At 43.0% G+C, this 72,089-nt stretch overlaps 1 protein-coding gene across 1 annotated transcript; it reads right to left on the reverse strand.

The window, feature by feature from the left end:
• Positions 1–20,847: 20,847 nt before the first annotated feature.
• Positions 20,848–59,565, reverse strand: ATERDJ2A (DnaJ / Sec63 Brl domains-containing protein). Its single transcript, XM_086804269.1, has 11 exons — positions 59,424–59,565; positions 58,980–59,174; positions 58,592–58,687; positions 31,202–31,322; positions 31,012–31,118; positions 30,408–30,628; positions 29,456–29,633; positions 22,577–22,696; positions 22,386–22,472; positions 22,185–22,304; positions 20,848–21,990 (listed from the first exon to the last, which is right to left on the reverse strand). The coding sequence occupies exons 2-11, from the start codon at positions 59,163–59,165 to the stop codon at positions 21,160–21,162; spliced, it is 2,067 nt and encodes a 688-aa protein (XP_086660395.1). The 5' UTR covers positions 59,166–59,174; positions 59,424–59,565; the 3' UTR covers positions 20,848–21,159.
• Positions 59,566–72,089: the final 12,524 nt, after the last annotated feature.

The following is a 72,089-nucleotide window of genomic DNA, read 5'->3' on the forward strand; positions in this document are numbered from 1 at the left end:
ACAGCATGTTTATGCATGGAACGCTCTCCTGTGTGTGCGTGGGACCCTCTTCGTCTCTCAATTCTGAATTTTCGTTCTATTTTCCTCTCACGCGTGTGATCATCTCTTAATAGGCATAATTTGATTAAATATTAATTAAACTTTAATTATGATTAATAAAAGTTTAATTAAATTCTTAATCACCTCCTCTCTATTAACAGAGAAGGAGGAGGTGGAGAAGGAGGGATGGAATGGAGAAGAAGGAGAGGAGAGAGGGGAGAGGAGAGAGGACTCCTCCTCTCTCACAGTTTTTTGAAAATGCGCACGGGGGCTGCGTTGCCCGTCGCTAGGCAAAAATCGCCCCCCCTTATAATTTTTTTTGAGCTTTAATACAAAGCCAAAGAAAAGATTTATTTTTAGCTTTTAAAATATATATTAAAAAGAGTTTTTTTTTCAAAATTTTATTTTTAAAAAAAGCTTTTCAAAGCTTAAAAAAAAGCTTAAAAAAGGGGGAGAAAATATGAAATTTCAGAATAACAAAATCTCTGAAAATTTCTGAATTTATTTTCTTGGAATCTCTTGGCTTTTCACATTCTCGGGAAACCTTTTGGCTTTCCGTATTCCGGAAAATCTTTTGACCTTTCGGATTCTGGAAACTTTTGACCTTTCACATTCTGATTTTTTCTCTTTTCATTTTCCCGAAATTGTTGGCTTTCCGTATTCCAGGAAGACCATTGGGATTCCGAAATTTTTTGACCGTTCGTATTCTAAATGCATTCGGGGTTAATTAAAAATTTTAAAAAAATCCCTGAAAATTAGTGAAAAATTAGACAAAGGTTATTTTAAATTTCTAAAAAATGTGGGGTTGGTGATTGGCATGTGGTGTGTCCATTCGGACGCGTGTGTGACCATTCAAATTCCTTTAAATATATATTTTTTGACCCAAAAATTTGAAAAATCCATTAAAATTGTAAATTTTCATTGGATTTAAGAATTTTCGAGCGAAATTGGAAATTTTGTGTGCTTGAGTCTAAAGCTTAATTAGCTTAGTTCATTCATCATGATTATCATTAGGTATCACCCACCTTACCTTAGCTTAATCACATGTTAATTAATGTAGGATTAGGCCTTTCTTCTCATCACCATCTCCATGGGAGCTTGGATCCACAAGCTTCAACACTCTGTGCCCAATCCCTTCATGAAGATGCCAGCCACCTGATCCTCTGTGCTAACATTTACCAGATCTATAGCACACTGCTAGAACCTTCTCCCTCAACAAAGTGGTAGTGCACCTCAATGTGGTTCATTATAGCATGGTGTTAGAAATGGAGTTATGAAAAATAATCATGGATTATAGACATGCTTAAGCAAAATGGGGGGAGATAATGATTGGATGTGGGTTAAAGCTAATCACATGAGCATAATGACAATATAATGATGGGAATAATAGATGCACCGTTCCATTAGATGATGCCTCTTATATATGCTGAAGTACAATGGGCATCTTCAATGTGCTTCATTATAGCATGGTGTTAGAAATGGAGTTATGGAAAATAATCATGGATTATAGACATGCTTAAGCAGAATGGGGGGAGATAATGATTGGATGTGGGTTAAAGCTAATCACATGAGCATAATGACAATATAATGATGGGAATAATAGATGCACCGTTCCATTAGATGATGCCTCTTATATAGGCTGAAGTATAATGGATTAGCTCTAGGATAATCATGATTAGGTGCTAAAAAATGAGCCCCTACTTTCCCTCACTTGATTTGTGGATCTTGGTTGACCTTTCCCATTTGGTCTTTGGTGGAGATTCTCGGTAACTTGGCTCTTGGAGATTCACATGGACTACTTTACATGGTTGAGTAACCTTTGAATATCACTCGAATATCACCTTTGGATTTATGCCCCATATAATTCCTAAAGCTAATGGCACATGGATGAAGTTGCTATTACTAGCATCCTCCCTCAACTAAAATTCATGTCAATGCTACCTTCATGATGGCTATGCTAGATCCATTAGGTTCCAGTTACTATTTATGATGACCATGCTAGTGCTTGTAGGTCTTACTCCAGTTAGGTTTATAATTCTAGTTATGATGGTTAATGCTGGTTTACCATGTGGAATAACTAGTTAAGCTTACAATGAGGCGGTTATGCTTAGAACACTAATCAAGGCGAATAAGCATGGATTATAGGCATGCTTAAGCATAGTGGGGGGAGATAATGATTGGATGTGGATTAAGGCTAATCACTGCATAATGACAATATAATGATGGGAATAATAGATGTACCATTCCATTAGATGATGCCTCTTATATAGGCTAGAGTATAATGGATTAGCTCTAGGATAATCATGATTAGGTACATGATTAGGTGCAAAAAAAGTAGCCTCTACTACATTCCCTCCCTTGATTTGTGGATCTTGGTTGACCTTTCCCATTTGGTCTTTGGTGGAGATTCTCGGCGGTAACTTGGCTCTTGGAGATTCACATGTACTCTTTTACATGGCTGAGTAACCTTTGAATAGCTCTTTAGATTCCATTTTTTAAGCGCTTTCCAATGATAGGTCATATGATAGGGTTTTGAGAAACTTATAAACATGTTATCCATGTCCCCTTTTTTAAGTATTCAAAAATGGGAATTGGGAAATTCCCAAATTCACTAATATGGTGTTTTCAAGGCTCTATAATTTTATCCTGAGAAATACACAATTGGAAGAACCGCAACCTAGGGTGAGAGGCATGGACCAATCCCAAGAAAGTGAGCCCACTCCATCTCTAGATCCTAGAGTAGAAGTAGGGCAAAGCAAAAGTCAACAGACCCAGACAGAACCACTAGTCTTGAGGGTTGTGCCTATTTCAGGTATAGCTGATTAGTATAGGACCCAAGGACCAATACAAAATCTAGTGCCAGGTTCATCATCTCATCAAGGACCAAAAACGTCGCACCAAAGGGAAAGGGTCTACCCAGGCCCTTCACATCAGCCCGGTCCGCTAGTATATCAGTAGTACCCCCCACAAGGAGTCTACCCTGGGTACGACATGGGAACATTTAAACCCACCTATCTGCAGGGGCCTCCTATGGTATATTATCCTCCCAGCCCCGCTCCTCCACCAACCTTTCCTCAAGCTACTCTCTTGGCTGACACTAGAAATGTTGAGATTAGCCATGGAAATAGGGAGGGGGGTGGCTACAGGTATTACACCCCCAGCACTAGTACAACCTACACCTGCACCAAGATTAGAGAAGAACAAACCCGCTAATATCTCAAACCTTATCAAGGAAATTTGATGGGAGATGTTTAATCAAATTTGCGATGCCTTTGGCTATGTAGAAGATCAAGTCAAGGTGAGTGCCACCCTTGATGGCAAAGCTGGCCAATGGTTTAGGTCCTTGAAAATGGAGGATAAAGCCACCTTTGAAGCTCTAAAAGAGGCCTTCAAGGTAGGGTATTCTTGCCAAGGTACTAGATGGAGCCCTATTGAGTAGCTGCATAATGTAAGATAGAAGGAAGGAGAAACCATAAGAGACTACATCAATAGAGTCAGATATCTCCATTCACGCTATAGTGCCAGAGACAAGTTCTCTAACGAGAGCTTAATAGGGAGATTTCTAGAGGGTCTTGATGACGTGCATTTACACAACTCATTATATGCCTTGGGCCATACCTCCTTTGAGAAATGCTCCAGGAGTGCTATGGATTTTGAGGACAATTTCAAGGGAACACGTTCCTGAGAACTCCATGAGGGCACACCAGAAGCTTCTTTCAAGACTACTAGCATGGGAAAAGCAAGGAGTCCACATCTGGACAAAAATGTAGAGCAATTGGCCTCCATTAATGAAGCAAATGACCCAACAATGGTGGAGAATCGGCCAGGGTCGAGATCGGTGAGGCCAACCCCATCTTTATCCAAAAAGAGAGATCTTGTATGATACCCAGTATGTCAAGCTAATCATATCAGAATGGAGTGTCCACATCTGAGACCCCGCTCAAGTCTCTACTATACATATTGCGTGAAATGGGGCAATCATGAGGTCTCCAACTGTTATCATCAAAAAGCTACCCTTAGCTCAAGCTCTACCTCAGGCGTGGCCTGCCAACCCCCTAGGCAACCGCTAGCCTTACCAGCACCTCTGCTTCATAATCCACCTCAACCTTGCTAAGAAGTGGCCCACAGAGGAATCCTAAGGGTACCTGAAATGCCCTTACAATCGTCAATTTTTCCACCTCAACTCTTGATGCCAAGAGTTACACTAGTTCGTCAATTGACCCTGACAGAAATCTTTGAGAAGATGGGAATGAGGGGAAAATTTGGGAAGTCCCTATCTGTGAAACCCAAGAGCCTACAAGTCCGCCCTCTCAACTCTTAAGTCACTACGTTATAGAGGGAGATCAAATGTACCCCGTGTACTTAGCAGCCCCAATACCGCAAGCTAGAGACATGAATCGGATGACAAGCAACCACCCATACAATGTTATGATTGTGCAAGACCTCACCGAGTGGCTGAGTGTCCCAACATGAAGGGAATGGAGAGTACCTCTGCGGGTGCTCCTACCGTGACCCACTGTGTGTAGGGTGTGGTATTGATCATATGTATAAGAATTATCCGCTAAGACCAGGAATGATGGGAAAGGTTCACAAAGGTAATCCCAGCACCAGCCTTAACCTACTGAGTGTTAGAGATGGTTTCATCCAAGCAATCCCTCTCAACATTGTAACAAGATTGCAAAACCGGCAAAGGGCTGCAACACATGCTGTTGGCAGAGGCATCAACCTCGCAAGCCCAGGGATAAGCTAGATCCCCTGAACAAGTACGAGCAACTCGGCACAGGTCAAGAAAGAAAACCACAAAGATCGAAAAGGGTGAGAGCCAAGTGGTTATTGTTGGAAATAAGGGCAATGTACCTAACCACTGGGCTTGCCCGCCCGGCATTGTACTCTATGTAATATATACCTATCCAGAAAACCAAAAAGAGGTACACTATTGTACCCACACTAGTCATTGTCTCTCTCTCTCTCTCTCTCTCCTGCATAGTATCCACCATTGAAGCTCCGTTCTCTCTTCGATCCGTGCACTTCAAATTGGTATCAGAGCTCGGGATTCGGGAGCAAGAGCTTGCACAGCAAGGGAGCAGCACAGTCGGCTTGAAAGCTCGCAGCATTGGCAGCCATGGTAGCTCTTTATTGAGGTTTGTCTTAATCTCATTTGCTTTGGCATCTATTAGGGCACCTCTAAACCTCATCACGGCAGAGCTGGGGCATTATTGATTGTGTCTTGAGCTCTTTTGGAAGAGCACTTCAAGCTGGAAATAGGACAGCCATGTCTCTTTGCTTCTTGTGAAGCATAAGCATTACCATTACCTCTGAGCTTTAAGAGGGAGCTTGGGAGGGTCATTTAGGACCCCCCCACATTAGCATTGAGTTATTGTAGCCTTCCAGCCCTCCCAACCAGCCAAGCGCCATCACGTTTAGCAGCCATGAGTCTGTCTCAATTCTGGACAGATTAACCACAGGTCACTATTTTGCTCATAACTTAAGCTAGAAAACTCAGATTCAAAAACTTTTTTTTATGAAAATGAAGCTCGCTTTGAGCTCTACGACTTTGTAGAAGAGCTTGTGAGCTGATTTGGAGTGCAGGTATGTCTAAAATTGAAAACACAGAGGTTGTTTTCTGAGGACAGTGCAGATCAACCCACTATCTTGATCATCTCCTTCATCATTGGCAACTCCAGGACCATCATTGGATACTTGAGAGCTCATTCTTGAGCTTGGCATTTGATTCGAGCTTGGAATTGGCATTGGGAGTGTTTTACTCAGTTTCTTGGACTGTTCATAACAATTTACAGGGCACCATTAACAGTATGCATATGCTTGAATAGCATTGGTTGTTTGATACTTATACATGCCCAAATGGATGCCTACTTGTCATGGGATGTTATGCCTACCATTTGGTACTGATTTGGAGCTGACTTTGGCACTGTCATTGCTCATTTTGATAGTGAATTCACTGCTGTAATAGCAGGGGGTTGAATGCAATTTTGTCAGTGAATGACATGCCTATTGGTTGCACTATCTTGGGTACTCAAAGTGATGTCTAGATGCTTATCTTGGATGTCATATACCTGGGAATAATTTTGGGGATGCTTTGAGCTTGGGACATTTTGTCTTGACTGGAAAATTATAGTTTGCAAGTACCATAATAGAGAGGGTATTTTGGACAGTTGGATTGTTCCCATTGAGGTCCTTATGTACTGATTTGGTACTGATATTGTCGACATATGCTTGGACATTGGGTGCACATGCTTTATGCCTCATTTTTAGGCTGAAACAAATCAGACTATATAGGCATTTTGGTACTGTTTAGAGAACAGTGGGACAGACCAAATGGGCTTCTCTATCTATCCCAGCAGGAATATGTATCCAAGGTTTTTCAGTGTCTCAATATGGAGGGGGGGAAAGCGATTGGGATTCCATTGCCTCCATATGTGAAACTCAGTGCTGCAAAGGACAGCCCTACATCTGATGAGAAGGCTGAAATGGCCAAGATTCTGTATGCTTCAGCTATTGGTAGTTTGATGTATGCTATGGTTCCTACACGTCCTGACATTGCCTTTGCAGTGGGAGTGGTACATGGCAAAACCTGGCAAGAAGCACTAGGAAGCACTAAAAGGTATTATGAGATACCTCAAAGGCACAAAGGATTTGTGCATCTGCTTTGGTAAGCAGAAGGCATCTGTCATTGGCTTTACGGATGCAGACTATGCTGGACATGCGGATTGTAGGAAGTCCACCTCAGGGTATGTATTTACCTTCACAGCCTTAGTGGGCAGCCACATACTCTGCCTCTGTAGTAGGCAGTGCAACACACTTCTGCAACCAAGATATCCAAGTGCAATAATCTTAGTAACATACAATTGTCTAGGAACCTAGTGTTTAGGTTCCTTTGGGGGAATCATATGAGGTAGCTTGGTTATGTAGGCTAGTTGGAGATTCAGGACTGCATGTGGGACAGGAAGGGTGGAGATTAGGCTAGTAGCATCTTGGACAGAAGATCTACTAGCAAGTTTATGTTTTCCTTTGGGGGAACCATATGAGGTAGCTTGGTTATGTGGGCTACTTGGAGATTCAGGACTGCATGTGGACAGGAAGGTTGTCATCTATTGTGCAATAATCTTAGTAACATACAATTGTCTAGGAACCTAGTGTTTCATGCACAGAACAAACACATAGAGGTCCATTATCATTTTGTCAAATAGAAGGTCTTGGCAAGAGATGTTGATCTCGTGTACGTCAACACAGAGAATCAGGTAGCTAATATTTGCACCAAGGCCTTGGGAGTAGAGAAGCTACATAGATTCCACACTATGATTGGAATCTTGGAGATGGATTTGAGCTTGAGGAGGAGTGTTGATATGTCAAAGCTGACACTCATGATGTTCTTGGGTGTGATGACTGTTCCACATTTACACCACTGGCATGTTTACTGACACGACGAATCTTCATCTTGATTCTACATAGATTATGCCTACTTAGTCCAACCAAGCTATGGTATACTTATCTTGCAAGCTCACCTATTTAGCGTGTTCACATTATGGATGGCTTATACATAGTACTCTAGTACTATGTTAGTTTTTTACTTATCTTTTGTATCCTTCTTTTGAGAGTGAGAAGATTTCAGCCTTAGATTCTTGTGTGTGCCTTATCCATTGTTGTGTGAGTGTGTGTGCACTTGTAAGAGCTCAAGCTCTCTCTCCTCCCCCAATCTTTTCAAGTAATGCTCCTAGTACTAGTAACATGCTTCTAGTGATACTTGTAGTTCTTAACATTCTAGTTGCATGCTTCTAAGTGGTAGTAGAAATATTCTAGTGCTGTTCTCTTGGGTAACATGCTGGTCTATTGTTTTTGGCATGAAAACATGGGACCATATTCTTCAATCCAAAGCCGAGATTTAGTTGAATAGAAATTTCACCTATGGATGTTAAGGACCCGGAAGACTTTTGCAATGTTAAGGTTTTGGGAAGTAGATGCATTAAAATTCTCTTGGGTAAATATGCTAGTCCATTGAATTTGGCATGCCAACAATGAAAACATGGGACCATATTCTTTAATCTAAAGCCGAGATTAGCTTAATATAAATTTTTCTCATGGTAGGACCTTGAAGGCTTTTATAGTGCTAAGGTTTTGGGAATTAGATGCATTAAATTTAGTAGCATCATCATGGCATATCTTCATTCATCTAAGGATTTTGCAATGTTCAAGGTATAGCATTGAGAGAGGAGAGAGAGAGTAGATTGATTCTTGAGTCTATAGTTTTGAGAGAGAGAGAGAGAGAGAGAGAGAGAGAGAGAGAGAGAGAGAGAGAGAGAGAGAGAGAGAGAGAGTAGCTTGATATTATTGAGTCTTACAGATATAGGATTTATATTGTATAGGGCCGAGAGAGAGTAGCTTGATATTCTTTAGTCTTACACATAGAAGACCTATGTTGTATAGGGCTGAGAGAGAGAGAGAGAGAGAGAGAGAGAGAGAGAGAGAGAGAGAGAGAGAGAGAGAGAGAGAGAGAGAGAGAGAGAGAGAGACAGCAGCTTTATTCTTGAGTCTTACATAGGACCTATATTATATAGGGCTGAGAAAGAGAGGGGGAGAGAGAGAGAAAAGCTTTATTCTTTAGTCTTACACGAGACTTGTATTAGAGAGAGAGAGAGAGATAGACTACAGGCACCTGTGATTGTGACCATGGTCACCTGGACCCTCCTATTCTTGTTTAAGAATAGGAGGGGATAGATGCTCAAAACACACAACTAAGTGACCATGGTCATCATATGCAGGTGCCCAAGATCAATTTTGTGTTAACATTCGAATGCTTCATGTCAACGCTAGAAGTGAGCTAAATGATTTAAGGTTTTAAGAATATCATGGCCTATGCAAGCCCTCCTATACATCATGGAATTCTTGCAAATCGCTTCATTGTACCATACTACATTCATAAAATAATATGGAAATATGGTTATAAAAAAAGTGTCATGCATGTAAAAGAAATAAATAGAAAGAGGTTAAATTTCATAACCTAATGACTTTAAACATCATTCCTATTTTGTAGAACCCACCTACTAACGTTGCTAGATGTTTAAGCATTTACCTCTACGGTTTTCCTTGGGGCATCCATCAAGATGTCCATTATCTATCAATGAGTGGTGAAGGTGTACATTGTAGATTCTTATGAAGCTTTTAAAACGAGCACTATTCATTCTAGAGTAGTATAATATTTATCTAGATACCCTTCAAATTCTTGTCATTTACAAGTATGTAAATGTCCCTTTTAGATTATTCAAAATTTTGTATGTCTTTTTTTTTATATTTTTTGCCCCTAGTTTAACTCCACATTCAAGGCTCCCATCCAAACTAGGAGCTTTGATCATTTTCTCCTCAAGAATGTCAATTCATTCAGGACAATGATGCAAGTTGTTTTCATTGAATAAGGATCCTTCATGTTGTGATTAGTTTTCTTCAAATGTTCAAAAAAATGGTGATCTCGTCTCATGAGCACACATGTTTATAAGGTATATTTTCTTATCCTTAAATGCACATCTAAAATCAACATCCATTAAGTATACATAATACAAGGCTTGGAAATTTTCTTACAAGACAAGCTTAACTATTTATTACCTTTGTCTCAAGGTTACATTTATTAAAAAATTAGCCTTTTTATGATAAAGAAGATATTGAAAATATTCCATGTTCTATTCTATAATCTTCAAAATGAGCAAGGTTCAAGGTCACTTGTCCTTACGTCAATGCTTGAAAAATATAAATTTTGTGATTAATTTACAAAATATTCCAATCTAGTATTGATCCCTATTAACAGTGTTTAGATGTAAAACCTGATAGTAGTATTGTGAAAACCACATGAGAAGTACACAAACACTTAGTCTACTATCAGGTTTTACATATAAAATTTAATAATAAAAACTAAAATTTTTAATAAGGAGATCAATGTTAGAACCAACTCTTTGGCCTATCACCATAATCTCACCAACCATATAAATGGCATAAGTGTGAAGTTTTCATCCTGGCATGTCACCAATATCCGCACACTAGTTGAGCTCAATATCTCAACACTCCCCCTCAAGCTCAACTCCATACCAGTAAGCTCTTGGACCTATGAAGCTTCTATGTACCTAATGCCTTTGTGAAGGTGTCAGCTATCTGATCCTCTGTGTTGGTCTCGTGCTAGTATATACTAAATCCATGTCATTTTCTAGAACCTTTTCCCTCATAAAGTGATAATGCACCTCAATGTGCTTCATCCTAGCATGTGTTCATCCTAGCATGATACACTGCATCCTAGCATGATACACTGGGTTACATTTTATACTACTCATGTCGTCACAATATAAGACAACAGCCCGATCCATGGGCTTGAAAGATATGTGATCTAGCATCCATTCTTAGTGTGATATCCTTAGGGATACCTTAGAGTGTCTTGTTCTAAGGTTAGAAGGCTCATTTACTAGAGTAGCCGAGTTTAGGTCTAGTAGATACTTTCCTATGATTGAGGCATCACCTTTTAGGTGAGTTTGGTGAGAAATCTAAGGGAGGTGGAGATATTCATGGGCCCTGGGTGCCTCCTTCTCCTTGAGCTTATATAAACAAGGTATACTACTCACACACTAGAGTAAAATAGAGAGCTAAGTGGAGAGTGTAACTCTCGTGCTTTGTGTACTTCCGTAGTGATCAATACACTAAGTGGTCCTTTGCGGGGAGATACTCTCCTCTTTGCATTTGGTGGCATGTGTTTCTCTAGTGGCGTGCATTTTTCTATGTGATGATCATTTCCATTGCTTGATTCATTCCTTCATTAAGCTCACACCATGTCTTTTAGCATGGTATCAGAGCTCCTTTTTTTCCATGGGAGTGCAATCCTTCATATGTTGGTAGGATATGTCTTTGTAATTGTGGGTGTATGTGTGATTTACTCACAAGCATTCTCTAGTATCATAAAGTGGTATTCTTTGTGAGAAACTTATTGTTGAATTCATTGCATTTGGAGGTTGATTCATCACTTCATTGGGTGGCACATTGGAGTGAAGAAGAAGGTGTCAAATCTTTCCACACATGTGTGTGCAAGTCTCTATGTGAGCACAACATTCTATGTGAATCTTGCTTTATGATCATTATCTTAACTATCACTCTCATTCTCTTAGTGAGTGGCACATTGAGAGATTAAGGGAGGGATCATATCTTAGTGGGACACACCATTGTGGGTGTGAATAAGCATTAGAAAAATGGAACCTCTATGTGAGAGAAACCTTGTGTGTGAAGAGCATAGTATTGGTGGTGATTACATTGTGATGAAGAGAGTTGATTACATCAATATTGAAACATTGAAGCTAAGCTTAGAGGCCTCCTTCAAAGTCATCATCAAAAATCCAAAGCTCTTAATCAAACCCAAACTCAATGGGGTACAACATTGATGCTAGAACAACATTATAATGAAGGTACTCCTTGCTATTTTTTTTTAGTGTGAAAAAAGGTACTAATTGGAGGCTTCAATCGCACTTTAGTGATTGTACGTTTCCATCATTGCGTTGGGGCTTCTATAGCCCACCTTAGGGTGTCAAGCTTAGAGCCTTGGGCCTACACCAAAATGCACAACAATAGTCACCTATAGCCAATCTAACAAGCGGGGGTCTCAGAGTCTTAGTGAAGCTGAGAAGAGTAGTCATTGGAGGTCTCGACATTTGCCAAACTAAGCCAAGCATCAATAGCATCTTTGTGGGGAAATTGAAGCCCTTCTGAAGGGAGTGAAGCCCAGCCCAAAACCTGTCTATTTGCTACAGAAGTAAATCGTGCATACCAGTAGTATCAGCATAATCATGAAAGAGTAGCCAAGAACCAGTGCTAATCATGGGATTATATGGGTCCTAATCATGGGATTATATGGGTCCTAATCAATTGTTAAAATCACACACATTGTTTGCATCAGTCCCTAGAGTAGCTTGAGGCACCTTGCCTCCAATAAACAACTTCTGATTTGGTGCACAAATCAAAGGGGAATCAAGCCTCCACCACCTGCACATTTTTCTCCTTCATTATAGGAGGGAAAAGTCCATTTTAAAAATTATCTTTGTGATATTTTCTAAGGTTCACTCACTCTAAGCTTTTAAGGTCTTTAATAAATACCTTGTGATAAAGGGCCTCATCACACCCTTGGTATTTTCTTTCATCGCCTTAGTGTGTGGGAGAGTGAATTATACATGCATTCTTTGTGACAAGCATCATGTACATGCTCTAGAGATATAAAGAGCACATCTCATTTTGCATTTCTTAGTGAAAAAGGATTAAAGGGTGTGGTGTGCTAACCAAATGCCAAGGTATTTACACACTAAAACTAAAGCCCAAATTGCATTAGCCAAAGGTTCCAAGAGCAGTTTCAAGATCAAGGCAAAGTCACATTATCAAGAGTGGTCAAAGTTCATGTGTACACATCTTCACTTACTAGGCGAAGGGATACTTGAGTAGAGCATTTCTAGGTGAAAAGCCAAGCTCCATTGTAAAGTCCTAAAGCTAAAAAGGACTTCCCTATTTGTGTAACACTATGTGTGTGTGTCAGGTTAAGTACCATGGCAACTATGGTGGGAAAGATGTTTGATAAAACAGATAAATTTGATGGCTACAAGTACCATACTTGGTGCATCAAGTGTGTCTCATAGACTCCAAAGCATTATCTCTCATCATTTGTGGGCTAGGTGATAGCCAAAACCATCAAGTGAGCTCAGACTTCCAATGAAGCATGGCCTAGGCTCAAGTCTTTGGGCAAACCAATGCAGTTGTTGGGTTCTTCTTTAAGGAAAAAAATTTATAGGATGGAAAAGGATGACAAAGCCAATGTTGCTTCTCATGTCAATGACATTCGTTGTATGATTAATCAACTCAATAGTGCAGGTGTTACCATTGATGAAGAGGAGGCCATCTATGTGTTGCTCTCTAGCATGCCTCCTTATTATGAGGAGTGTGTCTCAGTGAGATAGCCAATCAAACCATTCATACTCTCACCTCAGTGACTTATACCCTCATTCTAGAGGAAATCTTGGAGGGTTCCAAAGCTTCATCTTCTTCAGCACCAATTTCAGTGGAGAATGCCTATTCCACTCAGCCAAGGACAAGAAGACCAAGGCTCCTCTAGGACTTGCTCTACTATTGCAAAAATAAGGGCCACATCATCAAAGATTGATTCAAAGGGAATAAGGATGAAGAGGAGAAAGAGAAGGGAAAGGCAAAGCAGCCAGAGAAGTAGGAGGCAAACTTCTCCAACACATTATTCTAGTGGTTGTTATGTATGATATTTTATAGCCCCCCGTGGGGCACTTTTTAAATCTTATTGATGTCTTAGTGATTTTTATCTTAGTGGTAGAGCTGCTTCAAGCACACCCTGCATGGTTAGAATGTCTTGTTCTAAGGTTAGAAGGCTCATTTACTAGAGTAACTGAGTGTAGGTCTAGTAGATACTTTCCTATGATTGAGGCATCACCTTTTAGGTGAGTCTTGTGAGAAATCTAAGGGAGGTGGAGAGATTCATGGGCCCTAGGGACCTCCTTCTCCTGAGCCTATATAAACAAGGTATACTATTCTCACTCTAAAGTAAACTAGAGAGCTAAGTGGAGAGTGTAATGCCCATGCTTTGTGTACTTACTTAGTGATCAATATACTAAGTGTTCCTTTGTGGAAATACTCTCCTCTTTTCATTCTCCATTAGCTTGTGTCTATGTGACGCTTGTGGTGACCTTGAGTATACTCTATTGCTCATTGGTTACATTTCATTATTATCTAAGTGGTGGCATGTGTTGCTCTAGTGGTGTGAGTTTGTCTATGTGATGATCATTTCCATTGCTTAATTCATTTATTACCAACACAAACGTATATGTATATCCATGCACCTATGTACCTATACTTTGGCCTCATAAAAAGTTACATATTGTACTTTTGGACTTTATATATCTAAGTATCCTCCTAGCCGCATTCAAGTGTGGCTTCCTTAGGGCCTACATAAACTATCTCACTGACCCAACAAAATATCTCAAGTCTTGATTGGTGATATTCTTGTAAATCAAACTTCTTACAATGCACAACAAGTACATAGTAGGGTCCTCCAAAAGATCACATGTATCTGTAGTCAATATTGTGTTCTACTCCAAGGACACTGAGATTGGCTTACAAGTTGTCATCACATACATGGATAGCATATCCAAAGCATACTGCCTCTATAAAAGCTAACTCCCTTGAGGTGATCTAATCACCTCTATATCTAGGGAAGTAGTGCAACTCACCCAAATCCTTCATTTTGTACTTCCTCTTTTAAGGAGCATGTTCACCTCATGAATGTCATTATCATTGCCCCCTTGACAAATCAAGTCATCAACATAGATGACTTGATTTGTTTTAGGAGTCATCAACATAGATGACTACTAAAACAATGCCCCTATCCATTTTTTTCTCTTTTGTAGATATATGAAATCCAATAGTGATAAGGTATCTCCTATCTTGTCTAGCCATGCTCTAGGTGCATGTTTCAAGCTATTTAAGGCTTTACACAACTTGCAAACAAACTTTGGGTAGCATGGCCATCATATCCTAGTGGCTACACCTCCTCATGTAGAAATGCATTCCTTACATCCATTTGATTTAAAGACCATTAGTTGCAACCACCATAGCAATGACTGCTCTCATTTTTTCCATCCTAGAAATTGTGGGGCTGAAGGTCTCCTCATAATCAATGCCATAGGTCTGTGCATATTCCTTGGCTACCAATATTGCCTTGTAGCTTCTCACAAACCCATTGCTTCAACTGCATCTTTTTTCACTTGGTACTTGTGCAATACAACTTAACCATGGTATCCCATGCATCCTTAGGTGTTGCTACATACTATATATGACCAATCGTAGCATCCGACACACTAATAAATAGCTGATACATCACTTTGATGGCTCCCTCATGCCATGACTTAAAAGACTATGTCTGTTTAAGAAGTGACATTTTCTTATGAAAGCTCTGGCTCCTTCTTGTCACCTAAAATAAACAATACATGAGGAAGTTTCTCATCATCTTGAAATTCCATACTTGGAATTTATTCTTATCCAGTTTCTTGTTCACAATCTATGATAAGGTTTCAGACATCTTTACCTGTAGAGAAACTTACCAAATAATGCTTGCTAAAAACTTCTACACTTGCACCAAGTCTGCAATCTTCAACATAGTGGTACTATAAACCAGTTATACTATAATTGTATGTAAACTAATCACATATACATACATATAAACCAGTTATACTAATCACTATAAACCAGTTATACTATAATTGTATGTAAACTAATCACATATACATACATCAACAACTTGAAAATCTTAGATTCTTCGCATAGACTATTCAACGACCAAATTTCTACTATAACTTTTCACCAAACCAAAAATTGGGCAAACACAGTCAAAATCGACACTTTCATATAGTATTTGCAGAAAACTTGTAGAGCCAAGATGAACGTAGAAAAACTTTGTTAATATCTCAGCAAACCTTGCATCAAGACCTTGCTCAACCACTTGACCCTATGGGAAAAGATTTCCAGTGATACCTACATACAATACATTCCAAATCTTTTAACGTACTTATTTTATGAAACAACTTGAAATTAAATTTAATGGTGATTATCATCACTAGTGATGACAATCACTCGTGATAACAATACATGGACTCCTTAGCATCTTTCATACTTGAGAACCATTCTTTATGAATGGTCATATGATATCACACTCCAAATTCTATGTACAATATATCATGTAATGTGTTGCTCATCACATAAGTCTAATGCACAACGTGTCATGTAATGTGTCCAACATGTTTCTTGTCACATAAGTCATTTTTGCAAATGAGTGCCCATTCTTCATTCCATTATTCTAATGCACAACATGTCATGTAATGTGTTCAACATGTTTCTTTTTTTGCATAAGTCATTGCAAATGAGTGTCCATCCTTCTTTATATTATTCTAAGCTATTGATATATATAATTAGATCAAGGCAACTTCCTTGATCTGTGTCTACTTACCTTTTGTATTATTTTTAACAATGTTTAGGTATATCACAAACATTACAGCTCATGTACCTTACTACCTTTGAAATTTCCTTTGCCTAATTCATACTCTCCTCTGCCACTCTAGATTTTTTGCCATGTTTTGCCCATGATAATAAATCCTTTCTTTATTAGACCAACCTTGTTTACCTTTAGCTTTCTTCTATCTTACCTCTATGTATTGGTTATATCAACCCAGTCACTCATGAATGCTTTAACCGTGTCAATAGGAGTTCATGCAAGTCAAAGGTTAACTAAGGAAGCAGTCGTCCACTGTTGATGATGCCAAGGATGGTTATGTAATGTGTTCAACATGTTGTTCATCACATAAGTCTAATGCACAACGTGTCATGTAATGTGTTCAACATGTTTCTTGTCACATAAGTCATTGCAAATGAGTGTTCATCCTTCTTTACATTATTCTAATGCACAATGTGTCATGCAATGTGTTCAACATGTTTCTTTTTTCACATAAGTCATTGCAAATGAGTGTCCATCCTTCTTTTTATTATTCTAAGCTATTAATATACATAATTAGATTATATAGTTAGATTAAGGCAACTTCCTTGATCTGATGTCTACTTACCTTTTGTATATTATTTTTTACAATTATATCACAAATATTACAGTTCATATGCCTTGCTACCTCTGAAATTCTCCTTTGCCTAATTCATAGTCTCCTCTACCACTCTGGCTTTGTTGACCATGTTTTTTTCCTTGATAATAAATCCTTTCTTTATTGGACCAGCCTTGTTTACATTTAGTTTTCTTCTGTCCAAGTTTTTTTTACCTCTACAATATGAGGAGTAGCCATTGTAGTGAGCACCCAGCCACCTAGCAATTCCCAATTTAGACACTAGTGAGTGCTGGTGGAGGACATATTGTTCTCAAGTTACAAGGCCTGTTTGAAGGTCCAGACGGTCTTAGATGGTCGTGGGATTTGCACTAAGTTTCTATAAAACTTTGTTGTCATCTAATATGGTCCCAACAATCGGATGATATGGTCAAGGATTCCAACCTATGTCAATGTCGACCCTAATATTCCATAAGCTCCTAATTTATCAAATAAGGCTTAAGTCCTAATATTAATAAAACTCTACACTTAATAATTTATAACTGGACAAAGAAGTGTGAATTTCCATAACTTAAGTTGTATATAAGTCAAAAGTTGTACACTAAATGCACTTTTACCATTTTAACTTTGATAGCTCTTGTTCCCGCTTTCTTTCTTATTTTAACTTTGATAGCTCTTGTTCCCTCTTTCTTCCTTATGGGCACTTTGATAACTCTTGTGCCCTGTTTCTTTCTTATGGACACTTCTCATTACTCTCCTTTTGATACTTTTCTCTTGTTCTTTATGATTCTATGGTACTTATGAGTGCTTAAGCTATCATGGGAGCTCTTGTTATATGTTAATTCCATTTTGGATTAACTAGATGCTCTCTGCTATATATGAGAGTAGTAATAAGTGTCATGAAAAGGCACTATAAAAGACACTAGAAACTCTTCGCAAACGTATAAGAGTAGAAATAAGTGTCATGAAAAGAACATTGGATACGTGCAAGTTTGATGGCATGTTGGATAGTACAAGGCAAGGCTCATGGCAAAGGATTTTTCATAGATCGAAGGGTTCAACTTTCACGGGACATTCACCCCCCCACATCTAGATTGACCACTATTCATAGAGTTCTAGCCTTGGCCGCTCTTGGTAAAAGTAGCCGATAATACAAATGGATGTGATGTTAGAATTTCTAAATGGCCTTCTCAAAGAGGAGTTTTATGTGGTGTAGTCCCGAGGATTTTAGATACCCGATTTAGAAAACTAAGTGTGTAGACTCCAAAAGGCATTGTACAAGTTAAAACACGCCCCTCGGGCATGATACGGATGAATAGATGATTTTTTGTAAGTATTGGTCTCTCTAAAAGCCCATCAAATGCAAATTTGTATATTTTCTCAACAGGGCAGGTACATGATCATAATCCTACATGTGGACGACATTATTTTGAAACATGAAGAGAGGATTCAACAAACATGTGAGATATTGAGTTCAGAGTTGAAATGATAGAATTTAGACTTGTGAATTCTTGTTTTGGGATTCAGGTTTGGCAAGAATTTTCATTTCTCAATAAAAGTACGTAGGAGAAATTTTGAAGGCATTTGGCATGTCGAGTGCGAGTCACTACACCCATGGAGGTTGATGTGAAGCTACCTATTAAAGTTGCTTCTCCACTTGTGGGGGGGTTTGATCCTTCTGTGCAATACATGGCTTGACATCAGCTTTGTTTTTAGTGTCCTTTAGCAAGTTCTCAAATCAGCCTAGAGAGAATCACTAGAAGGCAGGGATGTAGGTGTTAAAGTACATTGGGTATGGCATCACTGACACATCCAGTGATACCTTGATTGGATTTTGTAATTTGGATTGGATCGGAGATTGTGATAGCAAAAAATCTATTTTTGGATACTTTTTTTTATATTACATCTTGAATCAGCAAGAAATATCCTCCAAAAAAGAGAAGTAGAGTGCATTGAAGAAGTGGGTGGAAATTCTAAGAAACCAAATGTTCAAAATGTAAAGCCAAAGTGCGTCATATGTGGCAAAGTAGGGCATGCCACAAGAGACTACCAAGATAAGTAGGGCATGTTGTTGCCCTTGTTGTGTGCAACACAACAAGGTAGGGCACTTTATCCAGGATTGCTAGTATAAGCCAAAGGCCCCAGCAATAAATGGTGTTGACTCTAGAAGAGAAACCACCTACCATAAGCAAGGAAGCAAGGCAAGAACTTTTGTAGAAACCAGAGTTAGAATGAAGCAAGGAAGAAGTATGGAGTCTAGAGAACAAAAGAAGACCAGCAAAGGGGCTAGGAAAGTCCCAAGAAAGAAGACCAACAAAGGGACTATGAAACCAAGAGTGGGAACCAAGTCACAAAAATGGAAGAGGACTAGTGAAAGAGCTAGGAGCACAAAAGAGAGAGCCACAGAAGCCCCATCAAGGAAGGCTAGCAAAGAAGCCACGAGAAAGAAGGGTAGAAGAAGAGCCCCAAAGAAGGAAACTGGTAGGAAAGCAAGGAAGAAAAGAGCAAGAGCCAAACGGTCCTTGAAGAAAGGAACAAGTGGAAACATCAAGAAAAAGAGAATAGAATTTAGAACTTCGAGATCAAGAACTGGCCCAGAAGCCAAGAGGGCAACATCCGGGGAAATCATGAAGGCTAATGAGCTAGAAGCAGCAAGATCCTAACTATAGGGTGGGATGAATGAGCCACCCAATAGGGAACTCAAGCCGGAGGAATTCGTAGGAAGATTGGCAAAAGACCCAAGGTGATCAAAGAGCAAACCCCAAGATTACATCAAGATTGGCAACAGTGAAAGCAAGAAGTTCAAGCTAAGACAAAGCAAGACAGGAGAGAGACATCAGGAAGCTAGCCAAGAGCAAGAAACAAGGAGAATAGCAAGTAGGATTGGAGGAGAACAAGTTAAACACAAGCAAACTACTACCACACAGGAAGACGAGAGAGACATCAGGAAGCTAGCCAAGAGCAAGAAACAAGGAGAATAGCAAGTAGGATTGGAAGAGAACAAGTTAAACACAAGCAAACTACTACCACACAATAACTAGACAATAGGGGGAGAGAGCTAGTACCTGCTACCATCCACAATAAGACTTAAGAACATGATTTAGAATTGTGGAAAGGCATTATAGCTTTCACATTTACACAATTATTGTAAGGTTGGCATCGAAGCAAGAGGCTAGGTTAAGATTAAGGTGCTAAGCCAAAGATGAGTGTTGGCTAAATTTGATAGTATGAGAGGCTGAAAGTCTGGTGTAAGAGAGGTGCCTAATAAATAGAGTGTGTGAAAGACCTTTTTGTCAACCCTATTTAAGCTTGAAAGGGTCAAAAGCACCATAGCGCACCACTGTGCTTCCGGGCCACAGAGAGTAGTTCTAGTTAGTTCTATGCAAGGGTGAGGAGTTTTGAAAAGCTCAAGTCTGCCTTAGTGCGTTGCTGCCACCAGCTTTGCTTCCGATGTCCCACAAAGTGTAGAGGTGTAGTTAAGGAGCAGTTTTTTGCGCAAAAGATCTGTAACAATACGGGTTACAAGCAGTTGTGTGTAGTACGTTGGCCTCATCAGTGGTACATTTGCTAATATGGAGACAATGGTGAAGTTTAACATATCACAGTATAAGTTGCGATAGGTGCTCAGGAGCAGAGCTTAGTGAAGATACTTATAATTTTTTCTTTAATTTCAAGCTATTAAAATTAGATTGTGGTGGAGAAAGCTTTGCCATAGTTAAGATTGAAGGTGGGAAAGGTTAGACTTACAAAGGTTAGCATCAGTAAAGAGTGTCTGAATATGTGTTCAGGTAGAGTACTTCAAAAAGGGCGATCGAGCCTATAACAAAGGTAACATCCAACTGCAGAAAAAATCCTTTGTATGAACTGAAAAGAACACGCACCCACCTGAGAGAGAGAGAGAGAGAGAAGCTCTGTGTCCTAAACAATAGAAGAGAAGTCAAGCAAAAAGGTGGTCATGCAAAAGAGTGAAGAGGCAAGACATTATTTCTACACAATCATTCAATCCTTACCAAGGCATGTTAAAGGTGATTTTGTAGCTGTCAAACGTCTCTTGCCCAAGCAGTTAGCTCACAATCCACCCTATTCAAGAGGATGTATTTTGAACCATGGCCCCTCTTCTTTAACAAAGATACTTCTATAGCTTTCCAGAACCATGGCGAAGTCTATAAACTTGACTTTCCTCTCACTAGTGGTGTTCAAATGATAAAAAATTTAAAAAAAAATCTGTAGGCATGTTAAAAACAGTGAGTTAAACACCACCATCATGCCCGTGTAAGATTATGTTTAAGATTTTTTCAGCCACTTGTGTGCGAAGGAATTTCCAAAAAGAAAATATAGGTGACCTCTGCAAAACATAAAGCTTATCACCAAAATTTCGAAGGGGTGTGCACAGTTGAATGTTGTATCCGACTTCTTACATAAGGCTATGCAACAACAGCGGATTAAAAAAAGGCAGCAAAACTCTCCGAATATATTACTCAATGTCCGAGCCTTCATCATCAGAACTCAGTTTCAGCTCAGCAGTCCCCTTCTTTGCATCCTCTTTTTTGGACTTAACATCCCCATCCTCCTCTTCTTCACTGTATTCACTCTCGTAGTCTTCATCATACACCACTTCCTCCTCCTCCTCCTCCTCTTCCCGGCCATCTTCTGCCACTGCACCACCCTCATCAGACACCATACTCCGTGTACCCGCCCGGCTCTTCTTGCTCACTTTTAGCTTCACACTCATCTTCTTGTCACAGCCAATCCACGTGTCCGACAGGCAGAAAGCAGTCAAGTTATAGTTTCCCTCGACAGGCGCCTGGAACTTCACGACTACCAACCTTGAACCCGACCGAACCCTGGCAACTGCATCCTTCACAGCTTTATTGACCTCCTTGTCACTAGCACCTGTCCCCTCCATCGATTCTTGGAGTGACTTTGAGGCTGCCAACACAGCTGCAGCCTCATCCAAAAATGAGACACGCTGGGACACCCATATGAAGTTTTTGCTGGTATCAGCTAGAAGAAGCCAATATGTTTCATCTTTATGATATGGGAAGTATGGTGCGTGAGGATGCCCCACAACAAGTCCATTGCCCCGTTTCAGAGAGACCCATGCTTTCATAGTCACAATGTCACCCTCTTGGATACCTTCCTCCCCTTCCGTTTCACATGTGACATCCAATGATATCACCGGCATCATCTGCAGCACTGCTTCCACATCAGCTGCTTCCTGCTCCGTGAAGTCTCCTTTGGATATAAGGAGCTCCCTGCGCTCCTCGAAGCTTAGTTCCCGAAATTCCTGCAATGTCCTCACTTTCTGCAAAACACAAGACCAAACACTGTCCTAGTTACAAGAAAGAAAAGCGCACATAAAGAAAAGCGCACATTTTCCTTTCCATCAAGTTCAAAACCTTTAGTGTCCATTTCAAATCATCTTCCAGCAGTTGTTTTCCCAACGAGGGCAAAAGCAGCAAAAAGAGGAAACAGAAACAGTGTTGTCGGGATACCCACCTTGCGTCCGATCTTTTTGACCACCTGTTCACTGAAGTGGGGAAGTTGTAAAAATGCAGCTATCCCCTCTGCTCCATTGACAGCCCTATCAGAAACCTTTCTGGCGCTCAGTGGCACAGCCTGCACAACAATACATGGTAGATATCAGCTAACACGAATACATTGTAAGTTCATCACTGAAAAATCCAGTCATACACTAACCTGAATAATATTTTGAGAAAGCTCCAGAACTCCAAGTGCAGGGCAGAGCCATCCATACCCCTCAGCATTTCTTGGCGCAACAGCCATCTGTTTCATATACAACGTTATCTTGGATGCCAAAATTATAATACCGGTTTAAAAATGTTGAAATTGATTTAACGGGCAGCTATTTAATTGATCCTACTTTTCACCTTCATCAACTCCTCGAGCAGACGGGGGGCCAGGCGAAGAATATGCGCAAAATCAGCCTGGAGACCAAGGGGTACACTTGCTGCCTCCCTACTTAATTGGGCCAACAATAGAAGCTCTGTCTGCATGCCATACAAATATAGTATTACATCTTGAAAGTTCTACATGCTTTTCATAAAAGACCAGAAACTAATCTTTTAGCCTAAACTAAACCATCCAGCCCTAATTAACTGATTAGGAACCTTGACGCAAGACACCAACAAAGACAAAGAGAGAAGAGAGAGAGAGAGAGAGAGAGAGAGCTGTATTTTCAGCATATTATGTCACGATTGTGACTAACTCTCTTAATCTCTCCTTAATTACTCCTTAATCCCTTATTAAGGGAAAGGACACCTGTGAAGGGTCACACCCTTACACATGGGTCACTATCAAAGGACATGTCTATTCATTAAAGGGCACACCCCTAAGTCCAAAGGACATAACCGTTGACTCAAGAGCCACACCCCTTCCCAGGGATGTGTCTCTTCACTTGTACCCTTTCGGCCTCTATTTAAGAAAGGCCCTTGTCTCAATGCAAACAACTCAATATTTCTATCAGCATTTGTCTTATGTTTGTTAATTAAGTCTTAATCATGTTAATAAAGCTATAAAAGCTTTACAGTGGCATCAGAGCAAACTTTTTTCTGCCCTGTGAGATGCCCAAACTCTAACCCTAACCCTAAAATCAGTCCTAACCCTAACCCTAAAATCAGCCCGCCCAAACCCTAAAATTGGGTGTAGCAAGTGTTGAATGGAAGAGCAGGAGAGAATGCCCCATTTAATTTTACCCGATTTTGCCAATTTGCTTGATTAAGCATTTTTCCCCAATTTTCTCAAAAAAAAAATGGTGGGAAGCAGAGACTCACATCAAGGTTCCATCTAAGTGCTTGTAGGCTGCCTGTACTCTACTGGAGGTCCTGATTGCACTCCGTTCGGGCTGAATACCTCTCCAAGCAAGGGGCGCCACCCTTCGTTTTCTAAAGCCATGACTCTTCACGTTTTTTTTTAAACGTGACGTTTCACACAAACAAAAAAAAAAGCCTAATAACTTAAGGCTTATACTTAAGCCTTTCATATACGTGGCCTCAACCAGCCACGTGAGCTGGCTGCCCAAGCCTTTCATATACGTGGCCTCAACCAGCCACGTGAGCAGCCGGCAGCCAGCACATAACGGCAACGACCAGCGAAAGGCAACCCGCCAGCGCAAAGAAACCTGGCCAGCGACCAGCGCATTTTATATAAAAAAAGAGAACCCAACGGCCAATCCCCGACCAGCGCATTTTTTTTTAAAAAAGGGAGAACCCAACGGCCAGCCCCCGACCAACACATTTTTTTTTTTAAAGGAGAACCCAACGGCCAGCCGACCAGCGCATTTTTTTTTTAAAAAAAAAACCATATACTTACCTTACGGGTACCTGCGAAATGGCGCCTGCCTTGGTTTTCTGCGCGCCAACTTGCTGCCGCCTCCCTTCCTCGACAGCAACCTTCTTCATTGCTAGGCTCCTGCGGTCTATGTTGGTGTTCTCCGCGGCTTGACGATTACTACCTTGGTGCTTCTTCTCCAGCAATACTATTTATTATGGCAACCTCCTTCAGGTGTGATCTTTCCATTTTCTTGAGTATACACATTTCACATAAAGTGGAGTATTAACATATCAGCAACCCGCCATTTCATTCCTTTGCGGGCTCTCCACTCCTCCGGGGCCAATACCCCTTTTTACGGGATCACGTGCACACACACTACCCTCTTCTCCGACGGCTTATGGCAGAGGAAACCTATGACTTCAGTTATTTACAGGATACACCCTCTCAGTCAATAGTGCCCTCTCCTACCCGTGTTTCTCCACTAGTCTCAGCCCCTGTTCCAGTGAGTGTGCCCCCCTTTTTCCAGCCCACTCGTTACCGCATACAGATAGCCACACCGACTTCTCACCTCCAAGAATTCGACGTGTGGGTGATCCGTGTTTGTACTTTTGCACAAGATCTGGATCATTATTGTTTTGTACTCAAGCATCATCCTTATCTGGGCGCTATCCTCCCCGAGTGTAGCATCATCTTTCATGAATATTGCACTTATTCTGAGGAAATTCATCCATCTTCATTCACGGTGCGCCCCTCTACATCGGAGTATACACCCTTGACACCAGTAGCTGCCCCTACTCGTGTACCTTCTTCTCCAGTAGCAGACTCTCGTGCGAGCCCAGTCCCAGAGGATCGCCCTTACTATACTGGATGGTCTATAGCCGCTTCACCAGTACGTAGCCTCTCCTCTCGGGATTTCCAGTTGCCGCACCCTCCAGCCGATGGTTCTTACTAGAGCCCAGCGGCGTCATCAGCAGCAAAAACCCCCATAGCCTCATCACCCTGAAGCCTCTACATCAACATCTCCTCTCATGGGAGAACCTGTTGACATGCCAGCTAGTCAGCTTTGCAACAACTCCAACAGCAGTTCCAGGAGTCTATGGCATCCTTGGCCTCTCAGATCCAGCAGCTCCACACGGATCGCCACTCCTACACAAGTTCCGTACCAGCAGCAGATGTTTCAGCAACAGTACCAGCAGACGAAGACGTCATTCCTTCCGAGGTAGAAGGCGACCACCTTAAAACTCTTTATCGTCTTTTACAAGCCAGTAAAACAAAGAAATTGGAAATTAAACCCCCTGACTCTTATGGTGGTCAGCGCAATAAGCGCATCTTAGACCAATGGCTCTACAAACTGCAGTTATACTTTGAAACCATGACCCTTTCTGACTCCAAAAAGGTGACTTTTGCGGTATCCCTCCTCAAAGACACTGCTTTATTATGGTGGCAACGACGGCAGCACGCTGGAAAAACGATTACAACGTGGGAAAAATTCGAGCGGATCCTCCGTAAGCAGTTTATACCTGCCAATGTCGATTTCCAAGCCCGTACTCGCTTACGCCATTTGGACCAAATTGGTTCCTTGGCCTCTTATATCTCCCAGTTCACCAACTTCATACTGGAGATTGATTCTTTGTTCCCAGCGAACGAACTTCATGCCTTCGTTGAAGGGCTTAACCCCACACTGCGTGCCGATGTTCAGAAATATAACCCTGTCGATCTTGTCGATGCCATACGATATGCTGAGCGCGTTGCAGACATTAATTCTCGAAATTCGGCCTCTTCCGGTCGAGCTAATGACTTTCAGAAAGCCAATGGATCTCGTATGAGCCGAGATAGTCGCAGAGAGTCATCTGGCTCTTCTACCTCCCGGCCTAATCCCCAATGGAATAATTCTCAACACCCTCGCCGATCAGAAGGATCGTCCTCTTTTTGGTTCCGACGTTCTAACTCCTTCCAACCACGCAGCTCGGATCGTGGACAGGACCAAAGACGTGACCAATTTCGCAATCCCATGAATGAAACGTGTTTCAAACGTTTACGAAACGTTTCGCTTCATTCAAACTAAATGAAACGCGTTGCAACTATGACTGGAAGAGACGAGTGCTAGCCAGTGGAGAATCCCTCGGCACCCGTGAAGTTGTATTTGGAAGCAAACTCCTTTTTGGTAATCTAACCGTAAAAGGGAGGGGTCAGCCCATCTTCTGGCCCCTAGTGTGGTGTACTGAGCAGATTTGTTATCTTGTTTTATTTGACATGCTTATGTGTATTTTCAGATTTCATGATTGATAAGATTTTTCGTGTACAGTTGCCCTTCTGGTTACATTGGTATCAGAGCATGGCTTTCTACACAGTTGTACCTAATATGATGTTGGATATGGCTGTAAGGAGTCATTATCTGTGAGAGAAGGTTGAGATTTTGAGGTTACCCTCGTTTTATTGTCGTGCCTCGAAAGAAGTTACTTTTGGTTTAAGCGGCAGTGAGCATGTGGAAAGACTTCGTAGCCCTCCTGTCTGTGTAGGGGCTCTGTTGCACCCTTGCAGTCTATTCGGTATCATACTTGGGGAACTCGTAGAGATCGATTCCGAGGCACGGATACATTATGGCCAGCCAGTCAAATCATTGTGGAGGACTTATCACCCGTACTCACCGCATGCGGGAAGAAGATAGAGACAGGGATCATGTTGGGGCTTTGGCGGATAACGATCCACCGTTGTCTGCCAGGGCTGAGGATCAGCATGATAATGATGCCTTGATGAATGAGCTTGAAGAGCTTCATGCTTTGCAAAGAGATCCTGATGTACAGAGAGTCATTGAATCAAAGTCTCATGTCAAGGCTGATGTGGCCACTTTTGATGCAATCGCCCAACAGATGGGAATCGACAAACCTCGAGACTGGCTGTTGCTTATTTAAAAAGCCATGGTGATGATGAGGGCAAGTGGGTCTTCACACGACAGCCTCGCAGGCTATCCCGTGAAGGGAACTCCAATGATGTTGTGAGAGGGCATGCAACCCGCACCAGTGATGTAAGAGGGTATGCAACCCGAGCAAGTGATGTAAGTGGGCATGCAACCCGAGCAATTGTTTTCAGGGGGCTTACAACCCATGCAACAGATATGAGGGGGAATGCAGCCCGAGGAGATGATGTACATCGACATGCAGCTCGAGGGGATGATGAGGGGTTTTCAACCCATTTGAGAGATGCAAAAGATCTTCATGCATTGTCGGTGGTGTCTCCACCTTCTAGGTATGTTCCTGCTCCTAAAGTTCCATCCAGAGTGAAAAGTGTTACATGGGAAATCAGCCCTAGATCTGGGCATCGTCGCCATCGTAGGCGTGACGATGAGGATGATGTATTAGAGTGTCGGGATGCCCATCATAGCAAGAAGGCCAAAGAGTTCAAGTCACGAGACAAGGACATCAAATTCGAGAGCTATAATGAAAAGTTGGATACTACCAAGGCACTTGCTTTCATAAGGCAATTTGAAATAGCCTTTTCCACGGAGGAATTTACCAAAAAATCTATGCTCAGGCATGTGGGTATGCATCTTAAAGAGACTGCAAGTGATTTCAAAGTTTTGGCGGATTCTTCTCAAAGTCACACCTTTCATGAGATTAGTGAGGACGAGAAGAAAAGAAAGTTTGAGTCAAGGCTGCAACGAATCATTCAAAAGAGCCTTGCAGTGTCTCTCCACAACACCTTACGGGAGCTCATATACACAGCCACTATTTCTAAGGAGTTGCACTCAAGCTTTCTTTTCTTCTCGTCCTCACTAATCATCATGAAAGGTGTGACTTTGAGTCAGGGCTGCAACTAGTGCATGGGTCATGTGGACACTCAGGTAGCCCCGCTACTAGATGAATCCACCCTCAGTGAGCCTCAGGAAGTAATCTCCATAGAAGTGCAGCTTCGATGGAAACTCCGAAGGTGTGATCCATGTACAGTGGGTGTAGGGGCTGAGAAGATCTAACCGGATAACCGGGTTGGTGTCCTTGGTGTCCTCATGAGAGAGGAAGAAAAGGGGAGTCCAAACTGTACTAAAGGGGTGGGCTATGGTCCATGTGGAGCCTATATCCTAAGAACCAAGTGGAAACTCGAGCATACCATACTCCAAGGTGGCCCTGGAGTGTTAGCTGTCTCAAGGACTCTAGGGCAAGCCTCGAGTACTTGCGGGAATCCATCTCATTGATGCGATGGAGGTAGTGACTGTGTCAAAGAGTGCATCCACTACCATCAAGGCTACAACGAACTATTGTAATGCATCACCTACATGGCAGCTTGTTCTACATAGTCACTGTCTCTCCAGTATTGCCAAAATGACCTATGAGACCAAAAATCATGTCCATGGAATACATCATTATGGTACTAAAAGTAAAACTAAAAGAAAATATCCATTGAAAAAACAAAGAGCCTCAAGCTTTCGCATCAGCCAAGAATATCTCGCATAGGGCGCTGCAACATGGTACCCAATGTAGTGAGGCTAAGCCTGCGGGAGAAAGTCCTACGGTGGTGGGAATCATGGTTGTGATCCTCCTAAGGTGACGTGAGCATGGGTGACGGCCACTATGTCGGGGGCGTCGGGCTCTGCATAGCTCGACGGCTCTATCTAATGTCGCTCCTCTCGGCCGGGCTCCTATATAACCCTAGAGGTCGGAGAGGGTGGGTGGATCTGCTCTTGGGGCTCTAGTCTGGAAGAAGTCTCTTATCAAATTACAGCACCTTCTCTTATCAAATCCAAAGTACATGCACCTTATGCGGAAGCGTCTTAATCATAAGAAAAATGATGCTTAACGCTTGCTGAAAACTGAATTGTACATATTAGGGTTCAGCATGAACATACACGATTGGGTCCAAATTCATGCGCCATCCACAACACCATGGCCCTTCTTTTAGGCATTGTTAGTCACCATTGAACTCAATGGTTTTCACACTTGCAAGGACATACTTGACCCTAATCTGGACAAGGACTTGACAGCTGACTTGAACTTCCTAGACACCTGACCGTAAGTGTAATGAGTGCCCGGTCTGGCTTGTACAAGCATTACAACTTGCAAAGGTTACTAGGACCTGTGCCACAGGCACAACATGACTCCACCCAAATGACCTAGATGAGGCCACGCGACTTGCCCTTGGACTAGGGCTCACAACATGCTCTTGGCCCATCAGAAAAGGTATCCTAAATGTACTGATTACGCAGAATGTAATGTACTGACTACGCAGAATGTCCACGTGGCACCCTGGTGCATTAGGTGCATGTGACAGTTGCCATCAGAGTGATAGAGATCATGCAATCCAAGCATCGCACCAGACAACCTCGGTCAATGCGCATGAAACGAGGGAGACATACTCTTGCCCCCATGCAAACAAAAACATGCCTGAGACTTGGCTATGATATGTGTTTTTGTTCATACTCACATACTTGCACAATGTACCCAATTAGTCGGATTTTTCACCAAAAAGAAGAGTCAGTGTAACACCTTGACAAGAGCTGGATGCTGCTTCCAAAACTTTGCTTGCTCTTGTTTCAAATTTTTTGGATTGAAGTTCAACTCACTCCGCACAACCATAAAGAGCTTTTGTAGGGGTTCATCATCGCTACGTCGAACTGGAATCTCAACATACTCAGCTGCCTTGATAAAAACATCCATCACTTTGCTGCACAAACAAGCCATCCATTTTAGAGAGACTACACAGAAACGTGCTGTAAAAATTTTGCAAAACTGCAACATCTAGAGTGCAGGGTTTCTCTATGTAGTTCTTTGAGGACCTAAGGTGGATCCAATGAGCTTGGTTACATGAAGGTAAAGCTAAAAAATGTTTTTTGCTATCTGCATACACTTCCTTTGTTCGTGAGGAGGACGCTGCGAGCCGCTACATACAAGCATGTAGCCTACTTGACAGTGTGCCAAACCTTCCTAAGCTTCTGGCCTATTTGGCAGTGTGCTTCCTCTCTCCAGTTCTGACAATCCTTTTAAAATAGATTCTATGCATATCTTCATTAGGACATTTATAAGGTTCTAACAATCCATACCCTTGCATATCTTCATGCCATCTATAAACCATATCTTCACTAGGCCACCATCCAGTGTTTGGCACTTGCAGAAAAGCACAGTGGCTATATCTCACGAAACCTCAAAGAGGATGTACACATGGGATCAGTCTCAAATTTCATGATCTCCTATTAAGATGGGAGAGTTGCGGGTTGCACTCATGCCCTCAAAGCACAGTATCAAAATAAGATTGGTCTCTCTCCAGAGTATGGTGGATACCACTTTTTTCTTCAAGTGGTGTGGATTCAAGCATTGTCTATATCAACTCAGCATTCAGCCACACATTAATTGAACTTCCGGCTGAGCATTGTGGGCCTTCAAATCACACATTGTCACAAGAGAGTGACACCATTTCATAAAGGCCAGATTGAAGACATACCTTGAAGCAAGCGATGGCTTTAGAAGATAGTAATAACTGGAGAGCGTTTGATGCATGACATAGTTCCCTGTATATTTCGAAGAGCGGGAAAGGTACACCACGGCAACCAAAAGAGGAAGCAGAATACCCAATCCAACCAAGCCAAGCAGGAGAACACCAGAGGCAGCCCCTCCATTAATGTTAAGCAAGAATGAGGGAAGTGCAATGCCCATTTGCAAGCCCTGCAAGAAAAAAGGATTACGCTTAAAATGTGTTCCTAAAACACCTAAAGAACCCTCATTTTGACAGCTTATGTCAAGAGTGACTGAAATACACACTCAGCATGTATCTGTGTGAGTGTGTGTGTGTGTTGAGGAACTGTAGTATGGGTCCTCTTGGGACTCGCCATTGTACAGCACATATTCCTTCATGGGGTTTCACCTCACACTGAGGTTTCCCACTAGTAATATATCATTACTATTTAAAAAAATGTGTGTGTGTGTGTGTGTGTGTGTGTGTGTGTGTGTACATACACGTTCATGCATGTGCATATGCACTATACACATGCACACACTGTGTGTATGCAAATTGACATCAACTTCCTGTAAGGGTGATCAGAAGAAACCTGTCTACCATCAGGATGGCCATACTTCGCATAATTCTCCCGAGCAACAGGATCGGTGAGGGCTTGATAAGCCTTCGAGATAAACTCCACAAAATATCTGTTTGCCTCTGTTGACATTAGGCAGCACAGGTTCCAATGTAAAAATTAACAACTAATGATTATCCCACACGTGAAGGGAATCCTGACTTACCTGGATCTGGATTCTTGTCTGGATGATACTGAATGGACAACCTTCTGTACGCTTTCTTGATCTCTACTTCCGTCGCACCCGACTCCAGACCCAGGATTGAAAATGGCTCAAAGGGCTGAACCTGCTTCAGGAAAACAGCAACTTAAGATATATACGTGGCATACAAACTGAGATAGATGAGCAGAAATACTACTTAATCCTATCAAAACCATACTGGAAGTTCAAAGAGTTTGATATGTTTAAACTTTAACATGACGTGCAGCGTGCTGGCAGGAGCTGTAACGGGCGCATGGTACCCAGAAACTTTAACTATTCACTTTATTAATAACACATTGCAAGATAGACAAATGCATAAGATAGTGCCAGTGTATGAACGCTATGAGTGCATGTGCTGAGTTCACGATAAGGGCCAAAGATGCCCCTCCCCCTTCCCCTTCTTGATTTATTTCATGCATACCTAGGGAATTCTTTACCAGACCCACAGCGAGAAAAAAAGCAGAGAAAAGTAAGAAAAGACAAAAAAAAAAGCAAGGAAAAGCTAAGACAAAGCTAGACCTATCAGTTGAGGACAGCTATTTCATAAGTTGGGAGGTTGTCACTGAAGCATCAAAATACAGGTTGCTACCATGCAAAAGCACACCCTCCCCCCCCCCCCAAAAAAAAAAAAAGGTTTTTAAAAAAATAAACTGATGTGGCACTGTCACGTGGAAGGATAACAGCGCAGGGCAACCTTACAGGCTTGGAATGATGAAACCAGCTTTTGGAAAGCAAAAGATTAAAAGCTTTCTGAATACTAAAAAGAGGAGATTTTATTATTAAAAAGATGCTTTTTGGACTATTAAGTGAGTTGCTTTTCGCAAGTGCTTTTGGGCAAGAACTATACATTCAGCTATTCACTCATTGTTGAAAGATGTAAAAAGACGAGAGCTCTCTAGCTCTAAGAACTTGTAGTCAAGACTCCAAGGGGTTTTATCTAATATAACTCGAGAGGGGGGAGTCGACCCAAGGCTATTCCAACCCCTAGTGTGGTGTCTTCTCTCTCTCTACTCTCTCTTTTGTTTATTTCATATTTTCTCAAGGTTTTACGCATGAATTTGTTGTTTTCTTGAAGATAAGCTAGGTACCCATGCCACAACACTTACGAAAGCCTGTTTCGAAGATGGTGATGAAGTGATGATGGAGACTAGTTTATAAGAATTAAAGGTTACACAGAGACAGTGATTGGAGTTTGTTGGGTAGCTGTTGATATTGTGATAATGGTAAGACAGCACCCTAGCACACTTACAATGATCCCATGGGCCCAAGACTACGAATTCTAGGAAGTCGTACCCAATGCCCATTATGAAATTTCTTGCACAATATGTCACGTGCACACCCATCAGGTGAACAAGTGGCATGGCATCATCAAGCATTAATCAGGATATCTAAGAATTAATCAGGCATATATCAGCATAAGCATGGGGGTGTTTCAGCACCAACATCAGCACTTTAGTCATCATGAGCATATAAGGCATATGTGCATCAGGTCAGGGCTGTTAGCATCAGCCAACAGCACATTAGCACCAGCCGACCAGCATTTATGGCATTTATGTGCAGTCGTGAGCATCTAGGAGCTGGCCGACTGCAGCAAGGCTGGCCGACCAGCATCTTTTCACACATATAAATAGAGACGCATCCATTCAGTACATATCATGAGCGTTTTCAGCATACAGCCTCTCATCCGAGTTCAACGCATAGATCATCGTCTCAGTTCAGCGCATCAGCATCTCGGTTCAGCAAACGCATCCATCTCCTCAACATTTCCTCCCAGGCAACAAGGAGAACATCTGCGTTTCAGCATCACTTCAGCATCACATCAGTTCCAAGCCATCCCTTCAGCGTTTCCTTCCCAGGAGACAAGGGACGTCAGTGGGACAGCAGTTCATCCAGCATATCAGCATATTCAGCACATAGGCAGCATATTCAGCATATAGTTGATCATTCCTACATCTCCTACATATAGGGAAGCCGGCATCGCAGGGTGGACCTCCGCATTGGAGCAAGGAACAGTCCTCAGCATCAGCATTCAGCCCATCCATCTCATCCCGAGAAGGATCTGTCAGAATCGAGCATGCGGAAGTTTGAATACACATAGAGAGAGAAGTTGGCGCACAGAGAGAGAGAGAGAGAAAAGTTGACGAACAGCTAACTTTAGCAATGAATAGATTGAATAATACAATGGGTGGGCATGGGTATATATACCCTCACAAGTGAAATGGCCGACTACCACCCCACTTTGAGATACTACTTTTAACACCCTCTCTGTAGCTCATAGTGGACATAGAAAAGAAACCAAGTCGATGTAGATGCAACCATGGACACCTCAGTACTGGCCGGATACTGAATACACCTCGGAAAATGCACCAAACAACCTGTCTCCTCAAGGAATGCCATCTTGAGCTTCAGCTGCCACATAGAATAATGAATTGCAGACAACTCCACATTCATGATCCCCCATTCGTTGAACTAAGAACACACACGTCCAAAAGATCTCCTGAACATTGAACTATCGACACATGGCGCCCAAAATTCTCTGACAATGAACTAGGAACTCATCCCATCCATAGTCTGCTACCAATGAACTACGAACACATCACGTCCATAGATTTGTCAAGCTGTTCCATGCCAGATGCATGTGCCTTGAACTCCGACGCACGGGTCCAAATCACCAAAACGGGAGCACAGACTGCCCCTCTCTGCCATTCACATGCCTCTCTCTGGCTGAAGCACGTGGTAGCATCCATCCACCAAGCTAGAATGCTGGAGTATGTGCCAGTGAAGTCCTCGCCACACCGGCAGACGCCGTAGCATCCCTCTTAGAATCACTATCACTGTCATCCTCGTCAGCTTTGCCTTTGCCTTTGTCATTTGTCGAGCCTTGAGCTTTAGCTTTGGATTTGCAATCCCGAGCCAAATGCCCTCGCTTTCCGCACTTATAACAACGGCTCCTAGACTTCTTATTGGATTCCGATGCAGCATGTGCCGATTCTACATCCTTCGGAACCCGAATCTTGCCTTGGGAAATGAGCACTGCTTCCTCCTCAATGAGAAAAGAGCTGAGATCATCAAATTCCAGCTTTTCCTTCGTGACTTGTAAGCGTAATGCCCTCGAGACCATCTCGTACTCCTCAGGCAACTTCGTAAGAACCAAGGCAGCTAACTGGGTACTAGTTAATGCACTATTCATAGCCGATAACTGATCATGGATAACCTTTGCCTTCATTAGAAGTGACTGCATAGAGGTCCCGGTTTCAAACTTGATGGAAAACAACTGGCCAAGAAGGGTTACTGCTCGCATTGTTGAGTCTCGATCAAACAGTCCTGCAAGCTTTGACCACATTTCCTTGGCAGTCTTTAAAGTCTGAATGGCAGGGGAAATTTCCTTGGTGAGAGATTCTGCAATCGCCGACATCGCCTTCGCATTGTGAGCATCCCAATCCACAAGAGATTTGAGAAACTCCTCCTCCTGAAGACGTGTGAACCGATTGCTATCCCTTCGGGGACGTTCCTCCGAGCCATCAACAATGTCCCATAAGCCTTTTCTGCTAAACCATAGCCTCATGATCAAGTTCCAATGCGCATAGTTGTCGCCATTCAGTTTGTCGTCCTTGCTTGAACACGGGAGACCCATCTCATAAACTCCGTCCAAGATCTTCTCAGTCGATCCAAACCTCCTCTCCGTAGCCGACGCCCTCTTGTAACAGTCAACACAGTTGAAATCTCGTCCCGAGTCCTCGAGCACTTTGACCTGCAAGTCTTGGCCGCGTCCTGGATTCCACTCCCGAGGCTCCACCCTTGCGTCACCGGTGCCCTCCTGGCCTGCTATGATGCTGTCCAAAGCAAAACCAGCCTCCAAAGTGCTCTAAAAAACTGGCCGACCAGCAACAGGGCAGGAAAACGCAAGCCCACAGCCAACCAGGAGAAAACGCAGCACTGAAGCTGAAAACGCAGGTGAAAAACAGCTCGATGAAGCAAAACGCAAACCTCCAATCAGCCGGAAACCGGGAGGGCACGCCAGTTATTCTTCGCTTTTCCTTTAGCGGGAAACTTTGCCAGTGCAACGGCCCGAGCAAACAGCACACTCTGATCTCGGGAGATGAGGGGACCTGGCTAAGTCCCCTGGCCTGCCCTGAGCACGTCTTCGCTCACGACTACTGGTCGCTCGAAGTTGGGGGTGCTCTTTCTCTTGCATGTAGCTTTAGCGACGTTTGGCGCTCTGGCGGCACCTAGATGCAGGAGCCTCTTCCGCGGGGTCTCCCCGTTAGCCTCTTCCTAGCATCGAACCGGAGCCTGTACTCTCGGCCGTCACCCGCAGGCTCCACGACGTCGGCAGCGAACCGCACTCTCTTCTTCTTCTCCACCTCTCTATGCGCTTGTCCAAGGACCCTAGAGCCTCAGCTCTGATACCATGTCAGAATCGAGCATGCGGAAGTTTGAATACACGTAGAGAGAGAAGTTGGCGCAGAGAGAGAGAGAGAGAGAGAGAGAGAGAGAAAAGTTGACGAACAGCTAACTTTAGCAATGAATAGATTGAATAATACAATGGGTGGGCATGGGTATATATACCCTCACAAGTGAAATGGCCGACTACCACCCCACTTTGAGATACTACTTTTAACAGGATCTCCATCTAGGACAGCATCATAGATCTATTTAGATCTCATTGTAACCCATTCATCTAATATAGCTGCATTGCATTGCATTGACACTACCTCTCATCCCAAATCAACGCATAGATCATCATCTTTGTTCAACGCATCGGCATCTCAGTTCAGCAAACGCATCCATCTCCTCAGCATTTCCTCCCAGGCAACAAGGAGAGCATCTGCGTTTCAGCATCAATTCAGCATCACATCAGTTCCAAGCCATCCCTTCAGCGTTTCCTTCCCAGGAGACAAGGGAAAGTCAGTGGGACAGCAGTTCCTCCAGCATATCAGCATATTCAGCACATAGGCAACATATTCAGCATATAGTTCATCATTCCTACATCTCCTACATAGAGGGAAGCCGGCATCGCAGGGTGGACCTCAGCATTGGAGCAAGGAACAGTCCTCAGCATCAGCATTCAGCCCATCCATCTCATCCCGAGAAGGATCTCCATCCAGGACAACATCATAGATCTATTTAGATGTCATTGTAACCCATTCATCTAATATAGCTGCATTGCATTGCATTGACACTATCTATCTTTTCTTAAGCATCATTAAGTGCAGTTTAGTTAGCCTAAGGTTGTGTTTACGACGGTCAAATCCCTCACATGTCACATTCGTATCAGAGCGTTACAGGATAACCAGCCTTAGATCATTTTCATTCCATCAGTCATTCAATCAAACATCATGTTAATCGCTTCCGCACAGTTAAACCCAGTTCTCAAAATCTTGCAGGCCACCCTTAGGGATTTTCCCTTAGGTATGCATTAGTAACCCATCCATCTGCATTCTTGCACAACATATAGGGTTGCAAATGGCTTGCATAGCAGACATCTTAGCAGTCGGTCTTGCATCTGCAAGGCATACATGTTTACTCATGAATTCTCTGGGGAAGAATGACATCCATCATCAAAGGAGTACATAAGTTTTGGGATTCAACTAGTAGCAGGGGGGGGGGGGTCTCTTCCACAAAAGAAGACGGAAGTTGGCTCCAACATCGCCTCAAGAGGTTCAGAGTTTCAAGAACGACGGAGATGGTAGGTGAAAGGATTCCACAGACAGGTCAGGGGTGACTCAAGTATTTCCAAGCAGTTTTAGCAGCATTTGCCATTTAGTTCCCGCAGTAGACAAGTCTTTGACTCAAAGGATTCAACTCCTACAGTCGACCTCAATCCCGGCAGAAAGAAAGAAAGAAAGAAAGTTATATTAACGTCCACAGGAGGCCGAATCCGACCTATGGGACAAATCAAGTACATCCATTTACATTCCACTCTCGGTATCGATGCCAAAAAGGCATAAAACTGAAAAAAAATAACTCAAAATGAACTCTTAAGACTCTTAAGAGTTTAAATTACAATGGGTTCTATTGCATCTAGTTCGAAATTGAGGTTCAAAATAAAAATACCTATATTTCATCCATGGATGGATTTGCTCTTGAGGGGGGGTGGGGTACGGAATTCTTTAATGATTGCTTGTCCTCCTCTGTATATTGCCCATTTGCCATTCTTTCTTGCTTCTTAAACTTTATTCAACTCTGCCGATCTGTTATGGAGTTGTAGCGGGGTGAGTTCATCCATACCTTGTCCCTTGGAGAGACCATGTTTGCTTCATCACTGCTATTTTCTCATTGTTGTCCATATAGGAGACTTTTGCCTGTGTACCCTTTACTATAATAGAGATAGGGTCTCCTAAGTCCACAAAGAGGACTACTTTGCTCAGTTGTGCTGTACATCTGTATCTAATATGTAGTCTTCTTGAAGCTCTTGAGCTATGTCTGCCCTATCCCAGCCTTGAGGAAGACCACCGACTCTGATTACCTTCTTGTTACTTTCCATTCGTTCCTTTTCTTTGACTGTTGATATTACTTCTTTAACAAAATCTTGTGAGTTAACTGAATTTACCTTTGAAACATGGTTTGTCGTTTCTGTTTGTAGTGTTGTAGGTATGGGTCCTTCTCGTGCTTCCTCTTGCTTCGTATTCATGGCTTGCACTTGCACTTTCAGTTCGTTGATTTGTTCATCTTTCTTGATAGTCTCGTGTTTCAGTGCTGCTAATTCTCCCTGGAGTTTCTTCAGTTCTTGCATGAGGTAGGCTTCCCATGGTGTCGGCTTGCTCACGGGTGGAGGAATGGGTGGTAATCGTGAAGCGGTGACTGAGGCAAAAGGCTTCTTACTTTCCATGTGTTGCTGCTGATAAAGGAGAGGGCTGTTGGTGGAACGAGTCTCCCCTCAAGGGTACCCTCTCCCCTTTGGGGGAGACTTAGAAAATGCGACCTACAGGATGCTCAGCTACAGGTGCAGGGGAGAGTTATGTTGCTGCCTTGGGGGCCTGAGCAAGGGTGGGTGGGTAAAGGGCGCCGAACACAGACGGACGAAGGGCGGGGTAGAGAGAGAGAGAGAGAGAGAGAGAGAGAGAGAGGCTTGAGAAAGGGCGCAAGAAGAAGTCAGAAAGGGCTTCAACTGGCAGCAGCTGGGGGGTCTCTTCCACAGAAGAAGACGGAAGTTGGCTCCAACATCGCCTCAAGAGGTTCAGAGTTTCAAGAGCGACGGAGATGGTAAGTGAAAGGATTCCACAGACAGGTCAGGGGTGACTCAGGTATTTCCAAGCAGTTTTAGCAGCATTTGCCATTTAGTTCCCGCAGTAGACAAGTCTTTGGCTCAAAGGATTCAACTCTTACAGTCGACCTCAATCCCGGCAGAAGAAGTCAAAAGGGGGCAGTGGTTCAGTGGAGCAGCATCACCAGAGTCGTCGAAAGGTTGCCAGGTATACCACCCAGCAACAGTTTAGCAGAGGGGAATGTCACGTGCACACCCATCAGGTGTACAAGTGGCATGGCATCATCAAGCATTAATCAGGATATCTAAGAATTAATCAGGCATATATCAGCATAAGCATGGGGGTGTTTCAGCACCAACATCAGCACTTTAGTCATCATGAGCATACAAGGCATTCGTGTGCATCAGGTCGGGGCGTTAGCATCAGCCGACAGCACATTGATGGGAGAATGCAGAATTAGGGTTAGGTTAGAGTTCATTCATGGGAGACATACACAGAGAAGCAAGGGAGAGAGAGAGAGAGAGAGTTGTGGGGATAAGTCAACTCATGAGGCATGAGTGTGTGACTCCCCTATCACACATGTATATTGCACTAGTACACATAGTGCACTTAGTACATTAAATGTACTAAGTGTACTATGTACTATAACTTATGGGCTTGTACACACTATAAGGGTGGGCATAACGCCTTTACCCCAACAACCTCCCACTTAAAGGCAAAGTGCCCTTAAATGAAGGAAAAGAAAAATCAGCATGTACATGATAATATACAAGGCCATATCAAGGCTGAAACTGGCCTCATCCAATGCCCATCAAGTGTCTGCAATGAGCAACCCGCTCCGAAGGCAAACTCTTTGTCAACAGATCAGCCGGGTTGTCATCTGTGTGAATCTTAACAAGCTGAATTTGCTTGTTCTCTATCACCTCTCTGATGAAGTGATACTTCACATCCACATGCTTCGTCTTTGCATGAAAGACAGGGTTCTTTGCCAACTGGATGGCACTCTGACTGTCACAATGCAACAATGGAATATCCCCTGTATAGCCCAAATCAACCACTAACCGAGATAGCCATAATGCCTCCTTGCAAGCCTCTGTGGCTGCAATATACTCGGCCTCTGTAGTAGATAAGGCAGTGCACTTCTGCATCCTGGATATCCATGACACAGCACCTCCTGTGAATGTAAATACATAACCGGTAGTAGACTTCCGGTTATCTGGATGACCGGCATAATCCGAATCCGTGTAACCATGCACTAATGCATCCTGTTTGCCAAAGCAAATGCACAAATCCTGTGTGCCCTTCAGGTATCTCATGACACCTTTCACTGCTTCCCAATGCTTCTTGCCAGGGTTGGCCATGTATCTAGAAACCACTCCCACTGCAAATGCAATGTCCGGCCTAGTAGCAACCATGGCATACATGAGACTGCCACAAGCTGAAGCATACGGAATCTTGGCCATATCAGCCCTGTCTCTATCTGACTGTGGGCTGTCCATAGCACTGAGTTTCACATATGGAGGCAAAGGAGTACTAGCCTTCTTCCCCCCGTCCATATTGAACCTCTGCAAGACTTTGCCAATGTATTCCTTCTGAGACAAATACAACACATGCTGATTTCTGTCCCGAAGTATCCGCATACCCAAGATGTGATTTGCATCACCCAAATCCTTCATATCAAAGGTTTGATGCAGCCTCTGCTTCAAGGCATCCATCTCTTTACGAGATTTCCCGGCAATCAACATATCATCAACATACAAAATGAGAATCAAGAGACTGCCATCCAAAGCTTTCTTGGTGTACAAGCAGTGATCTATGTCACTTCTCCTGAATTTCTGAGATTTCATGAATGTATCAAATTTGTGATACCATTCCCTTGGTGCCTGTTTGAGCCCATAAAGACTCTTTTTCAGCTTGCATACAAGCTTCTCCTTTCCACTCACTGCATAACCCTCTGGCTGCTGCATATATATCTCCTCATGGAGATCACCGTGAAGAAAAGCAGTCTTCACATCCATCTGAATCAAGTCCAGATCATCATGCGCAACCAAAGCCAACACAGCTCTAAGTGTGGTCATTTTGACCACTGGAGAGAAGATCTCATCAAAGTCCACACCATATTCCTGCTTAAAGCCCTTAGCCACTAACCTGGCTTTGTATCTTGGCTTAGCATCTGATGCAACTTTGAGCCTGTATACCCACTTGCATGGCAAAACCTTCTTGCCTGCAGGCAAATGCACCAACTTCCATGTTTCATTTTTATGCAGAGAATCCATCTCTGACTTCATGGCACGCTCCCATAGAGCTTTGTCTGCCCTCTGTAAAGCCTCTTTATAACATGAGGGCTCCCCACAGTCAGTGAGCATCAAGTAGTCAACCCCTGGAACAAACCTGTCAGGGGCTCTGGAGGGTCTAGTGGACCTCCGTACCCAATGACCATCATTTGCAGGTTGCTGTCCAGCCTGCATATCACCCATTGGTGGCTCCTGTTCCATGCCATAAGGCTGAAAAATCATGCCCGGTATCTCCTCTAACTGTGGTATATCCATAGGGATATCTTCTGCCATCTCTGGCTGTCCATTTGGACCATTTTCAGCACCATTTAAGGGCTGGTTTTCCTGCTGTAATGGCTGATTTACAGCCCTTTGTTGTTGTCCATGATGTCCATCATCATCAAAGATGACTCTGCCAGGCTCCTGTTGCCTTGCAGGCTCCTTATACATGCATGTTTCATCAAAAATGACATCATTGCTGCGTATGATCTTTCTATTCATGGGATCCCAAAGTCTATACCCCATTTCACCTCTGTCACCATATCCTAGGAATATGCATTTATAAGACTTAGGATCAAGTTTGGTGCGCATTTCCCTGCGTATGTGCACGTACGCAACGCAACCAAACACTCTCAAGTGCTTGTATGACGGAGGCTTCCCTGTCCATACTTCTTCTGGCACTTTCCCACCAAGCCTCGTGTTAGGTGACCTGTTTATAAGGTGAACGGCTGTCATAACAGCTTCAGCCCAAAAACCATGAGGTAATGCAGCATGTGACAACATAGAACGGACCTTCTCCTGTATGGTCCTGTTCATCCTCTCTGCTGTCCCGTTTTGTGGAGGATCATAAGGAGTGGAGAGCTCCCTCTTGATGCCTTTAGCATCACAAAAGTCCTGAAACTGTTTGGACATATACTCTCCACCGTTGTCGGAACGCAAAGCCTTCAGTGTTTTGCCAGTTTGATTCTCAACATCTAACTGAGCATCTTTCTGTCCAAGAGCTTTCTTGTGGGGGCACTGTAGTTGCCTACCATATATACAATGCTCACAAAACTGAAAACTTGAAAACTTTAGAGAAGGCAAGTAACCCAAACGAGACAATTGCTCCATTCCTTTGACACTCATGTGTCCCAACCGGCTATGCCACATAGAGATTTCCGGCAGCTCGGTTGCATTTACATTCGCATGGTGACAAACACCTGCATGCATAAAGTAAAGAGTGTCCACCTTAGAGCCTCTGGCAACAACCAGTGAGCCCTTACTAATTTTCCACTTTCCACTACCAAATGTGGTAACATAATCAGCATCATCAAGCTGTCCAGTAGAAAGCAGATTCTTCTTGATCTCAGGCACATGCCTGACATCATGGAGCATAAGCTGTGAGCCATCTGAAAATACAAGCCTCACATCACCTCTGCCAAGAATTTTGCATGCATGGTTATCACCCAAATAAACCACTCCTTCATTGCCAGCAGTATACCTGACAAACAAGTCTCTGCAACCTGTGACATGAAAGGAGGCACCTGAATCAATGATCCATGAGTGCATACCATGACCACCTGTAAGAAGTGAATGGGCATCAAGTGAAGACGTAAAGAGGACCTCATCCTCACTGCCACCTGCATGTGACACATTGATTTCTTCAATTTTGACTCCACTTTTGCCCTTTGGCTTTACATCTTTGGCTTCATCTTTCTCTTTGTCTTTGCCTTTTCCCTTTTCCTTTTGATCATTTTTCCATTTGTAGCATTGTTTTTTGATGTGTCCCTTCTTGCCACAATAATGGCATTCCAAATCCTTTTTGGAGCGAGACTTGCTCCTTCCCCTTTCTTGGCTTTTCCCCCTTTGCTGGGATCTCCCACGTGCATTCATTGCATTGGACTTTCCAACAGAGTTGTTTTTCCTGTTCATCTCTTCTTGAAGAAGAGCACCCTCAACATCTGCATATGACAGCATAGCATTCGAATTGCTAGTGGCTGTCCTGAATGTGTCCCAACTCTCTGGCAAAGTGCATAACAGAAAAGTGGCTTTGAACTCATCGTCCATTGCCAACTTTTGATTTATAACTTGGCTGACAATACCATTAAACTCATTGAGATGGGCTGTCATAGATGCCCCTTCCTTCATCTGAAGACCTATGAGTTTCTTCAACCAATACACTTTGCTTGAGGCACTTTGCTGGGCATACAAGTCCTGCAATCTCTGCCACATTCCCCAAGCTGTCTTCTCTTCACGAATGCTGAAAAGTAATGAGTCTGACACAGACAACATGATAGTAGATCTTGCCAGCTCATCCATATCTTCCCACTCTTCAGCAGTAAGAGAAGCGGGCATCACACCCCTTTCTTTGATAGGCTTGTGCTGCTTTTTCTGGAGCAACACATTGTAGCACTGGGTTTGCCAAATATCATAATTCTGCGAGCCTTCAAGCTTCTTGATGTGAAGCAATGAAGAGCTCTCACCTGTGGTTGCCATAGCAAAATGCAACCTGTCAATGCCTGACTCCCTGCAAATGTGCAAACACTGCACCCAAGATGTGCAAACACTGCACCAAAAGCACACAAAGTGCTCACGGTTATTCTCCCAAGCTTTATCTCCCACTGCGGAAGCAAGAATGCAACTTTTCTCCCACTTTTTGTGATGAAATCACCAGAATCTGGTTGCTGCAGATTTTGGACAGCACCTTAAATGTGCTCTTTTGCCCTTCCAAAGTACTGTACAGCAGTACCAAGTGCTCACCAATGATGTACCAAACCTGTCCCGGCAAGTACAGCAGCTGAAATTGAACCTTTTGGTCACTCAAAACAGTGTACAGCCATGCCAAAACATGCACAAAGCTGTGCCAAATCTGTACCAGCAGGTACAGTAGCAATAAATGCTTTCTTGGCTGTCCAAATGAGTGAAAATCAGACTTTTACAGTCCCGTACACTGCATACAACAGTCCCGAACAGAAATTGGGCAAAAGCCCCTTGACTGCAAGCTGATTTTTGAGGATTCAAGGCATAAATGTCTTGCCTGCTGCTTTGCCAAGCTCAACAAGCATACAAACTTGAAAAGCCCCTTGATTTAAGATCAATTTCTGATCATACATGGTACATTGACGCACATGAAGGCATCCAGAGTGTTCACGATGCTTCCCCCTGGCCACATATACATCCAATACATGAAAGCCCCTTGATTTACAGGCACATTGAGTGCTTGTAAGGCATCAACACATTATCCACAGCATCAAATGCGATTGCCTGCATGCAAATCAACCAAATCGGCACAAAAGCCCCTTGATTTGCACTGCAATTTGCTGCAATTTGCTGCAATTTTGCCCAAATGTGCGATTTCTCACATCATACAGCATGTATGAGTGCTTAATTGCACAATTACATCAAAAGCCCCAAATTTCGACATCCAATTTCTTGCAAATTGATCCTGATTTGACCAATTTCCTGCAAATTTATCCTGATTGTGACCAATGTCACCCAATTTTGCCAATTTTGCTCAAAAATTGAGCAATTGGGCACCTGTACCTGCTCAATTGCTTGAATTGATAAGAAATTCGCAAAAAATTGAAGGCAAATACCTCGTAATTTTCTGATTTTTTTCTTCAATTTGAAGGCTGAATGATGATTGCAGATGCTGTTGCAGGAGAGGTTGTGCTGATGAAAAACTCCTCGTGGACGTCTCCTCTCCTCGCTACCTCACCTGCTGCGAGCGCTGCTGGTCGTAAGCGTTGTTACGCTTTGGGACAGCAAGGACAAAAGGTCAGCCTGCCCGTCCGTCAGCCTGTCCGCCCGTCAGCCTGTCCGCCTAGCTTCGCCTAGCAGCACTTGTTGACGTCGCCTTCCTGATGCTCATCGCTGCTCGTTCTACTCGCTCACCAGCCTCCGTGTCCGCCTGAGTATGGACGTGTGCTGCCTCAGCCACGCTACAGGTCGCCTAGGGCTGCTGCCTTCGCCAATGGCTCAACGCCCGCCTGACGTATTCGCTTGGCGGCTGTGCGCTTCGTGATTGCCTGCGCCGTGTAGAGCTGGCCCGCTTCGCTCGCCTAGCGCACTTACGCGCTACACTTTTGCCACGTATTCGCCTGGCTGCTGTGCGCTTCGTGATTGCCTGCGCCGTGTAGAGCTGGCACGCTTCGATGGACGCCCTCGACCAAGGTACTACCAGCACCCGCTTATGCTGCCTTGGCTAATGCTAGCCAGCCCACGACTGATTCGCTTACGCTTAGCAGCCAGCTACTCCTGCTGGATTCCCAAATGCAAAGACTGGATGACTGTAAAAGCCATCAATGCAAGAAACCCTATTCGAGCAGTGGAAGAGATGAATAGCACCGCCTTCTAGGCTCTGATACCAGTTGATGGGAGAATGCAGAATTAGGGTTAGGTTAGAGTTCATTCATGGGAGACATACACAGAGAAGCAAGGGAGAGAGAGAGAGAGAGAGAGTTGTGGGGATAAGTCAACTCATGAGGCATGAGTGTGTGACTCCCCTATCACACATGTATATTGCACTAGTACACATAGTGCACTTAGTACATTAAATGTACTAAGTGTACTATGTACTATAACTTATGGGCTTGTACACACTATAAGGGTGGGCATAACGCCTTTACCCCAACACACATTAGCACCAGCCGATAGCATTTATAACCAGCCGACCAGCATTTATGGCATTTATGTGCAGTCGTGAGCATCCAGGAGCTGGCTGACTGCAGCAAGGCTGGCAGACCAGCATCTTTTCACACATATAAATAGAGGCGCATCCATTCAGTCCATATCATGAGCGTTTTCAGCATACAGCCTCTCATCCCAGTTCAACGCATAGATCATCATCTCAGTTCAGCGCATCAGCATCTCAGTTCAGCAAACGCATCCATCTCCTCAACGTTTCCTCCCAGGCAACAAGGAGAGCATCTGCGTTTCAGCATCACTTCAGCATCACATCAGTTCCAAGCCATCCCTTCAGCGTTTCCTTCCCAGGACACAAGGGAAAGTCAGTGGGACAGCAGTTCATCCAGCATATCAGCATATTCAGCACGTAGGCAGCATATTCAGCATATAGTTCATCATTCCTACATCTCCTACATAGAGGGAAGCCGGCATCGCAGGGTGGACCTCAGCATTGGAGCAAGGAACAGTCCTCAGCATCAGCATTCAACCCATCCATCTCATCCCGAGAAGGATCTCCATCTAGGACAGTATCATAGATCTATTTAGATGTCACTGTAACCCATTCATCTAATATAGCTACATTGCATTGCATTGACACTATCTTTTCTTAAGCATCATTAAGTGCAGCTTAGTTAGCCTAAGGTTGTGTTTACAAGACCGTCAAATCCCTCACATGTCACATTGGTATCAAAGCGTTACAGGGTAACCAGCCTTAGATCATTTTCATTCCATCAATCATTCAGTCAGACATCATGTTAATCGCTTCCGCACAGTTAAACCCAGTTCTCAAAATCTTGCAGGCCACCCTTAGGGATTTTCCCTTAGGTATGCATTAGTAACCCATCCATCTGCATTCTTGCACAACATATAGGGTTGCACATGGCTTGCATAGCAGACATCTTAGCAGTCAGTCTTGCATCTGCAAGGCATACATGTTTACCCTCCAGGAACTGGCCGACTGCAGCAAGGCTGGCCGACCAGCATCTGTCACCAATTGGCCGACCATTTGGTCCATTCCTAGTTTTTGCGTCTCGTTCACTTGAGGCCAGGCCGGTGTCTCATGTGAAGAGGCCAGTATTTTGCTGACATGGACGGGAGCCAGACTGGTGCCACCCGTGTGTTAGCAGGATGGTGTCGTATGGACGGGAGCCAGATCAGTGCCACCCGTGTATGACCTGGACTGTGTTCGATCCATGGGACTGTCACGCCATGCAAGAGCCAGTATTCGTGCCGTGTTTTGCCTATGGGACTGTCACACCATAGGGAAACTCGTGCCTAGAACTGTGTCTTACCTATGGGACTGTCACTCCATAGGAAGACCAGGATTTTTATGTTTTTTATGTCGTGCCAGTTTTGTGCCGACAGATATTTTGTACTTGTTCCATGAACGGGAGATATGTCCATGTTACTATTTGCACATGCACACATGATTTGCATGCTTGAAACTGTTTTCGCATGACATATATTCGTGTGTTTGCCTGCTTGACGTGTTACTTACTAAGCGGGGACGCCTGCCAGTGAGTCGTGAAGTCTGCCCTGTATTCTGACGAGTTCTAGTGCATGTGTACAGGTGGTAAGTATGTCGCACTTGTTGTTTTAATGTTTTAAATTCTAACCTTTTAATTTATAAGGTTAGGTGTTCACATTTATTTAAAAGTGGGCACCCCCTTTGGGCACCCACTTAGGGGCCAAGGTGGGGAGCCCCACTTTTAAGTGAGTGTGGGGGTGGGCATGGTCACCAACCCCCACTAGTTCCCCCACATGCATGCGTAGAATTTACTAGAGTAGACTACACCTTAATTTTTATTAAATAAAGGGCTCTTTCCTTCAAGTATCATCTTCATCGCTGCCACTTTTGCACGTGAGACTACCGGCGATGCATCTTTTTTCTGCTGGCGACTAACTTGCTGCAGGCGGCTCCCTATATTACTGCACGTACCTGTCCCCAGGCGGCTGGTTGCAACTGCACTGCAGGTGGCCGCCATCTATCTCCGTACTGCTGCGCATGCTCTCATCCTGGTGGCTGCGCAGGCTGCTGTTTACCCACAGGCTGTACTTTCTGCTCCTACAGGCGGCTGCAAACTTGAAGGCTGCGCTGTTTTCTTCCTCTACACACACAGTCGTGGGCCACCTTCAACAGACTCTGCAGCCAGGTGGTTGAGCACATCAGCTAGGCGGCCCCTATGCTTTAGGCGGCTGTCTACCCACAGGCTGTGCTGCCTAGTTCCTCTGCAGGCAGACGTAGGCCATCTTCAGCAGCATATTACAGCAACCATCTGTGTGACCATCACCAGCCGATCGTGAACATACTTTTCCAACACGCTACCCTCTGCAGCCGGGCTGTTGTCCCATCACCAGCAGGCCACGCTCCAGCTACTCAGGTTGTACTTCTTTTCCATTGGCGGCTACAAGAAGTCTTCACATCTCTTGGGTGGTTTCAAAGTCTACACAAACACCACAAGTTTTGGTCTTCCATCAACCAACTACAAGTAAGTGATTTTCAGATTTGAGTAAAGCATTTTATGTTTAAATCTGAGAAGGGATTCATCCCTCTACGGCCACACCCGTTCGGTGCCGGGTTGTCCAAGCTATATTGGCGAACCTCGGTCCAAAGGTGCTGAGATCGGGAGAGCCAGGCGTTAGTACGAGAGCGCCTGTTTGTGCGTGGTCTCGGAACACCAGTGAGGCGCTCTCCGCGGAGTCCAGTGAAAGCACAGGACCGTAGCGATTGGACCACACTAGTGGTCGTTCTGCTTCGAGCTTCTACATCGAAATTCGAGCATATTTGTTTGGTACTGTTTTCATATGTACATGGACATTATCTGGTTCTTGGAACCCATGGAGCATTGTATTTATTAAATACTCCCAATAAATATATCATATATTGAGGGGGGGGTCGGCCCGTTCCGGCCCCAGTGCTCGTGTCCATCTTTCCATTTCATTTCATTTAAATTTCAAGTTGTTTTAAGTTGTCCATTTCAAATTTGTGGTTTTAAAGTTGTGCTATTAAGCGTGTGGATGTCCAACGGAGTCTTTCCCACTTGACGGGATCGGTTTCATTGGTATCAGAGCACGGTTGTTTCCCTCTTCCTAGTGGGGAAACGAACCTGTGTGCTGGACATCCCGCTTTTAGCAAACTTTGAACACAATGGACAGCCAAGGCAACCCTTTGGAAGTACCAAATTCGAGGGGTCCATCTAGTGCTTCTCGTGGGTCTGATGCCCTGCGTGGTAGGCACAAGCCCCTTGAAAGGGTTATTGATAGTGAATCCAAGGGTCAACTGTCTCCAGGAAAGACAGTTATGCTTGAACAAGAGCCTGATGCTATGAGGGCTGAAATGGAACATATGAGAAAACTTTTGCAGGCTCAAGAGCAAGAGTTAAAGTTTTTGCATGAAGATCCCCATCTGCAAAGTGCTATTGAAGCCAGGAAGGCTGATGCTATGGTTGATGTAACCTTTGAATCAATGGCTCGTGAAGTGGGCAAGAAACCAAGGGAGTTGGCACTTGCCTATCTCCTTCGCAAAGGTGATATCAAAGAGGGGGATGACGGAGAGCTGAAATTCAGAAATCCACCTCGTTTGAAGCATGGAGATCCCGCATCCCAAAGGCTGAAATCTTTTATGCAAAAGGAAGAGGTGACTGTCACCTCTCGACATGCATCCTCTCCTCAAGGCACTAAGCCTGACAAATATATGTATGCCAGTGCTCATGGAGGGCATGAAAGTCACATGCATGCCAGACATGTATCTCATGGTGACAGGTCTGCTTCCAGAAAAATTTTGCCTTCTGAGTTGTCTCATGGAGAGACCATGCCATATGCAAGTAAGTCACATGCATCTGAGTTTCGAGTTCGTGGAGCACATGCCACCGTGCCCCATGAAGCTTCTTTGACGGCCCATGGAGCCCATGCAGACAGGGCTGTCCCATTGGATAAGGGGAAAAGAAAAAGAGAAGACCATGAGCCTCATGCCAGGAAGCTCAAGGAATTCAAAGCAGGTGATAAATGTCATGTGCATCACAGATGCCATGGACATTTCTAGGGCTAAATCCAGAAGGGGCAAACAGATAAATAGTATGAACCAGATAGAGTCAGAATATGGAGCACAAGATACAGAAGTGGCCAGGTTGGACTTGGAGAAGCACCAGGGGGCAGTCGGCTGAGTACAGGAGCTGTCAGCTGTACCAGGAAACAAGGTGGCTGAAGGCGCATGATGACAAGGCCAAGATAACCAAGTCGGCTGAGTAAAAAGCCATTTAATGAATTCAGAACTGGCCGACCAGCAGTCGGCCAGCTCCTACCTTGTCCAAGAATTCTATAAAAGGCACCAAGTGCTCATAGCATTAATCATTCTCTCCCACTAGGGGATTGGATCTCTAGGGGTCCCATAGGGGACAGATTTTAGGGTTGATCACCTTTTTATGAAGGCAGCCCATGGCTGTACAGATATGTACCTTTTTGTACCATAGTATATACTGAAAATTCCAGCACTTCTCACTCTCTCTCTCTACTCTCTCTCTACCTGCGTTTTTGCATCAGATGGTGCGTTTTTGCATCAGAAGGTTTTCAAGAGTGTTTAGGGCTGAAAGAAGACTACCCAGAGCTTCCGCGCGTTACATTGGTATCAGAGCATCAGGCTCAACAAGGCTAAACGCTGATTCAGTCCCATATGATGGTGTACAGGTCCAAGGTACAGGAAAGTACACGGATTCAAAGCCCAAGGCAAGAACACAGATCGGGAAGAACTCCCAGGACGTTTGTTGGTGGTGTTCCACAGTGCCAGATGGGGATGGCAGTTCCGTGAGCCAGATAGGTTCTAAGGGAACGGTCCCAAGGGAGGTTGATCCTCCAAGGGTGATGTGAGAGTGCCAAACTCAGTTCCAGGAACGAAGACCAAGACGGTGTTCAGAGTCAGGGCAGGAATGGATTGTGGACTAGAGGAAGACCAGATGCATAGATCTTCATCAGAGACAGTACAGGGCTACCTTGATAATGAGCATTTTCTAGTTGCTCCACTGAATGGATGTGATGTATTGTTGGGCAAGCCGTGGCATCATAGGCTTGAGCCCCGCAAAGACTACAAGTCCAATATGATTTCCTTTATGCATAAAGGCCGCATGCATTTTATTGATGCTGGCAAAGAAGGGGATTCCATCCCACTTGTATCACACATCCAAATTAATAAAGCAATGAAAAAGAGTCTTTCAGCGTACTTGGTTTTTGTGCGTGATAGTCTTGTGCCAAATCATCAAAATGTGGATGCTATGTCTAATGATAGGCTGAATTTTCTTAATGCATTCAACGACTGTTTTGCTGACTCGTTGCCAGGTGAATTACCTCCCCAAAGGCCCGAAGATCACCGTATAGATCTTGTGCCAGGTAGTTCTCCACCTAACAAACCCGCATACCGAGTGAGTGCTGCACAACAAGAAGAAATTATGAAGCAGGTAAACGAGCTTTTAGAGAAAGGTTTGGTTCAGCCCAGTTCCTCACCTTACTGCTCTCCTGTGCTTCTTGTTCAAAAGAAGGACGGATCATTCCGTATGTGTGTGGACTATAGAGCTTTGAACAAGCTTACCATCAAGAACAGATTTCCTATTCCACGTATTGATGATATCTTGGATAAGCTTGATGGCTCAGCTTGCTTTAGCAGACTTGATTTGAAGAGTGGTTATCACCAGATACGCGTGGTGCCACAAGATGTCCATAAGACTGCATTCAGGACAGCCTTCGGATTATATGAATTCTTGGTAATGCCTTTTGGTCTCACCAATGCTCCTGCTACTTTTAATCGTATGATGGATAGGATATTCCGACCCCATCACAAGTTTACAGGAGTCTTCTTTGATGATATCTTGGTTTTCTCCAAGAATGAGCAGGAACACAGAACTCATTTGGTCACAGTGTTCGAAGAGTTGCGGAAGCATAAACTTTTCGTCAATGCCAAGAAAAGTGAGTTTTTCCTTTCAGAGATTCATTATCTAGGACATATTGTATCCAAAGATGGAGTTACAATGGATCCTGCAAAGATAGAGACTATTCGGAATTGGCCCGAATTGCAAAACGTACATCAAGTACGTAGTTTTCTGGGATTATGTTCGTACTACAGGCGTTTCATAAGGCATTTTGCTATGATTGCCACTCCTCTACATAATCTCACGAAGAAGAAAACTGCTTTCAAATGGACTTCAAAGGAACAGGATGCTTTCTTGCAGCTCAAGCATGCCATAAGATGTGGTCCAGTATTGATTGTTCCTGACTTGCACAAGTCATTCGTGGTTGAATGTGATGCTTGTGGTGATTGCATAGGAGCTATCCTAAATCAGGAAGGGCATGCAGTTGCATACGAGAGCTGTCGTTTGCATGATGTTGAGCTTCATATGGATATCTATGAGAAAGAGCTCTTGGCTGTAATTCACGCCTTAAAGATTTGGAAACACTACCTTCTTGGGGCTGAATTTGTAGTCAAGACAGATCATCAAAGCTTGAGATACTTTCTATCTCAAACCAAGCTTTCAGAGAAGCAGATGAGAATGGCAAATTTTCTTTCCATGTTTCATTTTCAGATTCTGCATACCCCAGGAAAGAAAAATGTAGTGGCCGATGCACTATCTTGGAGGCCTTATATTGCTGCAGTCTCAGTGGCCTCTCATGGAGATCTATCTGCTATGAGAGATTTGTATCATTTGGATGCTGATTTTTGCCATATATGGACTGATTTGATGGCTGCTCATTCACATGCCTCTTATGTTATCAATGAGGGTTATCTAATGAAGGATAATTGCCTATGTGTGGTGAAGGATCTGCGTCCAAAGGTTATGGACGAATGTCACGCTCCACCATATGCTGGTCATCGAGGTATTATGCCTACTACTCGCATGATTCAGAGGTATTTCTTTTGGCCAAGCATGCGTAAAGACATTGAGGCTTATGTGCGTGCATGTATCACTTGCCAAAAGGTGAAATTTGACAGGCAAAAGCCTCCAGGTTTGCTTCAGCCATTGCCTATTCCCTCGCAACCTTGGGAAAGTATCACGATGGATTTTATTATGGATTTGCCCAGATCCCAGCATGGGAATGATGCTATTTGGACTATTGTGGACAGGTTTAGCAAGCAAGCTCATTTCTTGCCCGTCAAGAAAACCATTAAAGCTGATCATATGGTAAAGCTTTTTCTTGCTAATATTTTCAAGCATCATGGTATGCCTAAATCCATTGTTGGGGATAGAGATCCCAGGACTACAAGCCTATTTTGGAGAGCTTTGTTTGATAATATGGGTACTAAGCTTGAGTTTTCATCAGCTTATCATCCCCAAACGGATGGCCAAAGTGAAGCTGCAAATTCAGCCGTGTTGGATTTATTGAAATGTTATGTGGCAGATCAAAAGACTGCATGGGAGAAGTATCTTCCACTTGTTGAGTTTGCCTACAACAATACGATCCATGCTTCCACAGGAAAGGCTCCGTTTGAGATTATTTATGGCAGAGTGGTCTTGCCACCCATCCTTCGTACAAAGGATGAGATTTTTGCAACTGATGAATATGTTCGTGACTTGCATGTTGCCTTTGGTCAGGTGCGGACAGCCATTGCAAGATCTCAGGATAAGCATAAAATGGCTGCTGACAAGCATAGAAGAGACATGGAAGTCAAAGAAGGTGATTGGGTATTGCTGAAATTTGAGAAGGCTAGGCTTCGGAAGAGGCCAGGACGAGAAGGATCATATCCTAAGCTTTCTCCTCGCTACTATGAACCCTTCAAGGTGATTCATAAGATCAATGAAGTGTCCTACAGGCTTGCTCTACCTAGTCATTGGAAGATTCACAATGCTTTTCATGTGAGTCTATTTCGGAAATATGTGGGGCCAGATCCTGATGAGCCTGTCACAGAAGATCCGCCAGAAATTGAAGAGCTTGAGGAGATCCTCCAGCCAGAACAGATTGTTTTTCACAAGGAGAGAAAGCTACCTGCAGGAAAGCTTTCCAGGAGATACCTTGTGAAGTTTAAGAATTATTTGCCTATTGATGCCAAATGGGTAAATGAGGATTATTTTGCAGATTATCCCCAGTTGTTGCAGGCATATCTTGAGGCTTTTCAGTTGAGGTCAACTCTTTAGAAGCCCGGGGGGATGTCACCAATTGGCCGACCATTTGGTCCATTCCTAGTTTTTGCGTCTCGTTCACTTGAGGCCAGGCCGGTGTCTCATGTGAAGAGGCCAGTATTTTGCTGACATGGACGGGAGCCAGACTGGTGCCACCCGTGTGTTAGCAGGATGGTGTCGTATGGACGGGAGCCAGATCAGTGCCACCCGTGTATGACCTGGACTGTGTTCGATCCATGGGACTGTCACGCCATGGAAGAGCCAGTATTCGTGCCGTGTTTTGCCTATGGGACTGTCACACCATAGGGAAACTCGTGCCTGGAACTGTGTCTTACCTATGGGACTGTCACTCCATAGGAAGACCATGATTTTTATGTTTTTTATGTCGTGCCAGTTTTGTGCCGACAGATATTTTGTACTTGTTCCATGAACGGGAGATATGTCCATGTTACTATTTGCACATGCACACATGATTTGCATGCTTGAAACTGTTTTCGCATGACATATATTCGTGTGTTTGCCTGCTTGACGTGTTACTTACTGAGCGGGGACGCCTGCCAGTGAGTCGTGAAGTCTGCCCTGTATTCTGACGAGTTCTAGTGCATGTGTACAGGTGGTAAGTATGTCGCACTTGTTGTTTTAATGTTTTAAATTCTAACCCTTTAATTTATAAGGTTAGGTGTTCACATTATTTAAAAGTGGGCACTCCCTTTGGGCACCCACTTAGGGGCCAAGGTGGGGAGCCCCACTTTTAAGTGAGTGTGGGGGTGGGCATGGTCACCAACCCCCACTAGTTCCCCCACATGCATGCGTAGAATTTACTAGAGTAGACTACACCTTAATTTTTATTAAATAAAGGGCTCTTTCCTTCAAGTATCATCTTCATCGCTGCCACTTTTGCACGTGAGACTACCGGCGATGCTTCTTTTTTCTGCTGGCGACTAACTTGCTGCAGGCGGCTCCCTATATTACTGCACGTACCTGTCCCCAGGCGGCTGGTTGCAACTGCACTGCAGGTGGCCGCCATCTATCTCCGTACTGCTGCGCATGCTCTCATCCTGGTGGCTGCGCAGGCTGCTGTTTACCCACAGGCTGTACTTTCTGCTCCTACAGGCGGCTGCAAACTTGAAGGCTGCGCTGTTTTCTTCCTCTACACACACAGTCGTGGGCCACCTTCAACAGACTCTGCAGCCAGGTGGTTGAGCACATCAGCTAGGCGGCCCCTATGCTTTAGGCGGCTGTCTACCCACAGGCTGTGCTGCCTAGTTCCTCTGCAGGCAGACGTAGGCCATCTTCAGCAGCATATTACAGCAACCATCTGTGTGACCATCACCAGCCGATCGTGAACATACTTTTCCAACACGCTGCCCTCTGCAGCCGGGCTGTTGTTCCATCACCAGCAGGCCACGCTCCAGCTACTCAGGTTGTACTTCTTTTCCATTGGCGGCTACAAGAAGTCTTCACATCTCTTGGGTGGTTTCAAAGTCTACACAAACACCACAAGTTTTGGTCTTCCATCAACCAACTACAAGTAAGTGATTTTCAGATTTGAGTAAAGCATTTTATGTTTAAATCTGAGAAGGGATTCATCCCTCTACGGCCACACCCGTTCGGTGCCGGGTTGTCCAAGCTATATTGGCGAACCTCGGTCCAAAGGTGCTGAGATCGGGAGAGCCAGGCGTTAGTACGAGAGCGCCTGTTTGTGCGTGGTCTCGGAACACCAGTGAGGCGCTCTCCGCGGAGTCCAGTGAAAGCACAGGACCGTAGCGATTGGACCACACTAGTGGTCGTTCTGCTTCGAGCTTCTACATCGAAATTCGAGCATATTTGTTTGGTACTGTTTTCATATGTACATGGACATTATCTGGTTCTTGGAACCCATGGAGCATTGTATTTATTAAATACTCCCAATAAATATATCATATATTGAGGGGGGGGTCGGCCCGTTCCGGCCCCAGTGCTCGTGTCCATCTTTCCATTTCATTTCATTTAAATTTCAAGTTGTTTTAAGTTGTCCATTTCAAATTTGTGGTTTTAAAGTTGTGCTATTAAGCGTGTGGATGTCCAACGGAGTCTTTCCCACTTGACGGGATCGGTTTCAGCATCTTTTCACACATAAATGAGGCGCATCCATTCAGTCCATATCATGAGCGTTTTCAGCATACAGCCTCTCATCCCAGTTCAACGCATAGATCATCATCTCACTTCAGCAAACGCATCCATCTCCTCAACGTTTCCTCCCAGGCAACAAGGAGAGCATCTGCGTTTCAGCATCACATCAGTTCCAAGCCATCCCTTCAACGTTTCCTTCCCAAGAGACAAGGGAAAGTCAGTGGGACAGCAGTTCATCCAGCATATCAGCATATTCAGCACATAGGCAGCATATTCAGCATATAGTTCATCATTCCTATCTCCTACATAGAGGGAAGCCGGCATCGAAGGGTGGACCTCAGCATTGGAGCAAGGAACAGTCCTCAGCATCAGCATCAGCATTCAGCCCATCCATCTCATCCCGAGAAGGATCTCCATCTAGGTCAGCATCATAGATCTATTTAGATCTCATTGTAGCCCATTCATCTAATATAGCTGCATTGCATTGCATTGACACTATCTGTCTTTTCTTAAGCATCATTAAGTGCAAGTTTAGTTAGCCTAAGGTTGTGTTTACGACGGTCAAATCCCTCACATGTCACACAATACAGAATGCTTAAGCTCATGTTTGATTTTGTGCCTTTCGACTTTCCTCATAAACTAAGGCCATTTCAATAGCTCTAGATAAAGCTCGACACTTCTAACATCACACCAATGGCCAAAGTTTGTCTTTCAAACCTAAGGCAAAGTTGTGAACCTAGAGACAAAGTTGTGAACCTGGAGAAAATTTTGTACAACCATAGGGAACTTCATAAAAACCTCTCTATGCCTATCTACATACTCTTGGACTCTTTCTTATTTCTAAAAAATAAAAATAAGGAGTCTAAAGCTCTATTCTGCTCATCTAGACGTTGGAGGCAGAAAATTCTGAATGAACATATGCTCTTAAGCTCCTTCCAAGTGGTCGAGACTACTTGATCCTTTTGGATCTTGCACTACCAACAGTGAGCCATATCCTACAAATTATTCGAGGCATATTGTATCCTAATGTGTTCATCTGTAGTACAACACAAAGTAAAGCATTGCTCCCACTTGAAAAGCCATTGATTCACCGCATCTCCAATGCAAGAAGTCAAGCTCCAGTGTACTTCGGTGGTTTCAAGCCTTGAGTGCAAGTTTTGGTTTGAAAGATTCTTCCAGAGTAGCCTCACAACTATCCAAGCACAAGTGCCAATGGTCAACGGTGGCGCTATAGGCACTAACATATTTTGCGCTTCCGTCATGAAAGAATTCATTTGGTTCCTTAACTCATTCATTTGTTGGCAAACAAGTATGGATTTCGATGCTTGAGGTTCATGTTGTTTGGATTACATATTTCAATAATTGATATGCAAGAGTCATCAAAAGACAAAAAAATAAAGCAAAAAGGATAAGTGAGCCCCCTGGTCAACAACATCAACAAGCTAATGTAGACTAATGCCCTATGATGAATAACCACGTGTGACTACTACAATTTGGGAAAATATTATAGAGAAAAGCCATGCATCTATACCGGCAAGACATCTTGACATTCTACAAATTGTTCAAGGCGATTGAAAAGGTTACTAGCTGTTCAAGAATGTTGCTTTTGCTAGAAAGCCAAGTATGATCGATGTAAGGTTACAAGGTTATTGCAACCTTTGTGAACTCCCTCTACACCATGGGAATGCATTGCTATAGATTGTACAACAGTATTAACAAAGACTCCTTATGGCAATGATGTTTGGATGACAATTGATACATTAAGCCAACAAGTGCACTTCATTCTGATTCACAAGACATACAGCAAGTTCATTTTCAAGCTTCATAGGATGCCAAAGTTCATTGTTATTGATAAGACATAGTTCATTCTCCTACTAAAAAGGCATTTTTTAAGATCATCTATGGTCAGGTGGTGCTGCCTCCAATCCTTAGTACAAAGGAGGAGATATTTACTGCATATGAGAAAGTTGCAATGGTAAACAGCAGTATCTTCCAAAGTTGTCACATGCTTTCTTAACTAGGGAATTGGGACAAATACTATACAAGATTCCAATAGCCATGAGACTTGTGACTGCTGATGCTTGTGACATTTCCTCCTACTTATCTCTCAGCAAAGAGTTGGAATGTCAGCTTCAATGCTCCTCCTCACTATGATTGTCCTGCTAGCCGTACAGAGCTATACGGCCTGTTCTTCAAGAACTCACAGCAGCCACACCTTCTCCAACAGTCGACTGTGCTTCCCTTTGCATCCACGCAAGAGAACTAGCACGCTTCTCAAAAAGCTAGAGAGAGGGAGAAGAGAGAGACGTGGACCTCCAAAAGTGGAGTAGCCTCTATAAATTTCCTAGGGGCCTCCCAAGGTTTTAAAACCTTTATAACTTTAATTTTTGCCCACCAAAGGTTATAAAACCTTTTTAAATTAAAGTCTCTTTGCCCCCTTCACACTTGGGTTGTCCACACATGGGCTTCCTTTTTAACTCCAATCTGATGCCATTCAGACTATCCACCACATCCCCGTGCACACCTGCATACTGTCCAGAAAACACAGGGTCGTGACAAAGTCCATCTTCAATGCTTTGATCCATAAACAAGAAGCAATCTTTCAAAATAAGGGGGGGAAGAAGGAAGAGGGGGGGGGGGGGGAGATGTTTATTTTCCAATATGGGGAGCATGGGGGTTGTTAACCGTCCCCTCCACTCAACCAGGCCACCCACTCGATGTGGCATAGGTTGAGGATGAGCTAGCAATGATGTACATGAGTGTACATAAGTAGCATGTAAGTAGTCTTTAGTTGCATCAACTAAATAGACTTTTATTTTATTGCCAACTTCACACACCCATGCATCTCCGCCGCATCCAAGAGGTCCTATAGGTCATGCGGACAGACCAGACTTCTCCCTATAAGCAGCAGTTATATGCGCCATCTATGTCTATACTTTCATGGTGCAGTTCCATCAAAATAAAAAGTACCATGTAACCAAACAGAACATAAACTACCTCTTGAGTCATAAGCTTGATGTAGTAAACCAAGAATGCCATGATCACCCACATGAAAACGAGCGTCACATTGCTACAAGTGGAGAAATTGCCGACCTAAAAACCAAAAAAAAAACATTTATTTCTTCAAAACCCAACTAAGAGAGAAGAACAGAAAAAATTCCAAGTGAAACAATAATTAAAAACTACAGAAAAACAGCAGAATTTCCAAGAAAAAATTTTACTTTTTAAAAAAAAAACTCCAGAAAATCCTAGAATTTCAGGGCAAAATATTCAAAAAGAACTCCGGAAAACATCAGAAATTCGAAGCAACATATTTAAAACACTGCACAGCAATCAGCGTATCGGATAGTAGGACCAAAAATTAAAAATTTATAATTTTTTTTACCTTTTTGATGAAAGAGGTTCTGTATTTGGCGGATCTACCACAAAGGGAGCAGGCGCAGTGGATGTTTTTGTTCTTGCGTTCCGCAGCTTTAGCCAGGCGGTAGATAGTCCACGGGATCACAAAAAGGCCCAAAACAGAAAGGATAAAGATGGGGAAAAGGGAGCTCATTTCTTCAGATGCAGCCATGGCTTCAAGCTGCCCACAACACAATTACAGATAAATATTCACGACAGTAACGCATATTATCCAGATCTAGCAATCAATTTTACATGAAACTATCACCAATCAACCTCTTATCGATAATCAACCCATATCATCCATCCTCTTAACCAACCCATTAACCTCTTAATCCCATTAACCTCCCATTGCCACCATGACCTAACTAGGGAAAATCGATAAAACCCACTTACACGCAAAAATGGATCTAGTTGAAAGCAATCTTACCTATCCGAAGAGAGCTCACACGATTTCTGGTGATCGCTTGTGCTCCCCAATTGCTTTTCGGCACAGGAATTTGACGGGTAAAAATCCCGAACTCCTATGCTTACCTCTTCACGTTGACTGTCATTCTTTTTAAACCAACAGTATTTCTAGAAAACCCTTTCACACATTGTGGTCGATATTAGGATGTCCGGACAGTTTGAAGGTCATTCACGTTCCCATAGAAATGTTGTGGTCGGTTCATGTTTCATAGCAAACCCCGACTCCCGACACATAGACATCGATAGTTGGTTGAATCCCAAAGGGCAAATGAGTGCCTCCCGCCGCGATTACACTACCTCCGTTCTACATCAAGGGATGCCTATCTACAATGCATCATAGAAGAACATTTGCTTCGAGTTTTTTATTTCGGACCTTAATATATATCGTGCTTAATGAACATATTAGAGAAGATAGGGATTTTGTCACTACAAATATAAGATGATGTTTAAACTTGCATGTCTAGGACTATGCTATTGCCTAGAATGGGGATGAGGCCAACATCATTTCTCTTTCTCTTTGTTCCATTAGAAGTGTATAAAGATTCTTACCTTCACAACGTCATTTATTATTGTTGTGCCTCTCCTTCCACCTTCCAGTCAAAAAGTTCTCACACTTTTTGGTCCACTGGCAGCACCACTTTCTCAATTGGCATATGGCCATTTGCTAAATTGACTTTGTAATGGGTTGAAACTTAGGCTGACAATTTTGGGGTGTAAAAGCCTCGATTCATATGGTCAGAGCTCGGTGCACCACTTAGAACAAAGGCAACAAAAAATCAAACACATCCCCCTTGTGGATCGACAATGGGCGATTTGTATCCAACAAGGGTTGTGCCGAATACCACCTCTCGATTGACTATTATCTTGCCTGTCACATAGGCTAATATAAATTGTACCCTTTGCTTTCGGAACTATATGCATTTCATGGCCTTGTCTTGAAGCTTGTGCCGATGTTGGCACAAAAGCATACACTAAACAACCAAACACACACATATGATTCACCATGGCTTCCTTCCACTCTAAGCCTCATATGATGTCACAATGTTCAAAGCTTTGGTGGGGCATTTGTTCTATTTAAAACATAAGCTGCACACATTGCCTCCATCCAAAATTTATGAGGTAGGCTCTTTCCTTTAAAATCATACAACGTGCCATCTCCACAAGAGACTTGTTCTTACATTCGGCCACACCACACCATTTTATTGAGGTGTGTATGGCACAGTACATTGGTGTATATAATACTTTCATTTTTAAGAATGCATTGAACTCATGTGATATGTACTCCCACCTCGATCTGTGCAAAGTGTTAGAAGCTTACCACTTAAATTTTCAGCCATGGCCAAGAAACTTTAAAGCATGCAAAAACCTCTTATTTGTTCTTCAATGGATATAACCAAGTGTGGCGTGTAACATCCTCAATAAAGGTAACAAAATATAGATAGCCCTTGATAGATGGGATCTCAATAGAACTGCATGCATCACTGTGGACCAGCTGCAATTTGTTAGTAACTCCCACCGATCCATCCTTGGGAAATGAGGTGCGTTGCATTTTTACCAAGTATGCATCCTCACATATATGTTTCACAAGCACTTTGTGGACTCTCCTTGATCTATCCTTGGGAAATGAGGCATGTTGCATTTTACCAAGTACGCATCCTTCACACACGTGTTTGCACTTTAAATGACAGCAAGTTATGCATCATGTCGTGCCTTTTGAGGCGAAGTAAACTTAAAGTTTAGATGACCATCCCATAACTTTGTGGGGTCTCCCGTTCCCCAAGCGAAACTTTTTTAGCGAGGAAAAAATTGAGCAATGCATTCCAAGGAACGAGCATACTAGAGTAATAAAAACACTATAGTAATGTGCAACACAAATTCAACACATCTAGGAATGGATTTCAACACAAATCAATTACAACATCACAGTGAGAACTTCATTATCCTAACCAACACCAAGACATGTGTATCGAGATTTCAACACAAATCAATTACAACATCATAGTGAGAACTTCATTATCCTAACCAACACCAAGACATGTGTATCGAGATTTAAACATATGACAACAAAAGAGAACACAACAAAGTATACGACAATTTTCAAACTTCCTTATTAACATCGCAAGTGGTAACTTTTAAAAAATACATCAACTCTACTAGATTACATTACATATCAATACATCAACTCTACTAGATTACATTACATATCAATATATGACAACAACAAAAGAGAACACAACAAAGCATACGACAGTAGCGTTCCATAGGTAATAAGAAATGAGAACACCAAAGGCAATGAGAAAAAAGCTCACAACAATGTTGTTGTGAACACCAAAGGTGTGCAACATAAATTCACCACAAAATGACAATAACACAAGCACACATTGAATTCTAACACTAGCCACAATACAAAAAAGATATAGTCAAAATAAGACACTGAACGTCAAGTATGGCATGTATCCATATGCGTCAATCAATCAGATGTACATTCATCGTCAACAAAGGGATTGCATCTTGAGGAGGACTCTCGAGTATCTACATATAAATTTATGTCACAACACATAACTCAACGGAATATTCAAACAAATGGAGAAACAACAATCCACAAATCCACAAATCCATAATGTAATATAGCCAAAAATGGCAATCCAAAACCAAGTGGCATGGGGAAGCTCACTAGTTATAGGGGTTCTCTCCAAGCATGTACATCTATATCATCTCCAACATCCCCTGAGGTACCTATATCTGTCTGCTTCCCTAAACTCCTATGCAGCATAAGGATCACAAAGGTAGACATGATATGCTCATCCCTATCAATAGTTGCACAAACCCGGCTTGTGTGTAGGCATGCTCGGAGAAGTGGCGATGCCCCACAACCGAGCTCCAAGCATATACCATCTGGTGGAGAAAGCATCTCCATGAAGCATGCTACGAAGGGCACACTACGCTCCATCACACCATGCAACTCCTCCCCCATAGGTGACATGGCCCGCACATCAGATGGCAAGTGGTGATAGACTACAGAATCCTCGGGTTTCATGCCCAAAACCTCAAAGTGAGGCACTCTCTCCTAGCGAAACGAAGCTGCAACAACCATCCCATGCCTATGTGCAATGAACATCATGGACGTACAATACTAGAAAGGACACAAGAAGACATTGTGTAAACATTTTCTAATCATGCAAAATAGTGGCCCAAGGGTGAAGCAATTACCTCAGTGCATAGTCTCGAGCTCTCGTAAACAGCCATATGGGGAGGGATACATCACAAGAACTCTCCTCGATATCTCCAAGTCAGAGACACAACATTAGTGCTCCACCCAACCAATAGTGTATTCAATGCAAGGGACATTATGAAATAAAGTAGTAGAAACTATACATTTGTAGAGTGGCCGGGATCGTTACCTCCTATGGATGCCATCACAAGCAATGCTCCAAAATCCGATAGAGTAGAAGCTGCCAGTGAAACACCATAGCAAACATGATCCTCTGAATGCGCATCCCAGTGTGGACGTGGAACCTGTCCGTGCAGAACTCTGCCAAATGGGAAATCCAAGAACACCAAATCCGCAGCCCATGACACTAATTTTCCCTTCCTTAAATATTGTGTGCCCTTACTTGCACACCTAAGCATATGCTCATAAACTTGAGTGTAGGTGGTGTTCTTCAATCCCGCAACGAAATCACGTCCTATCTCCACATAATTACCAACTATTGCAATACAGTTGGGTTCTTTGAGTTGCACAGTAGGGCCTATGGTATGTGACAATAAATATAGGACATGGATTTCTTGACATGTAGCCTATCACACCCACCTACACAAAAAAAGGTAGACACATAATGCAAAGGACATGGATTTATTGACATGTAGCCTATCACACCCACCTACACAAAAAAAGGTAGACACATAATGAAAGGAATAGAATTCTTAAAGATTGTCAACACTAAACACAAAGGAATAGAATTCTAAACATTGTTACAAAGAATCATTTTGCACAGATGAAAAAGCAAAGAAAAGGCAATCAAGACATGCATACCAAATGGTTGTGAGATGGCTCTTCTTCCCACACATCCTGCGTGTCATCCACGTCACATGGCTTATGTAAAATTGGCCAATTTACTGGACGCTTGCCTTAAACCAAAAACATGCAAGAAGGGTTTACAAATCAAGTCACATTTCACCGAAAAAAATAGACAGAGTCTTCTTTGTAAACTCAACCAATTTTCAAAACCAAGACAACAACCATAAGCCTTTCAAGGCCTCACGATCTACTTGGCATACAATAGTATTATATGAAAGCCTCACTGACCTTGTAAAATAAAATGTGGCCATCATGCGAGAGGTCTTGAAGATGTCTGACACCCAACGTATCTTTGCCACATCCTTGATGAGGAGGTCCAAGCTATGAGCATCACATGGAGTCCAAAGAATGGTAGTAAATGTCCACAAGATAACAAACATAAAAGTATCATAATCTGATTGACAATATATTTTCCACACTCACCTCTTTGCTCCTTGGCCTCAAACAAGTCATTTTCCTTTGCTAAAACGTGTCCCTTTGCCATGTCAAGCCACCAAGGACAATTTGCCATTTCCCACTCTGTGAGGTTTTCCATCTCTTGAGGGTAGGCCTCCTTTGCAGCATCTGTCCACTTTCGAGCCATCGCTAGGATCGATGTAATATATCCTCTCTCCTTCAAAGTCAAAAAATACCTAGTTGAAAAATTACACACATAACATTGCATGCACAGTAGCTCAATATTGATACATTAAAGGACTAGTGTCTAAATAGCCGAGAATTGAAGTTACCTAAATACCAATCTCTGAGCGGCCAACTACACTAATTGCTTGTTCTTCTTAGCCTTGTCGATTACTCCCTTCTTCTTTTTCTCCAAGCGTGTCTCTAGAGGAAACATGTCCTTTCTTCTCTCCCTTGTAGTATTCCAACAAGGACAAATCCGCATGTAAGACCAAGCCCCCTGAAATTTCAACAAATTCCCTCAAGATGTCTCTTGCCGAATGCAAGATATTCTCAAGCAAGACTTCCCTACGTATCCAACTACATAAGAACAAAAGATTAGCACATTAACCACAATAATCAATTTATAAGAGAAACAAGTTTAGAGCAAAATCACTCATTGTCTATACAAATGATCACCACAAGCAAGGTGGTACATGGCCTACTTGCCTCCAATGGAGACAACCATAAGACCTTTGATTTGACGGGGGCTTCACATATTGCGAGGAGATTCAATTTCTCCAATGTTGCATAGCTCTCACAATCCCATTTTAATGACAATACCTTGTCGTGCCATGCATCCCCAAGTTGAGGGTCAATGATATTGAGAATCATTTGGATAGTTTGACGAATACGATAGTTATTTTTGGCAAACCATACACAACGAAATACCTCACTAGCCATGAGAATAGCCTTACCTTGCCTATCCAGTCTCACCAGAATGTGATGCAAGGGACTCTACCTCCTTATTCTCCTCCTTTTGCAACTCTTATTTGCTTAGTGCCTCCCTTTTTAGATTAAGCTTCTTGTTTAAAGCAGGTGTCTTTTGAACCTATACGACCATGGCCATTGAGTAGGTAGTTGAAAAATCACATGAAGAGAAGCATGAACAGTCAAACATTGATTGCAAAGTAATTACATTGTAAACAAGCTTTACATTACATTGTAAACAAGCTTTGCTAAATATCTTCGTGTCAATGGATACCAAGGCTCAGCACCCTTGGTGTACTTCTTCCTAATCTCACTGATGAGCCTCCAATTCCTTTTCGACAAGTCATGCATGTACAAGGACTGATCAGCTGCACATATATTTATACAGTTGACAATCTCATCCCTCAATGTAGTGGGAACCAAGGCATGTGTATTGAGACTAAAACAACACAACATGTTAGTTCCCATGAACTACTTACATTAAATTCATGTTAACTATAGTGAAAAAAGAGACTCACAAGTTTATGCGTTGCAAACTTCCCCTTGGGCAAGGTACAAGTTTGCTTCATGCCCCTCATCACTAGGACTCTCCAGACAAACTACATAAGGCACCAATACAAGATTTACCTCATGCGGCATGAGCTCATTGTCTACCTCATATTGACATTGTGTGGCATTTGCATCAAGCACTTGACTCTCCACCTCACCCCGAACATCTTCTCCTACCTGACTTTCCAATACACAACTGACTTGGTCCATGTCACTGGGTAAAGGCACATGGTCACTTTTTTGTTGTCCCCATCTTCTTTTGCTTTTATTTGCAGGACTGTTACAACAAACAAAAGAGAAAACATTAAACCAAATTTATAACTACAACTTCACATTAGTGGTGGTCTCAAAACCCTTATGAGCTTCCAACATCACATCTTCCATGGCCATGAACATCACGGTTTACATCACATCTCTCATAGCCATGGCTACTTCCATGGAACTTCAAAAATAAAAAAAAGCCCTGTGGGCAGGCCGCACCAGCGCGGCTTGGCCACAAGGCTTTTTTAATTTATTTTTGTGCACGATCCGTAGGCTTTGAACATCTTCCATGGCACTACAAAATGGCTTTCAACATCTTCCATCTTCCATGGCTTTGAACAAGAGCCTCTTCTTCTCCTTGCCTCTCTACTTCTCCTATTGCCATGGAAAATATAAAAAAACCCCCATGGCCTACTCACGGGGTTTTTTTTTAAAAAAAAATCCATGGCAATAGGAGAAGTAGAGAGGCAAGCCCTCATGGCTTGCTCATGGGGTTTTTTTTAAAAAAAATTCCATGGCAATAGGAGAAGTAGAGAGGCAAGGAAGATCCCATGGAAGAAAAAAAAAACCAACAAAGTAAACTTTATACTAATTTTATCAAGAGCTCCTTCTTCTCCTTGCCTTCTCTACTTCTCCTATTGCCATGGAAAAAAAACCCCGTGAGTAGGCTACGCCGGCACAACAGGGTTTTTTTTTTAATTTTCCATAGCAATAGGATAAGTAGAGAGACAAGGAAGAAGCAATGGAAGAAAAAAAAACCCAACAAAGTAAACTTTATACTAATTTTATCAAGTGCTCCTTCTTCTCCTTGCCTCTTTGCTTCTCCATTGCCATGGAAAATTTAAAAAAAAATACCCTGCTCCACGGGGTTTTTTTTTCCATGTCAATAGGAGAAGTAGAGAGGAAAGGCATAAAGTTTACTTTGTTGCATTTTTTTTCCTTCCATGGCTTCTTCCTTGCCTCTCTACTTCTTCTATTGTCATGGAAAATTTAAAAAATCCCCTGTGAGCGATTTCAAAAAAATAACAACCTTTAGACTCTCAAGCAACACCTCTAAGAAGTGGCATGTATGGGTATGTGTGTTGTGTTGTACTTTTAATTCCAGCCAATTTATAATAAAAAAACAATAACAACCTAAACCCTAGACCACACAACTTTTTGTCGCTTTTATTATATCTAGGGTATCACTTTCTTCTTCTTCCTTTCCCCTTCTTCCTTTTCTCTTCTTGGATTTGTGGTGTGGAGCTCCAATGGCACCAAAGAAGACTCTAACCAAGTGAGTGGACACATACATGGGAATAACCCTCTATCTCCAAAGAACCCAGAGAGACATAGGAAGTCTCGCAGCTGTGCTGTCCATGCTTGTACAAATGCCATTAGGGCAACTGTTATGCAATTCACCAACCCTATGATCAAATGTAAAAGAATGGGTAGAAGGGAGACTAAAGCCAGTCGATACTATAGATGAGGCTCTGCCACCTCTGGCACAGAAAGAACCTTGAGGCATACAAGGAAAACCCGAGTCGTTAAGATATCAGTTAATCAACTAGGATGCTAGTACAAAAGCGACAACACAAATGCTACAATCCTGATTCATCATAATGGGTACCAAGCACTGGCTATCCTGGATGGTGGCGTGGGGGTTAGCATCATCATAAAACGTTGTTGTTGGGAAAACTGGGAGAAACCTGATCTAAAAAAAAGTAAATCTAATTGTTAAAATGGCTGACGGAACATCCTCGAGGCCCATTGGGCTTCTGGAGAATGTTAAATTCAAACTCTTTACGGTTCACTACCATCATACATTTGTGATCATGGACTTCCTATGCCAACCTGATTCATATGACATAATATTGGGGAGACCCTTCATGAGGGAATCCAAATTGGTGCATGATTGGGCCTTGGATCATGTGTATGTACGTAGGGATTTGCAAATCTTAAAGATTGATCTGAGAAGATGGAAATCACACCCCATGGAGGGATAGATGTTTGGTAACAATTCAGTCATAACGGAATAGACCACCTATACAGATATGCCAATCCTTGGTGGGAGATCCCAAGGATGAAGAGGAGATGGAAATGTACGTGTCACTTCCTCCTCCGGACTTCAGTGAAAACTGGATGCATATGTTGTGGCCACCATTGATGCAATGGAACCTAGGGCACCTAGTATGTGGAATCTGGAATCGTCCCCCACGACCTCTATGTGTATGGTTAATTGGCAGACCATTGATGAGGAATCAGAAGAGGAGACATCGAGTACAAAAGGTACCATAGCACAAAGTCATACCAGTGCTCAACGCCTCAGACGATGGCAGACCATTGATGAGGAATCAGAAGAGGAGACATCGAGTACAAAAGGTACCATAGCACAAAGTCATACCAGTGCTCAACGCCTCAGACGATGGCGAAAACAAAAATGATATATATAGCCCGATGAAATACCCTATTACGAAGAAAACCCACGGATGCCTAGTGGGGCTAAGATACCTTGAGGCCACTAAGGTACACGATGAGTTCTCAAAGGATTGGGGTGAGGAGTTGAGTAAGATATCATTGGAGGGAAGGCACAAAGAGAAAATCGACCTTCAAGAGGTCGAAACACCCAAGTTTACAAAAGCTGGGCGCCGAAAACGCAATAAAGCCTTGGCAAAAGCAGAATGTGAGGCTAGAAATATCATGGCTAAAACCAAAAGTGAAAATGAGGACAAACCAGACTTGCTCTTAGTACTCGGCCCCTTCAAAACCTATACTGTTGGGGCGAACGAAGAGTGGTCCAACTGACAGCAACAAGGGTGAAGGAGGATGGGTTGTCCACATCATATGATGCCCTGACAGAAGTCAAGGAAGTGGATATTACAGGACCAGACCCGTATACATTGCTTGACTTCAGGTGAAGAAGATGAGCTCATTGCTTGACTTCAGGTGAAGAAGATGAGCTCATTGCTCTCCTTAAGGAATTTAAGGATTGTTTCACCTAGAATTACAAAGAGATGAAGAGGGTACCACCTAAGGTAGTACAGCATACGATTTGTGGGACCTATTAGTCCAACGGCACATCCATCCCAAGCCCAATACGTGATCGTGGCCACGGACTATTTCACAAAATGGGTAGAAGCCAGAGCCTCAAAGAGGGCTAATGCACGAACAACTGCAAAATTTTTATACGAGCAAATCATCTCGTCGAGGTTCGGCTGCGCATTAGAATTGGTTAGTGATCGCGGCCCACATTTTATATCAATGAGGTGATTGATCATTTACTTGTAGGATTCTTAGTGATCCATAAAAAATAATCACCTTATTATTCATAGGTCAATGGTCAAGCAGAAAGTACAAACAATATTTTGTGTATTATCTTGACAAAAACCTTGGAAGCAAATCGAACAGTCTGGGAACATAAGCTGACAGCAGCCCTCTGGGCCTATCACACAGCATATAAGGTAGCGATGGGATATACTCCCTTCCGTCTAGCTTACGGTGTTGAAGCAGTTATGCCCATAGAATATCTAGTCCCAAGCTTAAGGATTATCGTACAAGAGCATCTCACAAAGAATGCATTAGCTGAAAGGTTAATTGACTTGGAGAAACTGGATGAGACCAGACTGATAGCATCACATGGACTCATGGTCAAAAAACTACGCACAAAACATTGGTTCGACAAAAACCTTAAGTAAAAAGAACTGGAAACGGGGGACCTTGTCCTCATGTATGGTGTGGGAAACACCAAGAAAAAGAAACTCAAAAACTGAGGCCTGGGACCATTCCGAGTATCGAAAATCACACCTCAAGGGTCTATTCAAATTGAGACAATTGACGGCATCCAAATGGAGGGTTATGTCAATGAAAGTAAATTAAAAAAAATATTTTGGACCACTGACCCAAGAGATGCTCTTATAAGAACATCTCTTAAAACAACAAAAACAGCTTGCACAAGCAATGGGTTCAAAGGGACTTACTCTACGAGCACAAGGATACTATCAAGGCAATACAGCAATATGGGTACCCAAACCCCACTAGTGGCCAATACCACAAACAGTTCGAATCATCAAAAAGAGGGTGGTAAGAGTGTGCAACATCAACTCCTAACTCAAGCAAGAACCACGCCAACCCTTGTGTGGAGAAAGAAGAAAACTCAGCCAAATGGGTTGGGAATTGCCAAAGCAACGAAAGTACCCACTCTGGCTACAAGACTGAACAAGGAACCTAACGGTAAAAACAAAGAAGTCTCAAGGAGATGCAGATAAAAGAACTCCACAACCCGGGCACAGTGACAGCATTGTTTAATTAGGTGGAAGGCACAATAAAAAGCTCCCACATGGAACTAAAAAGACTGCATCAACAAATGTCCAAAAGAGCCCAAGTGACCCCCTTGGTTCTTATGGCAATAAAACAAAAGATATCCAATGATTGCACAAATGGGTACGAGGTAATCAAAGTATCATTCACTCATCATGTGCTTGTTTGACTACTTGAGAATATAGGAAAAAATAAAAAGTATTCGATCTTGTGCATTCAATGTGAAACTGTAGAAAAACGTTCACGCTGTGAACAAAATCCAAAACCGTTCACACCGTGAACAAAATTACAAAGGTTCACGCTGCAAAAAAGTTCAAAAAAGTTCACGCCATGAAACGATAATTTTTCACGGGCCAATCACGTAGCACCACATGGCATTCTTCATTAAGATAACCGCCCTGTCTGAGGGTTGCATTATAAATTCGATTTTCTTTCCTCTTTTCATCATTTTGTATCGTGTACGTTGTCTGATCATGTTCGAATTGCTTCAACATGCATCTCTCGAGCTTGCCTTGTCCCTACAGCCTTCTTGACTATCCCCTTTGAGGTGGGAGCTTGACTTCTCCCTACAGCCTTCTCGACTATCCCCTTTGAGGTGGGAGCTTGATTCTCTTCTTTTATTTTCTTTTTTGTTTTTGTTTTTGTTTTGTTTTGTGTTCTTTCAAAGACTCGTGACATCTTGAGAATATACACATTAATTGGTAAAACAAATGACTTGTATCCCTTCATGTATGCATCATTTTCAATAAAGTTAACAATAATACACCAAACAATCATAATCAAACAATTAAAAATACGACTTGCAGTTTCATGAAAGCTGTGTTTTCACGAAAATTATGTTTTCACAAAATTGTGTTTTCACACCTAGCTTATTCACAATCGCACCTTTTCATGGCCATACACTTTCACACCTGACCTTTTCAAATGGCCATACGCTTTCACACCTGACCTTTTCAACACGGCCGCACCTTTTCAACACAATCGCACCTTTTCATGGCCATACACTTTCACACCCGACCTTTTCAACACAGCCGCACCTTTTCACGGCCATACACTTTCATGCTCGACCTTCTCACAATCGTACCTTTTCATGGCCATACACTTTCACACTCGACCTTTTCACAATTGCACCTTTTCACGGCCATACACTTAAAATGAGACTCAATTCTGTTAAGTTACGATAGTTGAAGTAAATCCCGAATAACCCCTTGTTCTATGGAAAAGAATCAACGGTTGTGCCTCTTGATGAGGAAAAAAGTGTTGGACTCTATGATCCACGTGCAAGACTCTTCCTTGATCTGACCATGAGACTTACAGATTCAATCGGATCAGTTTGGTAAGTGATGACCCTGACTACGTTAGAATGAAATATCCTAGAGGAATCGCCTATGTCTGCTGGGGCGGGCGAGGGACGTTTTTTCGGGTTTGATTTTGGAAGAACCGAGGGATTAGTCTCTTGTCCGGATATCCGTGGGCAAGGCCCCAAGTGAGAGGTTCTGCCCTACGCAAGAGCCTGCTCTACTGCTAGCACCCCGGAATTCGTTGCACAGAGGGGGCGCCTGAGTATGTTACTGTCCCCACTGATGATAGAAGTAGAGTTGGGTCAAAAGAGGAGAGAGGACGACAGAGCTGAACTGTTGTTGAAGCCAAAGTGGCAAAGACAATGTGGGCAATTCATCGGGTTGGGCCAGGGAAAGAAATGACTTGCTTTGAGATTCCGCCTGGACATAATGCAAGATGTGGAAGATATATTAATGAGGGGTCTAAAGAAGTAGGAGCTCTAGCACCTTGTTTTTGGGGGCCTCTACAATACCTTGGTGGAACGGTGGGAGGATTTCTTTGGTTTTGTAATAGTACACCAAAGCATTCTTGGATTGTTGATGAGAATCAAGTTATTGGGATGCCGGGACTCGCTCCAAGAGTTTGGTTGGTGGAGGAGGGTACGTCTCTTCAACCCCAGGCAATAGAAATGCTCACTTTGAATGGGTTTGTGTTGCGGGGTGTTACTCCCCATGTGTCTCCTTGCAGGGTACCACCAACAATGTGGGAAAGGTTCTTTCATCCTTTCGATCCAAA

Source organism: Cibotium barometz, chromosome 10, assembly GCF_041138505.1.
Source record: "Cibotium barometz isolate CiBa-2024 chromosome 10, ASM4113850v1, whole genome shotgun sequence".
Classification (NCBI taxonomy): Eukaryota; Viridiplantae; Streptophyta; class Polypodiopsida; order Cyatheales; family Cibotiaceae; genus Cibotium; species Cibotium barometz.

Coding starts and splice junctions, on each gene's coding strand:
- ATERDJ2A (XM_086804269.1), bottom strand. CDS start 59,165: ATGGCTGCATCTGAAGAAATGAGCTCCCTTTTCCCCATCTTTATCCTT. Junction 31,119..31,201: donor AGACAAGAATCCAGATCCAG/GTAAGTCAGGAT, acceptor TAATGTCAACAG/AGGCAAACAGATATTTTGTG. Junction 21,991..22,184: donor TCAAAAAGATCGGACGCAAG/GTGGGTATCCCG, acceptor TGTGTTTTGCAG/AAAGTGAGGACATTGCAGGA.